At 44.1% G+C, this 72,089-nt stretch overlaps 2 protein-coding genes across 3 annotated transcripts; both read right to left on the reverse strand.

The window, feature by feature from the left end:
- Positions 1–10,963: 10,963 nt before the first annotated feature.
- Positions 10,964–45,921, reverse strand: LOC106591080 (putative C-type lectin domain family 20 member A). 2 transcript variants are annotated; one of them, XM_082977351.1, is made up of 7 exons: positions 45,793–45,921; positions 45,362–45,400; positions 44,940–45,008; positions 36,101–36,469; positions 35,543–35,899; positions 35,309–35,433; positions 10,964–12,318 (listed from the first exon to the last, which is right to left on the reverse strand). In XM_082977351.1, the coding sequence occupies exons 4-7, from the start codon at positions 36,414–36,416 to the stop codon at positions 12,157–12,159; spliced, it is 960 nt and encodes a 319-aa protein (XP_082833477.1). In that variant the 5' UTR covers positions 36,417–36,469; positions 44,940–45,008; positions 45,362–45,400; positions 45,793–45,921; the 3' UTR covers positions 10,964–12,156. The 2 variants fall into 2 exon arrangements, with proteins under 2 accessions (XP_082833477.1, XP_082833476.1); XM_082977350.1 differs by lacking the exon at positions 44,940–45,008.
- A 1,080-nt stretch (positions 45,922–47,001) lies between these two features.
- LOC106591081 (uncharacterized) lies at positions 47,002–50,756 on the reverse strand. The gene is made up of 6 exons (XM_014182274.3): positions 50,679–50,756; positions 50,445–50,582; positions 49,851–50,222; positions 49,297–49,653; positions 48,594–49,180; positions 47,002–47,782 (listed from the first exon to the last, which is right to left on the reverse strand). The coding sequence occupies exons 2-6, from the start codon at positions 50,479–50,481 to the stop codon at positions 47,621–47,623; spliced, it is 1,515 nt and encodes a 504-aa protein (XP_014037749.3). The 5' UTR covers positions 50,482–50,582; positions 50,679–50,756; the 3' UTR covers positions 47,002–47,620.
- Positions 50,757–72,089: the final 21,333 nt, after the last annotated feature.

The raw sequence follows: 72,089 nt of genomic DNA on the forward strand, positions 1-72,089 counted from the left end.
TCGTCAGAATGCACTCCCAGGACTTCTACTTCAATAACAAATGTTGGTTTGGTCCCAAATAATCCATAGTTATATCCAAACAGCGGCGTTTTGTTCGTGCGTTCAAGACACTATCCGAAAGGGTAAAGAAGGGTGACGAGCACGACGCATTTCGTGACAAAAAAATTCTAAATATTCCATTACCGTACTTCGAAGCATGTCAACCGCTGTTTAAAATCAAATTTTATGCAATTTTTCTCGTAAAAAAGCGATAATATTCCGACCGGGAATCTGCGTTTAGGTAAAAAGACGAAAGAAAATAAAGCACGGGGTCGACTCGTGCACGCGCCTAAGCCCATTTTCCTCTGATCGCAAAAAGCGCAAATGTGTCTCAGCCTGGGGTTGGAATTACATCATTCAGCTTTCTCCCGCCTTCTGAGAGCCTATGGGAGCCGTAGGAAGTGTCACGTTACAGCAAAGATCCTCAGTCTTCAATAAACAGAGGCAAGAAGCTCAAGGAATGGTCAGACAGGCCACTTCCTGTAAGGAATCTTCTCAGATTTTTGCCTGCCATATGAGTTCTGTTATACTCACAGACACCATTCAAACAGTTTTAGAAACTTTAGATTGTTTTCTATCCAAAGCCAATAATTATATGTATATTCTAGTTTCTGGGCAGTAGTAATAACCAGATTAAATCGGGTACGTTTTTTATCCGGCCGTGTAAATACTGCCCCCTACCCCCAACAGGATAACCCCTCACACTAGACTACTGACATAACCCCTCACACTAGACTACTGACATAACCCCTCACACTAGACTACTTACATAACCCCTCACGGTAGACTACTGACATAACCCCTTACACTAGACTACTGCAACATTGTTTCTCCTGACATAACCCCTCACACTAGACTACATACATAACCCCTCACACTAGACTACTGACAAAACCCCTCACACTAGACTACTGACATAACCACTCACACTAGACTACTGACATAACCCCTCACACTAGACAACTACATAACCCCTCACACTAGACTACTGACATAACCCCTCACACTAGACTACTGACGTAACCCCTCACACTAGACTACTGCAACACTGGTTCCCCCTGACATAATCCCTCACACTAGACTACTGACATAACCACTGACACTAGACTACTGACATAACCCCTTACACTAGACTACTGCAACACTGTTTCTCTTGACATAACCCCTCACACTAGACTACTGACATAACCCCTCACACTAGACTACTGACATAACCCCTCACACTAGACTACTACATAACCCCTCATACTAGACTACTGACATAACCCTTTACACTAGACTACTGACATAACCCCTCACACTAGACTACTGACATAACTTCTCTAGGGCCAGTGGGACGAAATCGTCCCACCTACGTAACAGCCAGTGGAATCCTGTGGCGCGCTATTCAAATACCTTAGAAATGCTATTACTTCAATTTCTCAAACATATGACTATTTTACACCATTTTAAAGACAAGACTCTCGTTAATCTAACCACACTGTCCGATTTCAAAAAGGCTTTACAACGAAAGCAAAACATTAGATTATGTCAGCAGAGTACCCAGCCAGAAATTATCAGACACCCATTTTTCAAGCTAGCATATAATGTCACAAAAACCCAGAAGACAGCTAAATGCAACACTAACCTTTGATGATCTTCATCAGATGACACACCTAGGACATTATGTTATACAATACATGCATGTTTTGTTCAATCAAGTTCATATTTATATCAAAAACCAGCTTTTTACATTAGCATGTGACGTTCAGAACTAGCATACCCCCGCAAACTTCCGGTGAATTTACAAAAAATGTACTAAATTACTCACGATAAACATTCACGAAAAGCATAACAATTATTTTAAGAATTATAGATACAGAACTCCTCTATGCACTCGATATGTCCGATTTTAAAATAGCTTTTCGGTGAAAGCACATTTTGCAATATTCTAAGTAGATAGCCCGGCATCACAGGGCTAGCTATTTAGACACCCTGCAAGTTTAGCACTCACCAAAGTCAGATTTACTATAAGAAAAATTTGATTACCTTTGGTGTTCTTCGTCAGAATGCACTCCCAGGACTTCTACTTCAATAACAAATGTTGGTTTGGTCCCAAATAATCCATAGTTATATCCAAACAGCGGCGTTTTGTTCGTGCGTTCAAGACACTATCCGAAAGGGTAAAGAAGGGTGACGAGCACGACGCATTTCGTGACAAAAAAATTCTAAATATTCCATTACCGTACTTCGAAGCATGTCAACCGCTGTTTAAAATCAATTTTTATGCCATTTTTCTCGTAAAAAAGCGATAATATTCCGACCGGGAATCTGCGTTTAGGTAAAAAGACGAAAGAAAATAAAGCACGGGGTCGACTCGTGCATGCGCCTAAGCCCATTTTCCTCTGATCGCAAAAAGCGCAAATGTGTTTCAGCCTGGGGTTGGAATTACATCATTCAGCTTTCTCCCGCCTTCTGAGAGCCTATGGGAGCCGTAGGAAGTGTCACGTTACAGCAAAGATCCTCAGTCTTCAATAAACAGAGGCAAGAAGCTCAAGGAATGGTCAGACAGGCCACTTCCTGTAAGGAATCTTCTCAGATTTTTGCCTGCCATATGAGTTCTGTTATACTCACAGACACCATTCAAACAGTTTTAGAAACTTTAGGGTATTTTCTATCCAAAGCCAATAATTATATGCATATTCTAGTTTCTGGGCAGTAGTAATAACCAGATTAAATCGGGTACGTTTTTTATCCGGCCGTATAAATACTGCCCCCTACCCCCAACAGGATAACCCCTCACACTAGACTACTGACATAACCCCTCACACTAGACTACTTACATAACCCCTCACGGTAGACTACTGACATAACCCCTTACACTAGACTACTGCAACATTGTTTCTCCTGACATAACCCCTCACACTAGACTACTGACATAACCCCTCACGCTAGACTACTGACATAACCCCTCACACTAGACTACTGACATAACCCCTCACTCTAGACTACTACATAACCCCTCACACTAGACTACTGACATAACCCCTCACATTGGTGCCACAAATGATAGAAGATTATGATGTGCAGGTTCACAGGAAAATGTTGCTGTTTTTGAATATTGATTAGAGATTGTCAAGGATGCACAGATATTCCAAAATGTGTGGAGTTTATTGTTCAGATTATTTGTTTGCAATGGGTGATCTATAGGCTAAGAGAGGATAATCAGCTGTTTATTGATTGTGGTGTTTGAATAGCGTGAGAAGACAACCGATTTGTCATGACTTCTGCTGAGATCGGTCCCTCTCCTTGTTCGGGCGGCGTTCGGCGGTCGACATCACCGGCGAACTGCCGATCCACTTTTCATTTTCCATTTGTTCGGTCTTTGTCTTACACACCTGGCTTCACTCAACCAATTTATTGTTTATTATTTAACCCTCTGTTCCCCATGTTGTATTTGTCGGTGATTGTTTGTTGTAATTCGGTCCGTCTTTCTGGGCTCGGTATGTTCCCTTCTATATTTGTCTTTTTGAGTAAAAGAACGTTGATTACTCATATCTGATGTCCTGCACCTGACTACCTACACCAGCTCAGCACACAGGACCCTTACCGAATCACCGACCGAAGAATGGAGTCAGCAGGAGCAGACGCCCTCCCCGTTGCAGTGGAGGAGCGTTTTCAGCAGCACGCGACCATGTTATAACATCTGGGCACTGCCATGGATCGCGTGCTGCAGACGATGGATCGTTGGGAGAGAGGAGGAGGCTTTCCAGCACCTCCACCAGCTCCACTACAGCCGGTCCCACTGTCCAACCCTCCTTCACCCGGTCCCAGCGGGATTCGACTCGCACTCCCGAGGGAGTATGATGGGACGGCTGCCGGATGCCAGGTGTTTCTACTCCAGCTGGAGATCTACCTGGCCACCATCCACCCGGCTCCTTCGGGGCGTGAGAGCATGTCCGCCCTCGTCTCCTGCCTCTCAGGCAAAGCCATGGAGTGGGCCAACACCGTACGGAGTGAGGGAGACACGGCGTTGGACCATTACCCAGAGTTCACCCGCCGCTGTTGGGCAGTGTTCGACCACCCGCCTGAGGGTCGAGCGGTAAGTGAATGTCTGTCCCACCTGAGGCAGGGGCTGAGGAGCGCGCAGGATTTTGCCTTGGACTTCTGGACCCTGGCCACCAGCGCGGGATGGAACAACAGGGCCCTGATTGATCTCTACCGGTGCAGTCTGCACGAGGACGTCCGTCGGGAGTTGGCCTGCCGAGACACCACTCTCACATTGGACCAGCTGGTGGACCTGTCCATCCGGCTGGACACCCTGCTGATTGCCTGCGGACGTCCGGATCGGGGCCTGTCAGTTCCATCCCCCAGCACCTCCACTCCGACGCCCATGGAGCTGGGAGGTGCTGCACTTAGGGCGACCGGAGGAGAGGCCGCTCTGTGGCCGCAGATGGCACACTGCTGGTCGGTGCTGGGGGGGATTCCTCAGGGAATCGAGGCAGCAGGCAGGGCACTCCAGGTGAGCCGGCACCAGGCTCACCCAGAGCCCCCTGTTGCTCACGTGTATGTGTTTATTTCATTTCCTGAGTTTTCCCCGCATTCCCAGCATAAGGAGCTAGTAGATTCAGGTGTAGCTGGAAATTTTATTGACTGTTTATTTGCCCATAGTTTAGGGATTCCCCTTCTTCCTGTGGATATGTCCTTCCCTATGCACGCCCTAGATAGTCGACCATTAGGGTCAGGGCTGATTACGGAGGCCACCGCTCCACTAGACATGGTTACGCAGGAGGGTCAAAGGAGGAATCAGTCTCTTCCTTATTGATTCTTCTGCGTTTCCCATGGTGCTGGGCTTACCCTGGTTGGCCTGTCATAACCCCACTATTTCGTGGCAACAGAGGGCTCTCAATTGGTGGTCACGATAGTGCTCAGGGAGGTGTGTGGGGGTTTTCCATCGGTGCGACAACGGTGGAAAAGTCCAGACCAGGTCTGCAACATGCGCATCCCCTCACAATATGACGATATGGCTATCGCCTTCTGTAAGAAGAGGGCGACTAAATTACCACCTCATCGACGGGGGGATTTTGCGATAAATATCCTGGTAGACGCAGCACTTCCCAGGAGTCACGTGTATCCTCTGTCACAGGAGGAGATGGTAGCTATGGAAACATATGTCTCCGAATCCCTGGGGCAGGGATACATTCGGCCCTCCACTTCACCTGCCTACTCGAGTTTCTATTTTGTGAAAAAGAAGTATGGGGGTCTGCGCCGGTGTATTGACTATTGAGGTATCAATCAGATCACTGTGAGGTACAGCTACCCGCTGCCTCTCATCGCCAGTGCGATCGAGTCAATGCATGGGGCGAGCTTCTTCACAAAATTAGATCTCAGGAACGCTTACAACCTGGTGCGTAACCGGGAGGGCGACGAGCGGAAGACGGCATTTAGTACCACAGGGCACTATGAGTACCTCGTCATGCCGTACGGGTTGATGAATGCTCCATCAGTCTTCCAGGCCTTTATTGACGAGATTTTCCGGGACCTGCACCGGCAGGGTGTAGTGCTGTATATCGACATTCTGATATACTCCGCTACACGCGCCGAGCATGTGTTCCTGTTGCGCAGGGTGCTTTGTCGACTGTTGGAGCATGACCTGTACGTCAAGGCTGAGAAATGTCTGTTCTTCCAACAGTCCGTCTCCTTCCTAGGGTACCGCATTTCCACGTCAGGGGTGTAGATGGAGAGTGAAGGCATTTCAGCCGTGCGTAATTGGTCAACTCCCACCACGGTAAAGGAAATGCAGCGGTTTCTATGGTTTGCAAACTACTACCGGAGGTTTTTCCGGGGATTTGATCAGGTAGCAGCTCCCATTACCTCACTGCTGAAGGGAAGAAAGGTGCTGCTGCAGTGGTTCGGCTGAGGCGGACAGGGCTTTTGGTCACCTGAAGGCTCTGTTTACCTCGGCTCCCGTGCTGGCTCATCCGGATACCTCTTTGGCATTCATAGTGGAGGTGGATGCATCCGAGGCTGGGATAGGAGCTGTGGTCTCTCAGCGCTCGGGCACGCCACCAAAGCTCCACCCCTGTGCTTTCTTTTAGAAGAATCTCAGCCCAGCTCTCGACCCGAAACCTGCCCCTCCACCTGCCTTGCCGGAAGCTGGGTCCGTGGTTTGTGGGGCCATTTAAAGTCCTGTGGAGAATGAACAAGGTATTCTACAGGTTACAGCTTCCCCCAGATTATCGTATTAATCCCTCGTTCCATGTTTCTCTCCTCAGACCGGTGGTGGCTGGTCCACTCCAGGAAGCTGAGGTGCGTTAGCTTCCTCCGCCCCCTCTGGACATCGAGGGGGCCCCGGTGTATGCTGTTCGAGCCATCCTGGACTTGAGGCGTTGGGAGAGGGGCCTTCAGTACATCGTGGAGTGGGAGGGGCACGGTCCGGAGGAGAGATGCTGGGTGCCGGGGGAGGACGTCCTGGACCCTTCATTGCTGCGGGATTTCCACCCTCTCCATCCGGATCACCCTGTGCCTCGTCCCCCGGGTCGTCCCCGAGGTCGCTTTCGGTGCGCAGCTGGAGCAGCGCGTCAAGGGGGGGGTACTGTCACGACTTCCACCGAGGTTGTTCCCTCTCCTTGTTTCCTGCGGGGTTTGGCGGTCGACGTCACCGACTTTCTAGCCACCGCCGATCCACTTTTCATTTTCCATTTGTTCTGTCTTTGTCTTACACACCCGGCTTCACTCAACCAATTTCTTTTTTATTATTTAACCCTCTGTTCCCCATGTTGTGTTTGTCGGTGATTGTTTGTTGTAATTCGGTCCGTCTTTGTGGGCTTGGTATGTTCCTTTGTATATTTGTCTCTTTGAGTAAAATATCGTTGATTACTCATATCTGCTGTCCTGCACCTGACTACCTACACCAGCTACACACAGGACCCTTACACTATTTGGTGACATCACACCATAGGGTACAACATCTCTTCCAGCTCTTAAAGGGACAGTACACTACCTTGGGTGTACATTTTTCAATTAAACCATAGTTTTTTCTGCAGTTATTCTCCAGTTTTTCTATTGCTATGTACTCTGTTAGCAATGAAATGTATAGTACATTTTAATAGTATCTTCTGATTACAATTATTATGTCGGTGTCTACTATCTTCCAAAATGTAAGTCTGTTTATCTAGTTGTCCGATAACACATTCTGATTGAATGGCTTGTCCTGCATTATGTAAAAACCCAGGGTGCATTGAGTGAATGTTGGAAAAACATCTTGATTCCTTTCTAAACATAGAAGTGTGAATGGAAAGAGAACTCAGTCCACAAAATAGGTCAACTGAACTAGCAAAGGAGTTGTGTCCTCATTCAAATCCAGGGGCAGAGTGAATACAAAGAGAACTGAGTTATGTTGCTCTCTTTTACCCCAGTTCACTTTAAACAGGACTGAGATCAGTTATTTTAAACAGGACCATATTTGTTTTATCTTTACTTAACAACGCAAGCCAGTTAAGAACAATTTCATTTTTACAAAAGCTCTAACCACTAGGCTACCCCAAAATATGTGCAAACACCTAAAAGAAATTAGGGCTCATCATTTTTTTAGCAATATTTCATTTAACTTGCACTAATTAAATGATAAATAAATGAATACCTGTACATAAGAGATAAAGTTTAGAAATTGCCATAAGGTGGTCATCGAGATCATTTTGGGGACCAAATGGGCCCAGTACGGACAGCCGATCCAAGAAGTCAGTTTATTACAGGAACAGTGAAGGCTGTCCTCATCAGATATGAGCTGCCAGTACTGGGCCAATGTCTTGGGGATAATATGGAGCCGATTAGCAAGGACGTATTGCTGAGACACACACACAGTAAACTGACCTGAGATTAGTAGGGTGAGATACCACAACGTTTCCATCACTGTGAAATTTAAAGGATATATGATTAAAATGAATGCACTTCAAGGCTGCAACACTTTACCAATGCAAACTGTCTTTCTCCTTCTTTACTGATATGACGTGACAGGACAGGTGAAGATAATGCTCCCCACATAGAGGGTTATCACCTGTTCAGAGACAGGAACAATCAGTGATTGTTAGGTTAGGTTTCTAAAGTATTGGAAGTGGGTAGTGGTGAAAAACCTCAACATAACGTTTCCAGAGAGTTAGAACACATGGTTGATTATTCTTCACTGGAACCTTCAAAACTGTGAATAAATAAGGTATCTCATAAATATTATGAACATTTCTCTACAATTAAATATGTTAGAATTACAACATGATTCTACAATCCAAAATGGCCTCACCTGTTGTTTGAAGAAAACTCTCTTCTTCTCTCTCTGTCTCTGTCTCTTTATCTCTCGCTATCCTACTCTCTCCCCTTTCTGTCTCTCTGTCTCTCCTACTGTGTGTCTGTCATCCCATGTTTGTCCCTATTTAAACCTTATACTGTTCCTCATTTGCTTGAATTTGTTATTCATCTCAAAACAAAACAAAACTGTGACATGACATTAATTTCACTGGATAAGGGATTGGACAGAGCCAGAGAAGGAAACAGTTAGAGAGGCTATACAGAACATGTTCATGTGATGGTGCTGTTGATCCAAAGGAGATAACCGACTCCTCTAGACAGACATATTGCCCAGAAAGTGTCTCATTGTACCGAAAACGACCCAACTCCTTACGTCCAAAAATCAAAGGGTTGTGTAGTTTCAAGAATTGAGTGAGGCCTGAATTGAGAGTGATAAAATGTATCAATAGAGTTCCACAAGGACGAATGCCCAAGTTGACGCCAATGTTTCCACAGTTGTGTCAAGTTGGCTGGTAGTGGATCTCCTCTCCAAATAGCTTGTTCCATCTCATCCCTCATGATCAATTGGATTGATATCTGGTGACTGGTGAATGACTGGTAACTGTCATGGAGAGAGCAGGTGGTCCTGATGGTCCTGATGTCTCCCTCTCCTCTGTCATTGGGTTCTCTGACCTCCCTCTCCTCTGTCATTGGGTGCTCTGCCCTCCCTCTCCTCTGTCATTGGGTTCTCTGCCCTACCTCTTCTCTGTCATTGGGTGCTCTGCCCTCCCTCTCCTCTGTCATTGGGATCTCTGCCCTCCCTCTCATCTGTCATTGGGATCTCTGCCCTCCCTCTCCGCTGTCATTGGGTTCTCTGCCCTCCCTCTCCTCTGTCATTGGGTTCTCTGCCCTCCCTCTCCTCTGTCATTGGGTTCTCTGACCTCCCTCTCCTCTGTCATTGGGTTCTCTGCCCTCCCTCTCCTCTGTCATTGGGTGCTCTGCTCTCCCACTCCTCTGTCATTGGGTTCTCTGACCTCCCTCTCCTCTGTCATTGGGTTCTCTGCCCTCCCTCTCCTCTGTCATTGGGTGCTCTGCTCTCCCACTCCTCTGTCATTGGGTGCTCTGACCTCCCTCTCCTCTGTCATGGGTGCTCTGCCCTCCCTCTCCTCTGTCATTGGGTTCTCTGCCCTCCCTCTCCTCTGTCATTGGGTTCTCTGCCCTCCCTCTCCTCTGTCATTGGGTTCTCTGCCCTCCCTCTCCTCTGTCATTGGGTTCTCTGCTCTCCCTCTCCTCTGTCATTGGGTTCTCTGCCCTCCCTCTCCTCTGTCATTGGGTTCTCTGCTCTCCCTCTCCTCTGTCATTGGGTTCTCTGCCCTCCCTCTCCTCTGTCATTGGGTTCTCTGACCTCCCTCTCCTCTGTCATTGGGTTCTCTGCCCTCCCTCTCCTCTGTCATTGGGTTCTCTGCTCTCCCTCTCCTCTGTCATTGCACTGTCATGTAAAACCCTTTCCACAGAGGGTTCTACATGGAACCCAAAAGGGATATTATTCAAAGTGTTGTCATATGGATACAGTCGAAGAACCCTTTTGGAACCTTTTTTTCTGAATGTAGGATCCGCTCCCCAGTGTCCATGTGATTTCATTCATTATGATCTGAAAGGCAAAACTGATCCTAGATCAGCACACCTAAGATGCTTGTGGTATGGTGTGGTAGTTACAGTATGTAGCTTGCAGGTCCCAGATCTTGAAATATTTTTGCAGCGACGCTTCCGTCCAACCTGACAGAGCTTGAGAGGATCTGCAGAGAAGAATGGGAGAAACTCCCCAAATACAGGTATGCCAAGCTTGTAGCATCAATTCCAAGAATACTCAAGGCTGTAATCCCCGCTAAAGGTGCTTCAACAAAGTACTGAGTAAAGTTTCTGAATTCTTACGTAAATCTAATATTTCCATTTTTATTTGTAATACATTTGCAAAAAATTCTAAAAACCTGTTTTTGCTTCGTGATCATGAGGTATTGTGTGTAGATTGATGAGGGAAAAAAACTATTTAATCCATTTTGTAATAAAGCTGGAACTTTGCAAAATGTGGATAAAGTCAAGGGGTCTGAATACTTTCCGAATGCATTGCAGACCATAATATAAAATATAATATAACCTTTAATCCAAAAGTGCTCAAGCATACATTTTCCATATTGGCGCCCTCAGGGGAAACAAACCAACAATCCTGGCGTTGAAAGCACCATGCTCTATAAACTGAGCTACACAGCACCACAACACACATGACAGTTGGCAAGAGGCCACAAAGAGATCTGAGACCAGGTTCATTACTGATGTCACATCATTGTGTGTTCTAGGAAATATCCTGGGTCTGGCTTGATGTGGTAAAGTTCCCCTCTGTCTAATTTGAGGAAGTGATGTAAAACGTAACTAAATCTCTGGTCAGCAGGACATGGTTCTAACTGGTACCAGTGTATCAGAGTCCTGAAGAGAGGAGTTGATTACACATTATGTCTAGATGTCTTTATCATTAAGGTAAAATGTGTAAAATAAACATGACAATAATATTAAGTTGAAACTTGAAGAATCACAACTCTAGACCAATCTGCAACAAGTATTTATTTGATCATCAGAAAAGACATCTTCATTAACCAATAAAAAACATGCTGAGACTACATTGGCTATGCAGTATGTAAACTATGGTCTAAATACATTTTCAATTAAAGAAAGTTGCATTCCAATTAGAAAAACACATTGATACTTACAGTGCTGTGGAAAAGTATCTGCCCCTTTTCTGATTTTATTTATTTTTGCATATTTTTGATACTGAATGTTATTAGATCTTCAACCAAAACCTAATATTAGATATAGTAAACTTGAGTTTACAAAATAACAAAACATATTTATACTTATTTTATCTATTTAATTAACAAAGTTATGCAACACCCAATTCCCCTGTGTGAAAAAGTAATTTCCCCTTTACACTCAAAAACTGGTTGTTCCACCTTTAGCTCTAATGACTGCAACCAAAGGCTTCCTGTAGTTGTTGATCAGTCTCTCACATTGCGGTGGAGGAATTTTGGCCTACTCTTGCATGCAGAACTGCTTTAACTCAGCAATCATCCCCAAACCATCACACTACCACCACCACGCTTGACAATTGATATGACGTTTTTTTACTGTGGAATGCAGTGTTTGGTTTTCATCAGACATGATGGGACCCATCTAGTCCAAAAAGTTAGTAGAATGAACCATGAGTTCTGCTCAGTATCAGATAATTCTACAGGAGAATGACAGGCCATCAGTCTGTCAGCTGAAGCTGAGAGCAGCTGGGTCATGCAGCATGACATTGATCCAAAACACACAGTCAAGTCTACATGAAAATGGTTAAAAAAAAAACACATTTGAAGTTTTGGAATTACCTAGTCAAATTCCAGAACCAATCCAAATTGAGATGTTGTGGCAGGACTTGAAACGAGCAGTCTACATGAAAATGGTCCCTTCATCTAATATTCTGTTTTCTTTGAAGATCAGATAACATTTAGCATCAAAAATATGTAAAAGTTGAGCAAATTAGAAAGGAGCCAAACACTTTTTCACAGCACTGTATATCAACATAACTACAGATAACTCATTTACAGACATGATGTGTGAAAAGTCTGTCTTGAGAACATTACCTGTTATAAAACAACCAAGTCAAGAAAATGATTAAAAAAAACATCTCATGATAAAACACTATTAATGTTTCTAATTAAAACATTTACTTATTTAAACACATTTAATTAGGTTCAGAAAATACTTCTCAGTACAGATTATTAATGTAAATAAAAAAGAGAAATGTTTGGAGAACATTTTACATAATTACAGTTCTCTCTTTGTCATCATTCTCTTCATCTTCTTCTCCTCCTCTTCTTTATTGGGAGACCCCTCTTCCTCCTTGTGGAAGACCTTCCCATCAGGATGCTTTTTCCATGTCACTTTGGTGTCTGCAGGTAACCCCTGCTCCTTCAGCTTGTTCCTTATCTTGAGAAACACAAAGACACACAGAGACCCACACTTTTATACCATCTATTGCATCTCGTCTACACCGGTCGGTCATGGCCCAAACATTTATTTATATGTACATATTCTTATTCCATCCCTTGACTTAGATTTGTGTGTATTAGGTAGTTGCTGTGAAATTGTTAGATTAGTTGTTAGATATTGTTGCACTGTCGGAACTAGAAGCCAAGCATTTCGCAACACTTGCAATAACATCTGCTAACCATGTGTTTGTGAAAAATAAGATTTGAGATCATCCACAACAGACTAGAACCCAGACCAGAAAGGAGATCATCCACAACAGACTAGGAAGCAGACCAAAGAGGAGGTCTGTGCAGTTGGTATCATTGCTGAGTTGGTTCTTCATGAACAGGGTGACACTCACCTCTTGTAAGATGGCATCCTGAACAGCAGGATCACTGAGGTTCATATTTTGATCATTTGGGGTCATCTTTATTCTCACCACCTGTTTCTTCAGTTGAGGTTTCTCAGGGGTCGGGGAGGCAGTCTGGTGTATAATCCAGGGGGTAGTCGTGGTTGTTGTTGTTCTCGGGGTTGTAGTCATGGTTGTGGTTGTGGTCGGGGTGGAAGCCGTGGTTGTGGTTGTGGTCGGGGTGGAAGGCATGGTTGTGGTTGTGGTCGGGTTGGAAGGCGTGGTTGTGGTTGTGGTCGGGGTGGAAGCCGTGGTTGTGGTTGTGGTCGGGGTGGAAGGCGTGGTTGTGGATGCGGACAGGGTGGAAGGCATGGTTGTGGTCGTGGTCGGGGTGGAAGGCATGGTTGTGGTTGTGGTCGGGGTGGAAGGCGTGGTTGTGGTTGTGGTCGGGGTGGAAGGCATGGTTGTGGTTGTGGTCAGGGTGGAAGTAGTGGTTGTGGTTGTGGTCGGGGTGGAAGGCGTGGTTGTGGTTGTGGTAGGGCTGGAAGGCGTGGTTGTGGTTGTGGTCGGGGTGGAAGGCATGGTTGTGGTTGTGGTCAGGGTGGAAGGCGTGGTTGTGGTCGGGGTGGAAGGCGTGCTTGTGGTTGTGGTCAGGGTGGAAGGCGTGGTTGTGGTTGTGGTCGGGGTGGAAGGCGTGGTTGTGCTTGTGGTCAGGGTGGAAGTAGTGGTTGTGGTTGTGGTCGGGGTGGAAGGCGTGGTTGTGGTTGTGGTAGAGCTGGAAGGCGTGGTTGTGGTCGGGGTGGAAGGCGTGCTTGTGGTTGTGGTCGGGGTGGAAGGCGTGGTTGTGGATGCGGACAGGGTGGAAGGCATGGTTGTGGTTGTGGACAGGGTGGATGGCGTGGTTGTGGTCGGGGTGGAAGGCGTGGTTGTGGTTGTGGTCGGGGTGGAAGGCGTGGTTGTGATTGTGATAGGGGTGGAAGGCGTGGTTGTGGTTGTGGTCTGGGTGGAAGGCGTGGTTGTGGTCGGGGTGGAAGGCGTGGTTGTTGTCGGGGTGGAAGGCGTGGTTGTGGTTGTGGTAGGGGTGGAAGGCGTGGTTGTGGTGGGGGTGGAAGGCGTGGTTGTGGTTGTGGTCGGGGTGGAAGGCGTGGTTGTGGTTGTGGTTGGGGTGGAAGGCGTGGTTGTGGTTGTGGTCAGGGTGGAAGGCGTGGTTGTGGTTGTGGTCGGGGTGGAAGGCGTGGTTGTGGTTGTGGTCAGGGTGGAAGTAGTGGTTGTGGTTGTGGTCGGGGTGGAAGGCGTGGTTGTGGTTGTGGTCGGGGTGGAAGGCGTGGTTGTGGTCGGGGTGGAAGGCGTGGTTGTGGTTGTGGTAGGGGTGGAAGGCGTGGTTGTGGTGGGGGTGGAAGGCGTGGTTGTGGTTGTGGTCGGGGTGGAAGGCGTGGTTGTGGTTGTGGTTGGGGTGGAAGGCGTGGTTGTGGTTGTGGTTGTGGGCAGAGGGACAGTAGTGGTCTTCACATCTGGGTCTACAAGAGAATAAAATCCAACAATGACAGTATTGAGTCTTGGGGAAACAGAGTTCTCCTGTCATCATAATATCAGTTAGATCATGTGGACAATATTGTAATTTACCAGTATAGCAGAAGAAATTATGTCTGTGGTCACAGGGATGAATTATCCATTTAGCATAATTAACTGATTCAAAAAACAATGCAACACAGTTCTGTCCTGAAGCATCAGGATATCCTAATGTCCAGTTTCTGAATGAGGAGTCACTATGGTCTGACCATATCCAGGAGTCTAGAAACAGACCGATCCACACAGGAAGTCCCCTCAGTGATATCTTCTGATCTATCTCTGTGTTCTCAGTCTGGTTCCTCACACTGACCAGGTCTGTGTGATGCTGTCTGCAGTAACTCTGAGCATCTATCCAGGTCTTGCTCTCCTGAACTAAGACATATGTTAGGTTGGTGTCTTGTTTTCCTGCAAAAGTCAAATTTAAAAATCAATACAAATATCCATTGAAATATAATCTACTGATCATCTATAGTACATGTTGTCATTGATTTGGTAACAGATCAATAACTGATTAACAACTTAAAGCTATCATCAGTCTATGTTTCAACTCAATGGCAGCCCCAGCACTTAGAACAGGCTTCATCATTAGTATGTAAACACTCACCATCATAACAGATGAAGTGATGCTGGTCATCACAGGAGGCGTTGTTCCACAGCCCAGCTGTACTCATGAAAGCACAGTTACCATTTTGGGGTGTCCCAGTGTCCCAGTTTCTGAATTCAGTCTCCCCCTCTCTGTAGAAACGTCTGCCTGCCAGAGACCAGTGCCACTTCATGGAGTCTCCCTTCTCCAATCCAATCCAGGACAGAACATCAACACTACCACTGGTAATCAGCCTGTTCTGGTCCTCCATGTCATCTACTGTAGCCAGATCAGTGTAATGTGCTCTGCAGTAACTCTGGGCATCAGTCCAGTTCATGTAGTTGGTAATGACGTGATACTGATTCAGACACGAGGAAGGTGTGTGGAATCCTGTGAAAAGAATAATGATTAATGAGGGACATTTTTTCCATCAACTTCTCAACCCCAACCACACTATCTATGGATCTGTTAACATACAGTACAGTACACCTTGGTGTGCAAACACACACACACACACACACACACACACACACACACACACACACACACACACACACACACACACACACACACACACACACACACACACACGCACACACACACACACACACACACACACACACACACACACACACACCAAGCAAACATTTGCCCTGTGTGGGTATTCAGAGGCCAAGGTGGTTACGGGCTAGCCAACAGCAATCACAACACAGGCTATTCAACAGCAAGCCCACAGCAACATCTCAGTGGATGACAGCAGGAACTTTGTTGTCTTTCTGGTGTAATGTAACACATAAGATAAATAATGGAGTTTTCACACTTGTTCATTTTCAGCCATTATCTGTGAACTCGGAATGGTTCGCTTATTTGTTTGTGCAGATTCAACACTCCAAAGCAACGCAGACACATAAGTTATACTCGCTCCCCACTGAGTTCAGTTCGCTTGAACGCCGATATCCGGTTCCCATTTTTAGGACAATGTGAACACAAAGCTCCCCAGGTCTGCTTGTCATTATTCCCGCACCACACGCTAGTCTACAACAACACTGTTTCTCCTGACATAACCCCTCACACTAGACTACTGACATAACCCCTCACACTAGACTACTGTCATAACCCCTCACACTAGACTACTGTCATAACCCCTCACACTAGACTACTGACACAACCCCTCACACAAGACTACTGACATAACCCCTCACACTAGACTACTGACACAACCCCTCACACAAGACTACTGACATAACCCCTCACACTAGACTACTGACATAAACCCTCAACCTAGACTACTACATAACCCCTCACACTAGACTACTACATAACCCCACACACTAGACTAATGACATAACCCCTCAAACTAGACTACTGACATAACCCCTCACACTAGACTACTGACATAATCCTTCACAGTAGACTACTGACATAACCCCTCACACTAGACTAATGACATAACCCCTCACACTAGACTACTGTCATAACCACTCACACTAGACTACTGACATAATCCCTCACACTAGACTACTACATAACCCCTCACACTTGACTAATGACATAACCCCTCACACTAGACTACTGACATAACCCCTCACACTAGACTACTGACATAACCCCTCACACTAGACTACTACATATCCCCTCACAATAGACTACTGACATAACCCCTCACACTAGACTACTACATAACCCCTCACACTAGACAACAGACATAACCTCTCACACTAGACTACTACATATCCCCTCACAATAGACTATTACATAACCCCTCACACAAGACTACTGACATAACCCTACACACTAGACTACTGACATAACCCCTCACACTAGACTATTGCATAACTCCTCACACTAGACTACTACATAACCCCTCACACTAGACTACTACATAACCCCTCACACTGGACTACTACATAACCCCTCACACTAGACTACTACATAACCCCTCAAACTAGACTACTACATAACCCCTCACACTAGACTACTGACATAACGCCTCACACTAGACTACTGACATAACCCCTCACACTACACTACTACATAACCCCTCACACTAGAAAACAGACATAACCACTCACACTAGACTACTGACATAACCCCTCATACTTGACTACTGCATAACCCCTCACACTACACTAATGACATAAACCCTCACACTAGACTACTTCATAACCCCTCACACTAGACTACTGACCTAACACCTCACACTAGACTTCCACATAACCCCTCACACTAGACTACTGACATAATGCTTCACACTAGACTACTACATAACCCATCACACTAGACCAATGACATAACCCCTCACCTAGACTACTGACATAACCCCTCACACTAGACTACAACATAACCCCTCACACTAGACTACTGACATAACCCCTCATACTAGACAACTGCATAACCCCTCACACTACACTAATGACATAACCCCTCACACTAGACTACTGTCATAACCCCTCACACTAGACTAATGACATAACCCCTCACACTAGACTACTGACATAATCCCTCATACTAGACTAATGACATAACCCCTCACACTAGACTACTGACATAACCCCTCACACTAGACTACTGACATAAGTCCTCACACTAGACTAATGACATAACCCCTCACACTAGACTACTGACATAACCTCTCACACTAGACTACTGACATAACCCCTCACACTAGACTACAACATAACCCCTCACACTAGACTACTGACATAACCCCTCATACTAGACAACTGCATAACCCCTCACACTACACTAATGACATAAACCCTCACACTAGACTACTTCATAACCCCTAACACTAGACTACTGACCTAACACCTCACACTAGACTACTACATAACCCCTCACACTAGACTACTGACATAATGCTTCACACTAGACTACTACATAACCCCTCACACTAGTCCAATGACATAACCCCTCACACTAGACTAGTGTCATAACCCCTCACACTAGACTAATGACATAACCCCTCACACTAGACTACTGACATAATCCCTCACACTAGACTACTGACATAAACCCTCAAACTAAACTACTGACATAACCCCTCACACTAGACTACTGACATAACCCCTCACACTAGACTACTGACATAACCCCAAAAACTAGACTACTGACATAACCCCTCATCCTAGACTACTGACATAACCCCTCACACTAGACTTCTGACATAACCCCTCACACTAGACTATTGCATAACTCCTCACACTAGACTACTACATAACCCCTCACACTAGACTACTACATAACCCCTCACACTAGACTACTGACATAACCCCTCACACTAGACTACTGACATAACCCCTCACACTAGACTACAGACATAACCCCTCACACTAGACTACTGACATAACCCCTCATACTAGACTACTGCATAACCCCTCAAACTCCACTAAGGACATAAACCCTCACACTAGACTACTTCATAACCCCTCACACTAGACTATTGATCTAACACCTCACACTAGACTACTACATAACCCCTCACACTAGACTACTGACATAATGCTTCACACTAGACTACTACATAACCCCTCACACTAGACCAATGACATAACCCCTCACACTAGACTAATGACAAACCCCTCACACTAGACTACTGACATAATCCCTCATACTAGACTACTACATAACCCCTCACACTAGACTAATGACATAACCCCTCACACTAGACTACTGACATAACCCCTCACACTAGACTACTGACATAACCCCTCACACTAGACTACTGACATAACCCCTCACACTAGACTACTGACATAACTCCTCACACTAGACTACTGACATAACCCCTCACACTAGACTACAACATTACCCCTCACACTAGACTACTGACATAACCCCTCATACTAGACAACTGCATAACCCCTCACACTACACTAATGACATAAACCCTCACACGAGACTACTTCATAACCCCTAACACTAGACTACTGACCTAACACCTCACACTAGACCTCCACATAACCCCTCACACTAGACTACTGACATAATGCTTCACACTAGACTACTACATAACTCCTCACACTAGACCAATGACATAACCCCTCACACTAGACTACTGTCATAACCCCTCACACTAGACTAATGACATAACCCCTCACACTAGACTACTGACATAATCCCTCACACTAGACTACTACATAACCCCTCACACTAGACTACAGACATAACCCCTCACACTAGACTACTGACATAACCCCTCATACTAGACTACTGCATAACCCCTCAAACTACACTAATGACATAAACCCTCACACTAGACTACTTCATAACCCCTCACACTAGACTACTGACCTAACACCTCACACTAGACTACTACATAACCCCTCACACTAGACTACTGACATAATGCGTCACACTAGACTACTACATAACCCCTCACACTAGACCAATGACATAACCCCTCACACTAGACTAATGACATAACCCCTTTCACTAGACTACTGACATAATCCCTCGTACTAGACTACTACATAACCCCTCACACTAGACTAATGACATAACCCCTCACACTAGACTACTGACATAACCCCTCACACTAGACTACTGACATAACCCCTCACACTAGACTACTGACATAACCCCAGACACTAGACTACTGACATAACCCCTGACACTAGACTACTGACATAACCCCTCACACTAGACTACTGACATAACCCCTCACACTAGTCTACTGACATAAGTCCTCACACTAGACTAATGACATAACCCCTCACACTAGACTACTGACATAACCCCTCACACTAGACTACTGACATAACCCCTCATACTAGACAACTGCATAACCCCTCACACTACACTAATGACATAAACCCTTTCACTAGACTACTTCATAACCCCTAACACTAGACTACTGACATAATCCCTCACACTAGACTAATGACATAACCCCTCACACTAAACTACTGACATAAACCCTCAAACTAAACTACTGACATAACCCCTCACACTAGACTACTGACATAACCCCTCACACTAGACTACTGACATAACCCTCACACTACACTACTGACATAACCCCAAAAACTAGACTACTGACATAACCCCTCATACTGGACTACTGACATAACCCCTCACAGTAGACTACTGACATAACCCCTCACACTAGACTAATACATAACCCCTCTCACTAGACTACCACATAACCCCTCACACTAGACTAATGGCATAACCCCTCACACTAGACTACTGACATAATCACTCACACTAGACTACTACATAACCCCTCACACTATACTAATGACATAACCCCTCATACTAGACTACTGACATAACCCCTCACACTAGACTGCTGACATAAGTCCTCACACTAGACTAATGACATAACCCCTCACACTAGACTACTGACATAACCCCTCACACTAGACTACTGACATAACCCCTCACACTAGACTACTGACATAACTCCTCACACTAGACTACTGACATAACCCCTCACACTAGACTACAACATTACCCCTCACACTAGACTACTGACATAACCCCTCATACTAGACAACTGCATAACCCCTCACACTACACTAATGACATAAACCCTCACACGAGACTACTTCATAACCCCTAACACTAGACTACTGACCTAACACCTCACACTAGACCTCCACATAACCCCTCACACTAGACTACTGACATAATGCTTCACACTAGACTACTACATAACTCCTCACACTAGACCTGACATAACCCCTCAACTAGACTACTGCATAACCCCTCACACTAGACTAATGACATAACCCCTCACACTAGACTACTGACATAATCCCTCACACTAGACTACTACATAACCCCTCACACTAGACTACAGACATAACCCCTCACACTAGACTACTGACATAACCCCTCATACTAGACTACTGCATAACCCCTCAAACTACACTAATGACATAAACCCTCACACTAGACTACTTCATAACCCCTCACACTAGACTACTGACCTAACACCTCACACTAGACTACTACATAACCCCTCACACTAGACTACTGACATAATGCGTCACACTAGACTACTACATAACCCCTCACACTAGACCAATGACATAACCCCTCACACTAGACTAATGACATAACCCCTTTCACTAGACTACTGACATAATCCCTCGTACTAGACTACTACATAACCCCTCACACTAGACTAATGACATAAACCCTCACACTAGACTACTGACATAACCCCTCACACTAGACTACTGACATAACCCCTCACACTAGACTACTGACATAACCCCAGACACTAGACTACTGACATAACCCCTGACACTAGACTACTGACATAACCCCTCACACTAGACTACTGACATAACCCCTCACACTAGTCTACTGACATAAGTCCTCACACTAGACTAATGACATAACCCCTCACACTAGACTACTGACATAACCCCTCACACTAGACTACTGACATAACCCCTCATACTAGACAACTGCATAACCCCTCACACTACACTAATGACATAAACCCTTTCACTAGACTACTTCATAACCCCTAACACTAGACTACTGACATAATCCCTCACACTAGACTAATGACATAACCCCTCACACTAAACTACTGACATAAACCCTCAAACTAAACTACTGACATAACCCCTCACACTAGACTACTGACATAACCCCTCACACTAGACTACTGACATAACCCTCACACTAGACTACTGACATAACCCCAAAAACTAGACTACTGACATAACCCCTCATACTGGACTACTGACATAACCCCTCACAGTAGACTACTGACATAACCCCTCACACTAGACTAATACATAACCCCTCTCACTAGACTACTACATAACCCCTCACACTAGACTAATGGCATAACCCCTCACACTAGACTACTGACATAATCACTCACACTAGACTACTACATAACCCCTCACACTATACTAATGACATAACCCCTCATACTAGACTACTGACATAACCCCTCACACTAGACTACTGACATAAGTCCTCACACTAGACTAATGACATAACCCCTCACACTAGACTACTGACATAACCCCTCACACTAGACTACTGACATAACCCCTCACACTAGACTAATACATAACCCCTCTCACTAGACTACTACATAACCCCTCACACTAGACTAATGGCATAACCCCTCACACTAGACTACTGACATAATCACTCACACTAGACTTCTACATAACCCCTCACACTATACTAATGACATAACCCCTCACACTAGACTACTGACATAACCCAACAAACTAGACTACTGACATAACCCCAAACACTAGACTACTGACATAATCCTTCAGAGTAGACTACTGACATAACCCCTCACACTAGACTAATGACATAACCCCTCACACTAGACTACTGTCATAACCACTCACACTAGACTACTGACATAATCCCTCACACTAGACTACTACATAACCCCTCACACTTGACTAATGACATAACCCCTCACACTAGACTACTGACATAACCCCTCACACTAGACTACTGACATAAGTCCTCACACTAGACTAATGGCATAACCCCTCACACTAGACTACTGACATAATCACTCACACTAGACTTCTACATAACATAACCCCTCTCACTAGACTACTACATAACCCCTCACACTAGACTAATGGCATAACCCCTCACACTAGACTACTGACATAATCACTCACACTAGACTTCTACATAACCCCTCACACTATACTAATGACATAACCCCTCACACTAGACTACTGACATAACCCAACAAACTAGACTACTGACATAACCCCAAACACTAGACTACTGACATAATCCTTCAGAGTAGACTACTGACATAACCCCTCACACTAGACTAATGACATAACCCCTCACACTAGACTACTGTCATAACCACTCACACTAGACTACTGACATAATCCCTCACACTAGACTACTACATAACCCCTCACACTTGACTAATGACATAACCCCTCACACTAGACTACTGACATAACCCCTCACACTAGACTACTGACATAAGTCCTCACACTAGACTAATGACATAACCCCTCACACTAGACTACTGACATAATCCCTCACACTAGACTACTGACATAACCCCCCATACTAGACTACTGACATAACCCCTCACACTAGACTACTGACATAAGTCCTCACACTAGACTAATGACATAACCCCTCACACTAGACTACTGACATAACCCCTCACACTAGACTACTGACATAACCCCTCATACTAGACTACTGACATAACCCCTCACACTAGACTACTTCATATCCCCTCACAATAGACTACTGACATAACCCCTCACACTAGACTACTACATAACCCCTCACACTAGACAACAGACATAACCTCTCACACTAGACTACTACATATCCCCTCACAATAGACTATTACATAACCCCTCACACAAGACTACTGACATAACCCTACACACTAGACTACTGACATAACCCCTCACACTAGACTATTGCATAACTCCTCACACTAGACTACTACATAACCCCTCACACTAGACTACTACATAACCCCTCACACTGGACTACTACATAACCCCTCACACTAGACTACTACATAACCCCTCAAACTAGACTACTACATAACCCCTCACACTAGACTACTGACATAACGCCTCACACTAGACTACTGACATAACCCCTCACACTACACTACTACATAACCCCTCACACTAGAAAACAGACATAACCACTCACACTAGACTACTGACATAACCCCTCATACTTGACTACTGCATAACCCCTCACACTACACTAATGACATAAACCCTCACACTAGACTACTTCATAACCCCTCACACTAGACTACTGACCTAACACCTCACACTAGACTTCCACATAACCCCTCACACTAGACTACTGACATAATGCTTCACACTAGACTACTACATAACCCATCACACTAGACCAATGACATAACCCCTCACCTAGACTACTGACATAACCCCTCACACTAGACTACAACATATCCCCTCACAATAGACTATTACATAACCCCTCACACAAGACTACTGACATAACCCTACACACTAGACTACTGACATAACCCCTCACACTAGACTATTGCATAACTCCTCACACTAGACTACTACATAACCCCTCACACTAGACTACTACATAACCCCTCACACTGGACTACTACATAACCCCTCACACTAGACTACTACATAACCCCTCAAACTAGACTACTACATAACCCCTCACACTAGACTACTGACATAACGCCTCACACTAGACTACTGACATAACCCCTCACACTACACTACTACATAACCCCTCACACTAGAAAACAGACATAACCACTCACACTAGACTACTGACATAACCCCTCATACTAGACTACTGCATAACCCCTCACACTACACTAATGACATAACCCCTCACACTAGACTACTGTCATAACCCCTCACACTAGACTACTGACCTAACACCTCACACTAGACTTCCACATAACCCCTCACACTAGACTACTGACATAACCCCAAAAACTAGACTACTGACATAACCCCTCATACTGGACTACTGACATAACCCCTCACACTAGACTACTGACATAATCCCTCACACTAGACTAATGACATAACCCCTCACACTAGACTACTGACATAACCCCTCACACTAGACTAATGGCATAACCCCTCACACTAGACTACTGACATAATCACTCACACTAGACTACTACATAACCCCTCACACTATACTAATGACATAACCCCTCATACTAGACTACTGACATAACCCCTCACACTAGACTACTGACATAAGTCCTCACACTAGACTAATGACATAACCCCTCACACTAGACTACTGACATAACCCCTCACACTAGACTACTGACATAACCCCTCACACTAGACTAATACATAACCCCTCTCACTAGACTACTACATAACCCCTCACACTAGACTAATGGCATAACCCCTCACACTAGACTACTGACATAATCACTCACACTAGACTTCTACATAACCCCTCACACTATACTAATGACATAACCCCTCACACTAGACTACTGACATAACCCAACAAACTAGACTACTGACATAACCCCAAACACTAGACTACTGACATAATCCTTCAGAGTAGACTACTGACATAACCCCTCACACTAGACTATACATAACCCCTCACACTAGACACGCATAACCCTCACACTAGACTACTACATATCCCTCACATAGACTACTACATAACCCCTCACACTTGACTAATGACATAACCCCTCACACTAGACTACTGACATAACCCCTCACACTAGACTACTGACATAAGTCCTCACACTAGACTACTGACATAACCCCTCACACTAGACTACTGACATAACCCCTCACACTAGACTACTGACATAAGTCCTCACACTAGACTAATGACATAACCCCTCACACTAGACTACTGACATAATCCCTCACACTAGACTACTGACATAACCCCCCATACTAGACTACTGACATAACCCCTCACACTAGACTACTGACATAAGTCCTCACACTAGACTAATGACATAACCCCTCACACTAGACTACTGACATAACCCCTCACACTAGACTACTGACATAACCCCTCACACTAGACTACTGACATAACCCCTCACACTAGACTACTACATATCCCCTCACAATAGACTACTGACATAACCCCTCACACTAGACTACTACATAACCCCTCACACTAGACAACAGACATAACCTCTCACACTAGACTACTACATATCCCCTCACAATAGACTATTACATAACCCCTCACACAAGACTACTGACATAACCCTACACACTAGACTACTGACATAACCCCTCACACTAGACTATTGCATAACTCCTCACACTGGACTACTACATAACCCCTCACACTAGACTACTACATAACCCCTCACACTGGACTACTACATAACCCCTCACACTAGACTACTACATAACCCCTCAAACTAGACTACTACATAACCCCTCACACTAGACTACTGACATAACGCCTCACACTAGACTACTGACATAACCCCTCACACTACACTACTACATAACCCCTCACACTAGAAAACAGACATAACCACTCACACTAGACTACTGACATAACCCCTCATACTTGACTACTGCATAACCCCTCACACTACACTAATGACATAAACCCTCACACTAGACTACTTCATAACCCCTCACACTAGACTACTGACCTAACACCTCACACTAGACTTCCACATAACCCCTCACACTAGACTACTGACATAATGCTTCACACTAGACTACTACATAACCCATCACACTAGACCAATGACATAACCCCTCACCTAGACTACTGACATAACCCCTCACACTAGACTACAACATATCCCCTCACAATAGACTATTACATAACCCCTCACACAAGACTACTGACATAACCCTACACACTAGACTACTGACATAACCCCTCACACTAGACTATTGCATAACTCCTCACACTAGACTACTACATAACCCCTCACACTAGACTACTACATAACCCCTCACACTGGACTACTACATAACCCCTCACACTAGACTACTACATAACCCCTCAAACTAGACTACTACATAACCCCTCACACTAGACTACTGACATAACGCCTCACACTAGACTACTGACATAACCCCTCACACTACACTACTACATAACCCCTCACACTAGAAAACAGACATAACCACTCACACTAGACTACTGACATAACCCCTCATACTTGACTACTGCATAACCCCTCACACTACACTAATGACATAAACCCTCACACTAGACTACTTCATAACCCCTCACACTAGACTACTGACCTAACACCTCACACTAGACTTCCACATAACCCCTCACACTAGACTACTGACATAATGCTTCACACTAGACTACTACATAACCCATCACACTAGACCAATGACATAACCCCTCACCTAGACTACTGACATAACCCCTCACACTAGACTACAACATAACCCCTCACACTAGACTACTGACATAACCCCTCATACTAGACAACTGCATAACCCCTCACACTACACTAATGACATAACCCCTCACACTAGACTACTGTCATAACCCCTCACACTAGACTAATGACATAACCCCTCACACTAGACTACTGTCATAACCCCTCACACTAGACTAATGACATAACCCCTCACACTAGACTACTGACATAATCCCTCATACTAGACTAATGACATAACCCCTCACACTAGACTACTGACATAACCCCTCACACTAGACTAATGGCATAACCCCTCACACTAGACTACTGACATAATCACTCACACTAGACTACTACATAACCCCTCACACTATACTAATGACATAACCCCTCATACTAGACTACTGACATAACCCCTCACACTAGACTACTGACATAAGTCCTCACACTAGACTAATGACTTAACCCCTCACACTAGACTACTGACATAACCCCTCACACTAGACTACTGACATAACCCCTCACACTAGACTAATACATAACCCCTCTCACTAGACTACTACATAACCCCTCACACTAGACTAATGGCATAACCCCTCACACTAGACTACTGACATAATCACTCACACTAGACTTCTACATAACCCCTCACACTATACCAATGACATAACCCCTCACACTAGACTACTGACATAACCCAACAAACTAGACTACTGACATAACCCCAAACACTAGACTACTGACATAATCCTTCAGAGTAGACTACTGACATAACCCCTCACACTAGACTAATGACATAACCCCTCACACTAGACTACTGTCATAACCACTCACACTAGACTACTGACATAATCCCTCACACTAGACTACTACATAACCCCTCACACTTGACTAATGACATAACCCCTCACACTAGACTACTGACATAACCCCTCACACTAGACTACTGACATAATCCCTCACACTAGGCTACTGACATAACCCCCCACACTAGACTACTGACATAACCCCTCACACTAGACTACTGACATAAGTCCTCACACTAGACTAATGACATAACCCCTCACACTAGACTACTGACATAATCCCTCACACTAGACTACTGACATAACCCCCCATACTAGACTACTGACATAACCCCTCACACTAGACTACTGACATAAGTCCTCACACTAGACTAATGACATAACCCCTCACACTAGACTACTTCATAACCCCTAACACTAGACTACTGACCTAACACCTCACACTAGACTACTACATAACCCCTCACACTAGACTACTGACATAACCCCTCATACTAGACAACTGCATAACCCCTCACACTACACTAATGACATAACCCCTCACACTAGACTACTGTCATAACCCCTCACACTAGACTAATGACATAACCCCTCACACTAGACTACTGACATAATCCCTCATACTAGACTAATGACATAACCCCTCACACTAGACTACTGACATAACCCCTCACACTAGACTACTGACATAAGTCCTCACACTAGACTAATGACATAACCCCTCACACTAGACTACTGACATAACCTCTCACACTAGACTACTGACATAACCCCTCACACTAGACTACAACATAACCCCTCACACTAGACTACTGACATAACCCCTCATACTAGACAACTGCATAACCCCTCACACTACACTAATGACATAAACCCTCACACTAGACTACTTCATAACCCCTAACACTAGACTACTGACCTAACACCTCACACTAGACTACTACATAACCCCTCACACTAGACTACTGACATAATGCTTCACACTAGACTACTACATAACCCCTCACACTAGTCCAATGACATAACCCCTCACACTAGACTAGTGTCATAACCCCTCACACTAGACTAATGACATAACCCCTCACACTAGACTACTGACATAATCCCTCACACTAGACTACTGACATAAACCCTCAAACTAAACTACTGACATAACCCCTCACACTAGACTACTGACATAACCCCTCACACTAGACTACTGACATAACCCCAAAAACTAGACTACTGACATAACCCCTCATCCTAGACTACTGACATAACCCCTCACACTAGACTTCTGACATAACCCCTCACACTAGACTATTGCATAACTCCTCACACTAGACTACTACATAACCCCTCACACTAGACTACTACATAACCCCTCACACTAGACTACTGACATAACCCCTCACACTAGACTACTGACATAACCCCTCACACTAGACTACAGACATAACCCCTCACACTAGACTACTGACATAACCCCTCATACTAGACTACTGCATAACCCCTCAAACTCCACTAAGGACATAAACCCTCACACTAGACTACTTCATAACCCCTCACACTAGACTATTGATCTAACACCTCACACTAGACTACTACATAACCCCTCACACTAGACTACTGACATAATGCTTCACACTAGACTACTACATAACCCCTCACACTAGACCAATGACATAACCCCTCACACTAGACTAATGACAAACCCCTCACACTAGACTACTGACATAATCCCTCATACTAGACTACTACATAACCCCTCACACTAGACTAATGACATAACCCCTCACACTAGACTACTGACATAACCCCTCACACTAGACTACTGACATAACCCCTCACACTAGACTACTGACATAACCCCTCACACTAGACTACTGACATAACTCCTCACACTAGACTACTGACATAACCCCTGACACTAGACTACTGACATAACCCCTCACACTAGACTACTGACCAAACCCCTCACCTAGACTACTGACATAACCCCTCACACTAGACTACAACATTACCCCTCACACTAGACTACTGACATAACCCCTCATACTAGACAACTGCATAACCCCTCACACTACACTAATGACATAAACCCTCACACGAGACTACTTCATAACCCCTAACACTAGACTACTGACCTAACACCTCACACTAGACCTCCACATAACCCCTCACACTAGACTACTGACATAATGTTTCACACTAGACTACTACATAACTCCTCACACTAGACCAATGACATAACCCCTCACACTAGACTACTGTCATAACCCCTCACACTAGACTAATGACATAACCCCTCACACTAGACTACTGACATAATCCCTCACACTAGACTACTACATAACCCCTCACACTAGACTACAGACATAACCCCTCACACTAGACTACTGACATAACCCCTCATACTAGACTACTGCATAACCCCTCAAACTACACTAATGACATAAACCCTCACACTAGACTACTTCATAACCCCTCACACTAGACTACTGACCTAACACCTCACACTAGACTACTACATAACCCCTCACACTAGACTACTGACATAATGCGTCACACTAGACTACTACATAACCCCTCACACTAGACCACTGACATAACCCCTCACACTAGACTAATGACATAACCCCTCTCACTAGACTACTGACATAATCCCTCACACTAGACTACTGACATAACCCCTCATACTAGACTACTGACATAACCCCTCACACTAGACTACTGACATAACCCCTCACACTAGACTACTGACATAACCCCTCATACTAAACTGCTGACATAACCCCTCACACTTGATTACTGACATAACCCCTCACACTAGACTACAGCATAACCCCTCACACTAGCCTACTACATAACCCCTCACATTGGTGCCACAAACGATAGAAGATGATGATGTGCCGGTTCAATGGAAAAAAGTTGCTGTTTTTGAATATTGATTAGAGATTGTCAAGGATGCACAGATATTCCAAAATGTGTGGAGTTTTTAGTTTAGATTATTTGTTTGCAATGGGTGATCTATGGGCTAAGAGAGGATCATCAGCTGTTTATTGATTGTGTGGTTTGAATAGCGTGAGAAGACAACATATTTGTCATGACTTCCGCCGAGGTTGGTCCCTCTCCTTGTTCGGGGGGCGTTCGGCGATTGACGTCACCGGCTTTCTAGCCACCTCCGATCCACTTTTCATTTTCCAGTGATTCTGTCTTTGTCTTACACACCTGGCTTCACTCAACCAATTTATTTTTTATTATTTAACCCTCTGTTCCCCATGTTGTGTTTGTCAGTGATTGTTTGTTGTAATCTGATGTCCTGCACCTGGCTACCTACACCAGCTACACACAGGACCCTTACAGAATCACCAACTGAAGAATGGAGTCAGCAGGAGCAGACGCCCTCCCTGTTGCAGTGGAAGAGCGCTTTCAGCAGCACGCGACCATGTTATAACATCTGGGCACTGCCATGGATCGCGTGCTGCAGAAAATGGATCGTTGGGAGAGAGGAGGAGGCTTTCCAGCACCTCCAACAGCTCCACTACAGCCGGTCCCACTGTCCACCCGTCCTTCACCCGGTCCCAGCGGGTTTCGACTCGCGCTCCCAAGGGAGTATGATGGGACGGCTGCCGGATGCCAGGTGTTTCTACTCCAGCTGGAGCTCTACCTGGCGACCGTCCACCTGGCTCCTTCGGGGCGTGAGAGCGTGTCCGCCCTCGTCTCCTGCCTCTGAGACAAAGCCCTGGAGTGGGCCAACATCGTATGGAGTGAGGGAGACGCGGCATTGGACCATTACGCAGAGTTCTCCCGCCGCTTTTGGGCAGTGTTCAACCTCCCGCCTGAGGGTTGAGCGGTAGGTGAATGTCTGTCCCACCTGAGGCAGGGGACGAGGAGTGCGCAGGATTTCACCTTGTACTTCCGGACCCTGGCCGCCAGCGCGGGATGGAACGACAGGGCCCTGATCGATCACTACTGGTGCAGTCTGCACGACGACGTCCGTCGTGAGTTGCCCTGCCAAGACACCACCCTCACATTGGACCAGCTGGTGGACCTGTCCATCCGCCTCTCATCTGTCATTGGTTGTTCTGACCTACCCCTCCTCTGTCATTGGGTTCTCTGCTCTCCCTCTCCTCTGTCATTGTGTTCTCTGCTCTCCATGTAGAACCCTTTCCACACAGGGTTCTACATGGAACCCAAAAGGGTTCTACCTGTGTTTAAAAGGGTTCTACGTGGAGCCATAAAGGGAAATTATTCAAAGGGTTGTCATATGGATACAGTCGAAGAACCCATTTGGAACCTTTTTTTCTGAATGTAGGATCCGCTCCCCAGTGTCCATGTAATTTCATTCATTATGTTCTGAAAGGCAAAACTGATCCTTGATCAGCACACCTAAAATGCTTGTGGTATTGTGTTGTAGTTACAGTATGTAGCTTGCTGGTCCCAGATCTGTTGTGCTGTCTGGCAACTCCTATGGTCGTTGTCATTTGTAGCTTGATAATAACCAAACTACACTGAACAAAAATATGAACATAAATATGAACAAATATATGAACGCAACACGTAAAGTTTTTGATCCCATGTTTCATGAGCTGAAATAAAAGATCCCAGAAATTCTTCATAAGCACAAAAAAGCTTATTTCGAATTTTTTTAAATTAATTTACAAACCTCATAGTGAGCATTTCTCCTTTGCCAAGATAAACCATCCACCTGACAGGTGTGGCATATCAAGAAGCTGACTAAACAGCATGATCATTACACAGGTCCACCTTGTGCTGGGGACAATAAAAGGCCACTCTAAAATGTGCAGTTTTGTCACACAACACAAGTTTTGAAGGAGCTTGCAATTGACATGCTCACGACAGGAAGGTCCACCAGTGATATTGCCAGATATTTCAATGTTAATTTCTCTACCATTAGCTGCCTCAACATCATTTTTGAGAATTAAGCAGTACGTCCAACTGGCCTCACAACCACAGACACCATGTATAGTGAAAATTCACCTTCCAACAGGACAACAACCTTAGGCAGACAGCCAAGACAACACAGGAGTGGCTTTAGGACAAGTCTCTGTATGTCCTTGAGTGGCCCAGCCAGATGGCAGACTTCAAACCGGTCGAACATCTCTGGAGAGACTTGAAATATTTGTGCAGCGACGCTTCCGTCCAACCTGACAGAGCTTTTAGAGGATCTGCAGAGAAGAATGGGAGAAACTCCCCAAATACAGGTGTGCCAAGCTTGTAGCATCATACCAAGAAGACTCAAGGCTGTAATCACTGCTAAGGGTGCTTCAACAAATTTCTGAGTAAAGGTTCTGAATGTAAATCTAATATTTCCATTTTAATTTGTAATACATTTGCAAAAAAACTGTTTTTGCTTTGTCATTATTTGGTATTGTGTGTAGATTGAGGAGGGGGAAAAAACGATTTAATCCATTTTAGTATAAGGCTGTAACTTAAATTTTTTTTGAAAAAGTTAAGGGGTCTGAATACTTTCCGAATGCACTGCAGACCATAATATAAAATATAATATAACCTTTCATCCAAAAGTGCTCAAGCATACGTTTTCCATATTGGCGGCCTCAGGGGAAACAAACCAACAATCCTGGTGTTGAAAGCACCATGCTCTACAAACTGAGCCACACAGCACCACAACACACATGAGACTTGGCAAGAGGCCACAAACAGATCTGAGACCAGGTTCATTACTGATGTCACATCATTGTGTGTTCCAGGAAATATCCTGGGTCTGGCTTGATGTGGTAAAGTTCCCCTCTGTCTAATTTGAGGAAGTGATGTAAAACGTAACTAAATCTCTGGTCAGCAGGACATGGTTCTAACTGGTACCAGTGTATCAGAGTCCTGAAGAGAGGAGTTGATTACACATTATGTCTAGATGTCTTTATCACTAAGGTAAAATGTGTCAAATAAACATTAAAATAATATTAAGTTGAAACTTGAAGAATCCCAACTCTAGACCTATACTGTCAATCTGCAACAAGTATTTATTTGATCATCAGAAAAGACATCTTCATTAACCAATAAAAAACATGCTGAGACTACGTTGGCTATGCAGTATGTAAACTATGGTCTAAATATATTTTCAATTAAAGAAAGTTACATTACAATTAGAAAAACACATTGATACTTACAGTGCTGTGAAAAAGTATCTGCCCCCTTTCTGATTTTCTCTATTTTTGCCAAATTTTTATAATTCAGTTTGGTTTTCATCAGACATAATGGGACCCATCTAGTCAAAAATGTTGTCTAAAGTTAACGAAAATGCACCTGGAAGCACATAGATGATCATCCAGACTCTTGGAAGAATGTTTTATGGACAGATGAGTCAAAAGTGAGTCAAAACTTTTTGGATGACATGGGTCCCATTATGCCTGGCGAAAACCAAACACTGCATTCCGCAGTAAAAACCCTATACCAACGGTCAAGCATGGTGGTGGCAGTGTGATGGTCTGAGGATGCTTTGCTGCCTCAGGACCTGGACGACTTGCCTTTATAAAAAGAACCATGAATTCTGCTCTGTATCAGATAATTCTACAGGGGAATGTCAGGCCATCTGTCTATGAGCTGATGCTGAATCGCAGGTGGGTCATGCAGCAAGACATTGATCCAAAACACACAATCAAGTCTACATGAAAATGATTAAAAAGCAACACATTTGAAGTTTTGTAATGACCTAGTTAAAATCCAGACCTAATAATCCCATTTGAGTTGTGGCAGGACTTGAAACGAGCAGTTCATGCTTAAAGACCCACAAATGTCCCTGAGTTTACTTTTTAACAAATGAACATTGGGTGTTAGATAACTTTGTTTGTGAAATCAATTAAATAAGTATGTAATTGTTGTTATTTGTTCACTCAGTTTCCATTCATCTAATATTCTGTTTTCTTTGAAGATCAGAAAACATTCAGCATAAAAAATATGTAAAAGTTGAGAAAATTAGGAAGGAGGCAAATACTTTTTCACAGCACTGTATATCAACATAACTACAGATAACTCATTTACAGACATGATGTGTGAAAAGTCTATCTTGAGAACACACCCTGTAATAAAACAACCAAGTCAAGAAAATTATCAATAAAACATATCATGATAAAACACTATTAATGTTTATAATTAAACAATTGACTTAATAAAATACATTTAATTAGGTTCAGAAAATACATCTCAGTACAGATTATTAATGTATATAGAAAGAGAAATGTTAGGTGAACATTTTACATAATTAGAGTTCTCTCTTTGTCATCATATTCTTCGTCTTCTTCTCCTCTTCTTTATTGGGAGACCCCTCTTCCTCCTTGTGGAAGACCTTCCCATCAAGCTGCTTTTTCCACGTCACTTTGGTGTCTGCAGGTAACCCCTGCTCCTTCAGCTGTGTTCCTTATCTGGAGAAACACACACATACAGAAACCCACAATATTTCACTCTAATAGTCATTCTAAAGATCTAGAACTACCATTCCTTCCTGCTATACTGAGACATTATTCACTTCAAACCTTTGACTCTATGAGGAGATGATGCTATTATTTGTCCTATTTCACACACGTTCAAGTTTGTTTTAATATACATGTGTAAATTGGAAATGTATTTTGGCATACCCACTCTCCTTGACACACCCTCAGAGAGTTTGGTCACTGCAGGAGAGAATGTCATCCACAACAGACTAGGACCCAGGCCAGAGAGGAGGTCATCCACAACAGACTAGGACCCAGACCAGAGAGGAGGTCTGTACAGTTGGTATCATTGCTAAGTTGGTTCTTCATGAAAAAGGTGAAACTCACCTTTTTTAAAATTGCGTCCTGAACAGCAGGATCACTGAGGTTCAGATGTTGATCCTTTGGCGTCATCTTCATTCTCACCACCTGTCTGTTCAGTTGGGGTATCTCAGGGGTCTCCACAGCTGGCTCTACAAGATAATAAAATCCCCCAATGACAGTAGTGAATCATGGGGCAACATTAGAGTTCTCCTGTCATCATTATATCAGGTAGATCAGGAGGAGAATTTTGTAATATACCATAGCAGATGAAAGGAAAGTTGGTGCCACAGGGATAATTTATCCATTCAGAATAATAATACTCATTAGGATTAGAAGACACCAGAGTGCAGTTGTATCCCTGATATATTGTAGGATATCTTGACCACCAGTTTCTGAATGAGGAGTCACTCTGGTCTGACCATATCCAGGAGTCTAGAAACAGACCGATCCACACAGGAAGTCCCCTCAGTGATATCTTCTTCTCTATCTCTGTATTCTCAGTCTGGTTCCTCACACTGAGCAGGTCTGTGTGATGCTGTCTGCAGTAACTCTGAGCATCTATCCAGGTCTTGTTCTCCTGAATTAAGACGTATGTTAGGTTGGTGCCTTGTTTTCCTGCAAAAGTCAAATGTAATAATCAATACAACGATCCAATGAAACATAATCTTGTGATCATCTATATAGTACATGTTCTCATTGATTTAATAACAGATCAATAACTGATTAACAACTTAAAGCTATCATGAGTCTATGTTTCAACTCAATGGCAGCCCTAGCAATTAGAACATGCTTCATCATTAGTATGTAAAAACTCACCATCATAACAGATGAAGTGATGCTGGTCATCACAGGAGGCGTTGTTCCACAGCCCAGCTGTACTCATGAAAGCACAGTTACCATTTTGGGGTGTCCCAGTGTCCCAGTTTCTGAACTCAGTCTCCCCCTCTCTGTAGAAACGTCTGTCTGCCAGAGACCAGTGCCATTTCATGGAGTCTCCCTTCTTCAGTCCGATCCAGTACCATCCATAAATACTGACACTGGTAATCAGCCTGTTCAGGTCCTCCATGTCATCTACTGTAGCCAGATCAGTGTAATGTGCTCTGCAGTAACTCTGGGCATCAGTCCAGTTCATATTGTTGGTAATGAAGTGATACTGATGAAGACATGAGGAAGGTGTGTAGAACCCTGTTAAAAGAATAATGATTAATGAGGGACATTCTCTCCATCAACTTCTCACCCCCAACCACACGATCTATGTATCTGTGCACATGTTATACACCCAGGTGTGCAAACACACAGACACAAACTACATCCCTAAACACACACACACACCTAAAGCCATGAAGACACACACACCCAGCGTACAAGACCACACCTGTCCTGTGTGGGTATTCAGTGGGCAAGGTGGGCATGGGCTAGCCCACAGCAAGACCAAAGAAAGTCCACACCTTCCCAACAAGGGCTAGCCCAGTCAAAGCTCACACCTTCCCAACAAGGGCTAGCCCAGTCAAAGCTCACACCTTCCCAACAAGGGCCAGCCCGGTCAAAGCTCACACCTTCCCAACAAGGACTAGCCCAGTCAAAGTTCAGCAGCAACATCTATGTGAATGACAGCAGCAACTATGGTTGTCTTTAAGGTGTAATGTAACACATTAGATAAATAAGGGTGTTTAAGCACTTGGTCCCTTTCAGATCATTTTTGTGAACTCAGTGTGGTTCGCACAATTTTGTGTACAGTGTGAACACTCCAAAGGAATTCAGAACCCTCAAGAGAGCCCGGACGCAAACCAAACTGATGTGGTCTGAGTTTGGTTTGCTGAAATTCCGCGTCCGGTTTCACTTTTTTAGGGAAATGTGAACACAAAGATCCCCAGGTTGGCTTGTCATTATTCCTGCACCACACGCTAGTCTACTGACATAACCCCTCACACTTGACTACTGACATAACCCCTCACACTGGACTACTACATAACCCCTCACACTAGACTACCAACATAACCCCTCACACTAGACTACTGACAAAACCCCTCACACTAGTCTACTGACATAACCCCTCACACTAGACTACTGACATAACCCCTCACACTAGACTACTACATAACCCCTCACACTAGACTACTGACATAACCCCTCATACTAGACTACTACATAACCCTCACACTAGACTACTGTCATAACCCCTCACACTAGACTCCTGACATAAGCCCTCACACTGGACTACTACATAACCCCTCACACTAGACTACCAACATAACCCCTCACACTAGACTACTGACAAAACCCCTCACACTAGTCTACTGACATAACCCCTCACACTAGACTACTGACATAACCCCTCATACTAGACTACTACATAACCCTCAAACTAGACTACTGTCATAACCCCTCACACTAGACTCCTGACATAAGCCCTCACACTAGACTACTGACATAACCCCTCACAAAAGACTACTACATAACCCCTCACACTAGACTATTGCAACACTGTTCCTCCTGACATGAAACCTCACACTAGACTACTACATAACCACTCACACTAGACTACTGACATAACCCCTCACACTAGACTACCACATAACCCCTCACACAAGACTACTGACATAACCCCTCACACTAGACTACTGAAACAACCACTCACACTAGACTCCTGACATAACATCTCACACTAGACTACTGACATAACCCCTCACACTAGACTACTGACATAACCCCTAACACTAGACTACTGCAACACTGTTTCCCTTGTCATAACCCCTCACACTAGACTCCTGACATAACCCCTCACACTAGACTCCTGACATAACCCCTCACACTAGACTACTGTCATAACCCCTCACACTAGACTACAGACATAACACCTCACACTAGACAACTGACATAACCCCTCACACTAGGCTACTGCAACACTGTTTCCCTTGTCATAACCCATCACACTAGACTACTGACATAACCCCTCACACTAGACTACTGACATAACCCCTGACACTAGACTACTGACATAACCCCTCACACAAGACTACTGACATAACCCCTCACACTAGACTACTGACATAACCCCTGACACTGGACTACTGACATAACCCCTCACACTAGACTACTACATAACCCCTCACACTAGACTACTACGTAACCCCTCACACTAGCCTACTACATAACTCCTCACACTATCCTACTACATATCCCCTCACATTGGTGCCACAAACAATAGAAGATTATGATGTGCAGGTTCACAGGGAAAAAGTTGCTGTTTTTGAATATTGATTAGAGATTGTCAAGGATGCACAGATATTCCAAAATGTGTGGAGTTTTTAGTTCAGATTATTTGTTTGCAATGTGTGATCTATGGGCTAAGAGAGGATCATCAGCTGTTTATTGATTGTTGGGTTTGAATAGCGTGAGATGACAACCTATTTGTCATGACTTCCGCCGATTTTGCCACTGCCGATCCACTTTTCATTTTCCATTTGTTCTGTCTTTGTCTTACACACCTGGTTTCAATCAACCAATTTCTTGTTTATTATTTAACCCTCTGTTCCCCATGTTGTGTTTGTTGGTGACTGTTTGTGTTAATTCGGTCCATCTTTGTGGGCTCGGTATGTTCCTTTGTATATTTGTCTTTTTGAGTAAAAGAACGTTGATTACTCATATCTGCTGTCCTGCACCTGGCTACCTACACCAGCTACACACAGGACCCTTACAGAATCACCGACCGAAGAATTAAGTCAGCAGGAGCGGAGCAGTGGAGGAGCACGATCAGCAGCACGCGACCATGTTACAATGTCTGGGCACTGCCATGGATCGCATGCTGCAGACGATGGATCGTTGGGAGAGAGGAGGAGACTTTCCAGCACCTCCACCAGCTCCACTACAGCCGGTCTCACTGTCCACCCCTCCTTCACCTGGTCCCAGCGGGACGGCTGCCGGATGCCAGGTGTTTCTACTCCAGCTGGAGCTGTACCTGGCGACCAAGCACCCGGCTCCTTCGGGGTGTGAGAGCGTGTCCGCCCTCGTCTCCTGCCTCTTAGGCAAAGCCCTGGAGTGGGCCATCGGGAGTTGGCCTGCCAAGACACCACCCTCACATTGGACCAGCTGGTGGACCTGTCCATGCGGCTGGACAACCTGCTGATTTCCCGCGGACGTCCGGACTAGGGCGTGTCAGTTCCATCCCCCAGCACCTCCGCTCCGACGCCCATGGAGCTGGGAGGTGCTGCACTTAGGGCGACCAGAGGAGGGGCCATTCCCTGCACCATCTGTGGCCGCAGAGGGCACACTGCTGGTCGGTGCTGGGGGGGTTCCTCAGGGAATCGAGGAAACAGGCAGGGCACTGTCGTGGCACCCCAGGTGAGGTGGCACCAGGCTCACCCAGAGCCCCTGTTGCTCACATGTATGTGTTTATTTCATTTCCTGAGTTTTCCCCGTATTCCCAGCATAAAGAGCTAGTAGATTCAGGCGCAGCTGGGAATTTAATTGACCAATCATTTGCCCAAAGTTTAGGCATTCCCCTTGTTCCTGTGGATATGACCTTCCCTGTGCATGCCCTAGATAGTCGACCATTAGGGTCAGGGCTGATTAGGGAGGCCACCGCTCCACTAGACATGGTTACACAGGATGGTCATAAGCAGAGAATCAGTCTCTTCCTTATTGCTGGGCTTACCCTGTTTGGCCTGTCATAACCCCACTCTTTCGTGGCAACAGAGGACTCTCAATGGGTGGTCATGAGAGTGCTCAGAGAGGTATGTGGGGATTTCCATCGGTGCGACTACGGTGGAAAGTCCAGACCAGGTCTCCACCGTGCGCATCCCCTCAGAATATGGCGATTTGGCTCTCGCCTTCTGTAAGAAGAGGCTGACTAAATTACCACCTCATCGACGGGGGGATTGTGTTATAAATCTCCAGGTAGATGCAGCACTTTCCAGGAGTCACGTGTATCCTCTGTCACAGGAGGAGACGGTGGCTATGGAAACATGCGTCTCCGAAACCCTGGGGCAGGGATACATTCGGCCCTCCACTACACCTGCCTCCTCGAGTTTCTTTTTTGTGAAGAAGAAGGATCGGGTCTGCGCCCATGTATTGACTATCAAGGTATCAATCAGATCACTCTGAGGTATAGCTACCCACTGCCTCTCATTGCCAGTTCGATCGAGTCAATGCACGGGGCGTGCTTCTTCACAAAATTGGATCTCAGGAGCGCTTACAACCTGGTGCGTATCCGGGAGGGGGACGAGTGGAAGACGGCATTTAGTACCACCTCGGGGGACTATGAGTACCTCGACATGCCGTACGGGTTGATGAATGCTCCATCAGTCTTCCAGGCCTTTGTTGACGAGATTTTCCAGGACCTGCACGGGCAGGGGGTAGTGGTGTATATCGACGACATTCTGATATACTCCGCTACACGCACCAAGCACGTGTCCTGGTGCGCAGGGTGCTTTGTCGACTGTTGGAGCATGACCTGTACGTCAAGGCTGAGAAATGTCTGTTCTTCCAACAGTCCGTCTCCTTCCTAGGGTACCGCATTTCCACGTCAGGGGTGGAGATGGAGAGTGACCGCATTTCAGCCGTGCATAATTGGCCGACTCCCTCCACGGTAAAGGAAGTGCAGTGGTTTGTAGGGTTTGCCAACTATTACCGGAGGTTTATCCGTGGTTTTGGTCAGGTAGCAGCTCCCATTACCTCACTGCTGAAGGGGGGACCAGTGCGGCTGCAGTGGTTTGGCTGAGGCGAACAGGGCTTTTGCTAACCTGAAGGCTCTGTTTACCTCGGCTCCCATGCTGGCTCATCCGGATCCCTCTTTGGCGTTCATAGTGGAGGTGGATGCGTCCAAGGCTGGGATAGGAGCCGTGCTCTCTCAGCGCTCGGGCACGACACCAAACATTGAGCGGCCGTTACGCACAGAGCCCACTCCCCCCCAGTGTCCAGCTGGGTGCCTGTACGTTCCGTCTGCTGTCCGCGACCGTTTGATCTATTGGGCCCATACGTCACCCTCCTCTGGTCATCCTGGCATCGGTCGGACAGTGCGTTGCCTTATTGGGAAGTACTGGTGGCCCACCTTGGCCAAGGACGTGAGGGTTTATGTTTCCTCCTGCTCGGTGTTTGCCCAGTGCAAGGCTCCCAGGCACCTGCCCAGAGGGAAATTACAACCCCTACCTGTTCCACAATGGCCATGGTCGCACCTGTCGGTGGACTTCCTGACGGATCTTTCTCCCTCACAGGGCAACACCACGATCCTGGTCGTTGTGTATCAGTTTTCTAAGTCCCGCCGTCTCCTCCCTTTGCCCGGTCTCCCTACGGCCCTTCAGACTGCGGAGGCCCAGTTCACACACGTCTTCCGGCACTACGGGGTGCCTGAGGACATAGTTTCTGATCGGGTTCCCTAGTTCACGTCCAGGGTCTGGAGAGCGTTCATGGAACGTCTGGGGGTCTCGGTCAGCCTCACCTCAGGTTTTCACCCCGAGAGTAACGGACAGGTGGAGAGAGTAAACCAGGATGTGGGTAGGTCTCTGCGGTCATATTGCCAGGACCGGCTGGCGGAGTGGGCGGCGTTCATGGCCTGGGCAGAGATGGTCCAAAACTCACTCCGCCACTCCTCCACTAACCTCTCTCCTTTCCAGTGCGTAATGGGGTATCAGCCAATCCTGGCACCTTGGCATTAGAGCCAGATCGAAGAACCTGCGGTGGACGAATGGTTTAAGCGCTCGGAGGAGACCTGGGACGCCGCCCATGTGCACCTACAATGGGCCGTGAGGCGGCAAAAAGCGAGCGCCGACCGCCACCGCAGCGAGGCTCCGGTGGTCTGGCTCTCGACCCGAAACCTGCCCCTCCGCCTACCCTGCCGGAAGCTGGGTCCGCGGTTTGTGGGGCCATTTAAAGACCTGAGGAGACTGAACATGGTATTGTCATGACGTTGGCCTCTTTGGGTACAGGAAGGACAGTTGACCCCCTCCCCTTTGTACCATTCCCCAACCTACCTTCCCCCCAACCCAGGCCCTGTGTGAAAGGGTTGTAAAAACCCTAAGAGGAGAATCTCCTACCACATGTTTCATAGAGAGACAAAGGAAATTCTTCCAACTCATAGAATTGGAGAACCGAGCGACATTTGTGTTCTGGAGAAGGTATGGAAGATTGGTGAAGAATCCAGCTACGAATTGGTCCGCTTGGTACAATTTTGTGATACTCTGAAGAGACAATATAGCCATATTAACCATAAAACTGTTTATATAATGGCCTCAGCTTGAGACTTGCATCATAATGGTTGTATAGAATGTATTAATAAGGATAAAGCTTTTGTAATACATTGAGATGCTATGTACTGATGTAATGTGATAGAATTGTATTTCTGTAACCAAGTCTAACTCAGTCATAGGCACGCCTCCAGGGACACATACAGGACCAGGCATCATTTGACAAGCCTGTTCAAGGGTCACTATAAAACCCACCCTGATTTACATTTCTTTAGACCAGGCCTCCACTCCATGGCCAATAGGTTTTACCATCCAATTCCTCTACTGAAAGTGAACTATACCACGTGGTTAACTTTTACTATTGATACCGACAGAATAAGAACAAGTCTTTGATATTAATTATTAGTCTGCAGCTAAGTAAATTATATCATCGAACGCGAAGACCAACGAAACATCCATTCTATGACGACATTAATGAATTTCGCTTTGAAAGGTCCATTCTAACCGAGAGAGAGAGAGAGAGAGAGACAAAACTCTCCACCGAACGACGCTCCAACAAAGAACGACGACACATGAGCGTAAATATATATTGATTGCAATTGTTCCCGAATGAGCGAGCCTTCAATTGTCAATTGTTAATATTAATGAACTCTGTGTACCTTCTCAGCTGACCGTTTATGACCCATTGTCTAACAGACCAGCCATGCCTGTTAGCCATTAGCGCGCATTACTATACCAATCCTTTGTGACGATAATTACTGATTGTATGTTTTCTGTTAATTACTTAGTGTAGTAAATAAATGATTTTAAGACAATTGATGTATGGATGATTTTAGTAAAGACTGGGTTCGTGCAGATACAACAATTTACAACGTTTGGAATGAGACTGGACTCGAGGTAAAATACACCATTTAAACCAGAAGATAATTGGCCTATATTATAGTATAGGAAAGTAACGTTAGGAAAATTATAACTTTGTAACCTGAATATTCTCCTTGGTGCCCCGATCTCCTAGTTAATTACAATTAAACGATTAATCAGTTTAATCGCGTGATAATAATTACAGGGAGTTAATTGATAAACATGTCTTCAGTTTAATGGTAACCCAAAGACACGACAGTATGCTACAGGTTACAGCTTCCCCCAGATTATTGTATTAATCCCCCGTTCCATGTGTCTCTCATCAGGCCGGTGGTGGCTGGTCCACTCCATGAAGCTGAGGTGCGGGAGGTTCCTCCGCCCCCTCTGGACATCGAGGAGGCCCCGGCGTATGCTGTTCAAGCCATCCTGGACTCGAGGTGTCGGGAGAGGGGCCTTCAGTACCTCGTGGAGCGGGATGGGTACGGTCCGGAGGAGAGATGCTGGATGCCGGTGGAGGGCGTCCTGGACCCTTCGTTGCTACGGGATTTCCATCGTCTCCATCCGGATGACCCTGCGCTTCGTCCTCCGGGTCGTCCCCGAGGTCGGTGTCGGCGCGCTGCTGGAGCCGCGCGTCAAGGGGGGGTACTGTCACAACTTCCGCCGAGGACGGTCCCTCTCCTTGTTCGGGTGGCGTTCGGCGTTCGACGTCACCGGCTTTCCAGCCACCGCCGATCCACTTTTCATTTTCCATTCGTTCTGTCTTTGTCTTTGTCTTACACACCTGGCTTCACCCAACCAATTAATTGTTTATTATTTTAACCCTCTGTTCCCCATGTTGTGTTTGTTGGTGATTGTTTGTTGTATTTCGGTCCGTCTTTGTGGGGTCGGTTTGTTCCTTTGTATATTTGTCTGCTATCCTGCGCCTGACACTCTACACCAGCTACACACAGGACCCTCACACTATTTGGTGACATCACACCATAGGGTACAACATCTCTTCCAGCTCTTAATGGGACAAGCTCTTAAAAGGACAGTACACTAGCTTGGGTGTACAATTTTCAAATAAACCCTTATTTATTCTGCAGTTATTTTCCAGTTATTCTATTGCTATGTATACTGTTAGCAATGAAATGTACAGTACATGTTAATATTATCTTCTGATTACAATTATTATGTCTGTATCTACTATCTTCCAAAATGTAAGTCTGTTTATCTAGCTGTCTGATGACACATTCTGATTGAATGGTTGTCCTGCATTTTGTAAAAACGCAGGGTGCATTGAGTGAATGTTAGAAAAAGATCTTGATTCCTTTCTAAACATAGAAGTGTGAGTGCAAAGAGGACTCGGTCCACAAAATAGGTGAAGTGAACTAGCAAATGAGTTGAGTCCTCATTCAAATCCAGGGGCAGAGTGAATACAAAGAGAACTGAGTTATGTTGCTCTCTTTTACACCAGTTCACTTTAAACAGGACTGAGATCAGCCATTTTAAACAGGACCATATTTGTTTTATCTTTACTTAACTACGCAAGCCAGTTAAGAACAATTTCATTTTTACAATGATGGCCTAGGAACAGTGGGTTAACTACCAGGGGCAGAACGACAGATTTTTACCTTGTCAGCTCGGGGATTCAGTCCGCCAACCTTTTGGCTCCTGGCCCAACGCTCTAACCACTAGGCTACCTGCCACCCACAAATATGTGAAAACACCGAACAGAAATTAGGGCTCATAAATATTGCAATTTACTCATTACTTTAGCAATACTTCATTTAACTTGTGCTAAATAAATGATATATAAATAAATACCTGTACATAAGAGATATAACTGATAAATTGCCATAAGGTGGTATTCGAGATAATTTTGGTGACCAAATGGCCCAATACGGACAGCCGATCCAAGAAGTCAGTTTATTACAGGAACAGTGAAGGCTGTCCTCATCAGATATGAGCTGCCAGCACTGGGACAATGTCTTGGGGATAATATGGAGCCAATTAGCAAGGACGTATTGCTGAGACACACACACAGTAAACTGACCTGTGATTAGCAGGGTGAGATACCACAACGTTTCCATCACTGTGAAATTTAAAGGATATATGATTAAAATGAATGCACTTCAAGGTTGCAACACTTTACCAATGCAAACTGTCTTTCTCCTTCTTTACTGATATGACGTGACAGGACAGGTGAAGATAAGGCTCCCCACATAGAGGGTTATCACCTGTTCAGAGACAGGAACAATCAGTGATTGTTAGGTTAGGTTTCTAAAGTATTGGAAGTGGGTAGTGGTGAAAAACCTCAACATAACGTTTCCAGAGGGTTAGAACACATGGTTGATTATTCTACACTGGAATCTTCAAAACTGGGAATAAAAAAACTCTTATAAATATAATAAACATTTCTCTACATAAAAATACGTATGAAATATGTATGAAATATGAAATATCTACAATCCAAAATGGCCTCACCTGTTGTTTGAAGAAAACTCTCTTACTCTCGCTCTCTCTCTCTCTCTCTCTCTCTGTCTCTCTCTGTCTGTCTCTCTATCTCTCTCTCTCTATCTAACTCTCTCCCCTTTCTGTCTTTCTGTCTCTCCTACTGTGTGTCTGTCATCCCATGTTTGTCCCTATTTAAACCTTATACTGCTCCTCATTTGCTTGAATTTGTTATTCATCTCAAAACAAATAAAACTTTGACCTGACATTCATCCCACTGGATAAGGGATTGGACAGAGCCAGAGAAGGAAACAGTTAGAGAGGCTAAACAGAACATGTTCATATGATGGTTCTGTTGATCCAAAGGAGATAACACACTCCCCTAGACAGACATATTGCCCAGAAATTGACTCATTGTACCAAAAAGGACCCAACTCCTAAAAATCAAAGGGTTGTGTAATTTCTAGAATTGTTCAGGTCAGTGAGTGAGGCCTGAATTGAGAGTAATACAAGGTATCAATAGAGTTCCACAAGGACGATGGCCCAAGTTGACGCCAATGCTTCCCACAGTTGTGTCAAGTTGGCTGGTAGTGGATCTCTACTCCAAACAGCTCGTTCCATCTCATCCCTCATTATCAGTTGGATTGATATCTGCTGACTGGTGAATGACTGGTAACTGTCATGGAGAGAGCAGGTGGTCCTGATGTTTTGTCCTCTCAGTGTCTAGATAAAAACCTCCAGCATTGGGTTTTCTGACCTCCCTCTCCTCTGTCGTTGGGTTACCTGACTCCCCTCTCCTCTGTCATTGGGTTCTCTGCTCTCCCTCTCCTCTGTCATTGGGTTCTCTGCTCTCCCTCTCCTCTGTCATTGGGTTCTCTGACCTCGCTCTCCTCTGTCATTGGGTTCTCTGACTTCCATCTCCTCTGTCATTGGGTTCTCTGACTTCCATCTCCTCTGTCATTGGGTTCTCTGACCTCCCTCTCCTCTGTCATTAGGTTCTCTGCCCTCCTTCTCCTCTGTCATTGGGTTCTCTAACCTCACTCTCCTCTGTCATTGGGTGTTCTGCCATCTCTCTCTCCTCTGTCATTGACAGTAAATTAATTCAAAACTTCAGTCTTTTTCAAATGCAAACCATTGGTCAGCAGGTCATGGTTACAGTTGACACCTGTTTGGTGGTTGTGATGGGTCTTAATGACTAACATATAAATGAAATATGAACCATATATAACAAACACACCATACAACATTTTAAACCTTTATTTGGTCATAATAAATGTCTGTTTTAATTAATATAAAAACTTGTTGATAAATGAGAGATTATTTCTTGAAATCTAAATTAACATCCAATACAGAAATACAGAGCTGTTGAAATGGTTATCTGACATGAGATCTGTGCTTGCAACTGGGACTTTCACTTGATGGCATTCATGTCAATGCACATAAATTCCAGTGAGCAGATCTCAAGTCTGAATAGTGTCTATAATGACTGAGGATAAAGAGCATCTCTCACTATCACACATCATGTTATTTATTAACGTTCCAAATGAACCATCAAGTCTACAGTTGAAGAAAAACTAGGTTCTAATATATAAACTAACAAAAGAAATTCAAACACTGAACAATTTTAAAGATTTGTAACTTAAGATCACATCCTATGATAAAACAATACTAATACACAATTAAACTAAATTCAGAAATGATAAAACAATAATAATAAATGATTAAACAATATTAATGAATGATTTAACAATATTAATAAATGATAAAACAATAGTATATATGAAAAAACAATATACATCTGGACCAGTACAGATTATTAATGTAAATAAAAAGATACATGCAAGGAGAACATTTAACATAATTAGAGTTCTCTCTTTGTCATCATTCTCTTCATCTTCTTCTCCTCCTCTTCTTTATTGGGAGACCCATCTTCCTCCTTGTGGAAGACCTTCCCATCAGGCTGCTTTTTCCACATCACTTTGGTGTCTGCAGGTAACCCCTGATCCTTTAGCTTGTTCCTTATCTGGAGAAACACACATATACAGAAACCCACAATATTTCACTCTGTAATAGTCATTCTGAAGATCTACAACTACCATTTCTTCCTGCTATACTGAGACATTCTTCACTTCAACCCTTTGACTCTATGAGGAGATGAGGCTTATATTTGTCCTGTTTCTGTATGGACAGACGCTGGAGTCGAGAAGCAGGTACCGGGAGTCAACATTTAATTAGGAACAAACATGGAACAAGACAGGAACAGCGTCAGCACACTGGTATACAAAGACAGACGACAATCAATGCTGAGAGCAGGGGAACAGAGCAGGGGAACAGACAGATATAGGGGAGATGACAGATGTGATTGAGTCCAGGTGAGTCCAATAATCACTGATTGCTCGTGATGGGGGAAGGCAGGTGTGCGGAATGATGGTGGCAGGAGTGCGTAATGTTGGGGATACTAGCGCCCTCGAGCACCAGGGGGAAAGAGCAGGAGCAGTTGTAACAATTTAACACATGGACAAATGTGTTTTTCAATATCCCACTCTCCCTGAGACACCTTCTGAGAGTGGGGTCACAGCCAGGAGAAAAAGTAATCCACAACGGACTAGAACCCAGACCAGAGAGGTCATCCACAACAGACTAGAACCCAGATCAGAGAGGAGGTCAGCCACAACAGACTAGAACCCAGATCAGAGAGGAGGTCAGCCACAACAGACTAGAACCAAGACCAGAGAGGAGGTCATCCACAAAATACATTTATCCAGACCAGAAAAGAGGTCTGTACAGTTTGTATCATTAATGAGTTGGTTCTTCATGAACAGGGGGAAACTGACCTCTTTTAAGATGGCGTCCTGAACAGCAAGATCTCTGATGTTCAGATATTGATCCTTTGGTGTCATCTTCACTCTCACCACCTGTCTCTTCAGTTGAGGTTTCTCAGGGGTCGGGGAGGCAGTCTGGTGTATAATCGGGGGGGGTAGTCGTGGTCGTGGGCAGGGGGGTAGTCGTGGTTGTGGGCAGGGGGTAGTCGTGGTTTTGGGCAGGGGGGTAGTCGTGGTCATGGGCAGGGGGGTAGTTGTGGTTGTGGGCAGGGGGGTAGTCGTGGTTGTGGGCAGGGGGGTAGTTGTGGTTGTGGGCAGGGGGGTAGTTGTGGTTGTGGGCAGGGGGGTAGTCGTGGTTGTGGGCAGGGGGGTAGTTGTGGGCAGGGGGGTAGTCGTGGTCGTGGGCAGGGGGGTAGTCGTGGTGGTGGGCAGGGGGGTAGTCGTGGTTGTGGGCAGGGGGGTAGTCGTGGTCATGGGCAGGGGGGTAGTCGTGGTCATGGGCAGGGGGGTAGTCGTGGTTGTGGGCAGGGGGGTAGTTGTGGGCAGGGGGGTAGTCGTTGTTGTGGGTGTGGGCAGGGGGGCAGTTGTGGTCTCCACAGCTATGCCAAGAAGATAATAAAATCCCACAATGACAGTAGTGAATCATGGAGGCAACATTAGAGTTCTCCTGTCATCATTATATCAGGTTGATTAGATGGAGAATTCGGTAACTTACCATAGCAGATGAAAGGAAAGGTGTTCTCACAGGGATAATTTCTCAATTTAGCATGGTAAGGAGAAGAAGGATTAGAATGCACCATAGTGCAGTTGTATCTCTGTTCTGTTGAAAGCCATCCTGGCCACCAGTTTCTGAATGTGGAGTCACTCTGGTCTGACCATATCCAGGAGTCTAGAAACAGACCGATCCACACAGGAAGTCCCCTCAGTGATATCTTCTGATCTATCTCTGTGTTCTCAGTCTGGTTCCTCACACTGACCAGGTCTGTGTGATGCTGTCTGCAGTAACTCTGAGCATCTATCCAGGTCTTGTTTTCCTGAATTAAGACGTATGTTAGGTTGGTGTCTTGTTTTCCTGCAAAAGTCAAATTTAATAATCAATACAAATATCCAGTGAAATATCATCTACTGATCATCTATAGTACATGTTGTCATTGATTTGATAACAGATCAATAACTGAATGTCAACTTACCTCTAACATTAGTCTGTTTCAACTCAATGGCAGCCCCAGCACTTAGAACAGGCTTCATCATTAGTATGTAAACACTCACCATCATAACAGATGAAGTGATGCTGGTCATCACAGGAGGTGTTGTTCCACAGCCCAGCTGTACTCATAAAAGCACAGTTGCAATTTTGGGGTGTCCCAGTGTCCCAGTTTCTGAACTCAGTCTCCCCCTCTCTGTAGAAACGTCTGTCTGACAGGGACCAGTGCCACTTCATTGAGTCTCCCTTCTTCAGTCCGATCCAGTACCATAATTTATAATCATTGACACTGGTAATCAGCCTGTTCAGGTCCTCCATGTCATCTACTGTAGCCAGATCAGTGTAGTGTTCTCTGCAGTAACTCTGGGCATCAGTCCAGGTCATAGAGTTGGTAATGGAGTGATACTGATGAAGACATGAGGAAGGTGTGTAGAAACCTGTGAAGAGAATAATGATTCATGACAGACATTTTATACAGCAACTGTTCACCCCCAACCACACTCATCTATGCACCTTTGTACTTTGTTCACCAAATTGTGCAACCAAACACATACGTACACACACACACACACACACACACACACACACACACACACACACACACACACACACACACACACACACACACACACACACACACACACACATCTTGAACTGACCTGAGATTAGGAGGGTGAGGTACAAAGAAGCTTCCATCAGTGTGAAATTCAAAGGAAATATGATTAAAGTATTGAACAGAGACTCCTACACTCAGTTTAGAGTTGTGTTCCAAGAGGTTTGAAAATGTACCATTACATCTGAAATGTAACCAGAATGATTGGAAAAGAAACTGGGTTACATACATTTCTCTACATTAATGCTAAAATTATTATACATTTTATAAATGGCCTCACCTGTTGTTTGTAGGAAACTCTGTCTCGCTCCATCTATCTTGCTCTCTCCAGCTCTCTCTCCTTCTGTGTGTCTGTCCCCCCCTGCTTGGCCCTAAATACATCTTAAACTGATACCCATTGATTTGAATTTGTTTTTCATATTCTTTGTTTCCAAAAAGGAGTATGCAAAAAGGAGTAGACATTCTCATCAAGTTATTATCTTACTCAAACAAACAGGTGGCACGTAACATATATCACTATGGCAACAGGGTTGGACAAAGCCAGAGACACCAGCTGAGCATTTTGTGAAAGTTTAGAAACAGTTTTTTTGAAGGAAAAATTCATGAAAATAAATGTATTCTAATTATTCACAGTACCAACTGAACCTGGTTCGTCAGCTCACCTCAAAACTGTCTTATCCCACTGAGCCATGGCACAAGCTCGGATCGTCACCAGTTACCATAGCCACAGTCATAAACCCTACCAATTTCTATCATTTCTCTTATTAAAATCTGATTTTAACCCTAACCTTAACCACACTGCCAACCTTATGCCTAACCTTAACCTTAAACAAGGCAACAGTAAACATGTCGTCCCCCCTTTGGGCCCATTGAGATATCACTTGACTAACCCATTTCATTTAATTACTACAGCTCTGGCCTCGTGACAATCAGTGTACTTTTTTAAATGCCAGATCTCTTTGGCAAGATGCATCATTCACCCAAGTTTTGTCAAAGCCATTACTGTCTGAGATATCGCGTGTGACTAACGTACAAACGGACGGACCGACGGAGACAGATCCACGTTCCCTCCTCGATTTCATCATGTGGGAGTGGGACAATTAACCTCTCTGGGCTAGGCGGGACGAATTCGTTCCACCTACGTAACAGCCAGTGTAATCCAGTGGCGCGATTTTCAAATACCTTAAAAATCCTATTACTTCAATTTCTCAAACATATGACTATTTTACAGCTATTTAAAGACAAGACTCTCGTTAATCTAACCACACTGTCCGATTTCAAAAAGGCTTTACAATTAAAGCAAAACATTAGATTATGTCAGCAGAGTACCAAGCCAGAAATAACCAGACACCCATTTTTCAAGCCAGCATACAATGTCACCAAAACCCAGAAGACAGCTAAATGCAGCACTCACCTTTGATGATCTTCATCAGATGACAACCCTAGGACATTATGTTATACAATACATGCATGTTTTGTTCAATCAAGTTCATATTTATATCAAAAACCAGCTTTTTACATTAGCATGTGACGTTCAGAACTAGCAAACTTCCGGGGAATTCGCTAACATTTTACTAAATTACTCACGATAAACGTTCACAAAAAGAATAACAATTATTTTAAGAATTATAGATACAGACATCCTCTATGCACTCGATATGTCCGATTTTAAAATAGCTTTTTGGTGAAAGCACATTTTGCAATATTCTAAGTACATAGCCCAGGCATCACGGGCTCGCTATTTAGACACCCGGCAAGTTTAGCACTCACCATAATCATATTTACTATTATAAAAGTTTGATTACCTTTTGTTGTCTTCGTCAGAATGCACACCCAGGACTGCTACTTCAATAACAAATGTTGGTTTGGTCCAAAATAATCCATCGTTATATCCGAATAGCGGCGTTTTGTTCGTGCGTTCCAGACACTATCCGAAATAGTAAAGAAGTAACGCGCGCATGGCGCAATTCGTGACAATAAAATTCAAAATATTCCATTACCGTACTTCGAAGCATGTCAACCGCTGTTTAAAATCAATTTTTACGACATTTTTCTCGTAGAAAAGCGATAATATTCCGACAGGGAATCTCCTTTTCGGCAAACAGAGGAAAAAATCCCAAAGGCGGGGGCGGTCGGGTCACGCGCATAAGCCCAGTGTCCCTTGATCGGCCACTTGAGAAAGGCGATAATGTGTTTCAGCCTGGGGCTAGAATGACGACATTCTGTTTTTTCCCGGGCTCTGAGCGCCTATGGACGACGTGGGAAGTGTCACGTTAGAGCAGAGATCCTTAGTAAATGATAGAGATGGAAAAGAAGTTCAAGAAATGGTCAGACAGGCCACTTCCTGTAAAGGAATCTCTCAGGTTTTGACCTGCCATTTGAGTTCTGTTATACTCACAGACACCATTCAAACAGTTTTAGAAAATTTAGGGTGTTTTCTATCCATATGTAATAAGTATATGCATATTCTAGTTACTGGGTAGGAGTGGTAACCAGATTAAATCGGGTATGTTTTTTATCCAGCCGTGTCAATACTGTCAACCATAAGCTTGGGAAGCTGACTCAAGTCTCCAGGTTTCAGGCATGGTTCCCCGAACCACCTCCGGATATGGTCTGTTTTGAGAGAAAAATCACGTATTTCCCTGATTTGTTTAATATTAATAGTTAACAATTCATATCCTTAACAATAGTAGAGACATTTCTTCTTCTGAAAAAGGATGGTTCATCTCTTCCATGTTCACTCCCCGTAGCTGGTCTAGGCGCTGGTCTAGGCGTGTTGTCAAGGACATGGGATAGAGATAAACTTGAGGAACAGATACACCTGTATTGTTTCCAATGAGTAACCTAGTCACACGGCAAAAGACAAAGAGCCTCTGAGAAGTGAGCACAGTTCTTCAGCTCATCCTGTTCTTTTACTATCTTCCAAGGGCCCAGCTGTGGGGAAATAGAGGAGAACGGAGGCTAGCTTGGTAGAGAAACAAGTAAACGGAACTGCAGTTATCACTTGTCTGGTATGTTTTTGTTTAACCTTTATTTAACTAGGCAAGTCAATTAAGAAGAAATTGTTATTTACAATGACGGCCTACCCGGGGTACAGTGGGTTACCTGCCTTGTTCAGGGGCAGAACTACATATTTTTACCATGTCAGCTCGGGGATACAATCCAGCAACCGCCCTACACCAACAGTAAATATCATAACCCAGCAGTAAATATCATAACCCAACAGTAAATATCATAACCCAACAGTAAATAACATAACCCAACAGTAAATATCATAACCCAACAGTAAATATCATAACCAAGTAGTAAATATTATAACCAACAGTAAATATCATAACCCAGCAGTAAATATCATAACCAACAGTAAATATCATAACCAACAGTAAATATCATAACCAACAGTAAATATCATAACCAACAGTAAATATCATAACCCAGCAGTAAATATCATAACCAACAGTAAATATCATAACCAACAGTAAATATCATAACCCAGCAGTACATATCATAACCAACAGTAAATATCATAACCCAGCAGTAAATATCATAACCCAACAGTAAATATAATAACCAACAGTAAATATCATAACCAACAGTAAATATCATAACCCAACAGTAAATATCATAACCAACAGTAAATATCATAACCCAGCAGTAAATATCATAACCCAACAGTAAATATCATAACCCAACAGTAAATATCATAACCAACAGTAAATATCATAACCAACAGTAAATATCATAACCCAACAGTAAATATCATAACCAACAGTAAATATCATAACCAACAGTAAATATCATAACCCAACAGTAAATATCATAACCAACAGTAAATATCATAACCCAACAGTAAATATCATAACCCAACAGTAAATATCATAACCCAACAGTAAATATCATAACCAACAGTAAATATCATAACCAACAGTAAATATTATAACCAACAGTAAATATCATAACCAACAGTAAATATCATAACCCAGCAGTAAATATCATAACCAACAGTAAATATCATAACCCAACAGTAAATATCATAACCAACAGTAAATATAATAACCAACAGTAAATATCATAACCCAACAGTAAATATCATAACCCAACAGTAAATATCATAACCAACAGTAAATATCATAACCAACAGTAAATATTATAACCCAACAGTAAATATCATAACCAACAGTAAATATTATAACCAACAGTAAATATCATAACCAACAGTAAATATCATAACCCAACAGTAAATATCATAACCCAACAGTAAATATCATAACCCAACAGTAAATATCATAACCAAGTAGTAAATATCATAACCAACAGTAAATATCATAACCAACAGTAAATATCATAACCAACAGTAAATATCATAACCCAACAGTAAATATCATAACCCAACAGTAAATATCATAACCAAGTAGTAAATATCATAACCAACAGTAAATATCATAACCCAACAGTAAATATCATAACCAACAGTAAATATCATAACCAACAGTAAATATCATAACCAACAGTAAATATCATAACCCAACAGTAAATATCATAACCAACAGTAAATATCATAACCCAACAGTAAATATCATAACCAACAGTAAATATCATAACCCAACAGTAAATATCATAACCAACAGTAAATATCATAACCCAACAGTAAATATCATAACCCAGCAGTAAATATCATAACCAACAGTAAATATCATAACCAACAGTAAATATCATAACCCAGCAGTACATATCATAACCAACAGTAAATATCATAACCAACAGTAAATATCATAACCCAACAGTAAATATCATAACCCAACAGTAAATATCATAACCCAACAGTAAATATCATAACCCAACAGTAAATATAATAACCAACAGTAAATATCATAACCAACAGTAAATATCATAACCCAACAGTAAATATCATAACCAACAGTAAATATTATAACCCAACAGTAAATATCATAACCCAACAGTAAATATCAGAACCCAACAGTAAATATCATAACCCAACAGTAAATATCATAACCAACAGTAAATATCATAACCAACAGTAAATATCATAACCCAACAGTAAATATTATAACCAACAGTAAATATCATAACCAACAGTAAATATCATAACCAACAGTAAATATCATAACCAACAGTAAATATCATAACCAACAGTAAATATTATAACCAACAGTAAATCTCATAACCAACAGTAAATATCATAACCCAGCAGTAAATATCATAACCAACAGTAAATATCATAACCAACAGTAAATATCATAACCCAACAGTAAATATCATAACCCAGCAGTAAATATCATAACCCAGCAGTAAATATCATAACCCAGCAGTAAATATCATAACCCAACAGTAAATATAATAACCCAACAGTAAATATCATAACCAACAGTAAATATCATAACCAACAGTAAATATCATAACCCAACAGTAAATATTATAACCAACAGTAAATATCATAACCAACAGTAAATATCATAACCCAACAGTAAATATCATAACCAACAGTAAATATCATAACCCAACAGTAAATATCATAACCAACAGTAAATATAATAACCCAACAGTAAATATTATAACCAACAGTAAATATCATAACCCAACAGTAAATATCATAACCAACAGTAAATATAATAACCCAACAGTAAATATTATAACCAACAGTAAATATCATAACCAACAGTAAATATCATAACCCAACAGTAAATATCATAACCCAACAGTAAATATCATAACCAACAGTAAATATCATAACCAACAGTAAATCTCATAACCAAGTAGTAAATATCATAACCCAACAGTAAATATTATAACCAACAGTACATATCATAACCAACAGTAAATATCATAACCCAACAGTAAATATCATAACCAACAGTAAATATCATAACCCAACAGTAAATATCATAACCCAACAGTAAATATCATAACCAACAGTAAATATCATAACCAACAGTAAATATCATAACCCAACAGTAAATATCATAACCCAACAGTAGATATCATAACCAACAGTACATATCATAACCAACAGTAAATATCATAACCCAACAGTAAATATCATAACCCAACAGTAAATATCATAACCCAGCAGTAAATATCATAACCAACAGTAAATATCATAACCCAACAGTAAATATCATAACCCAACAGTAAATATCATAACCCAGCAGTAAATATCATAACCAACAGTAAATATCATAACCAACAGTAAATATCATAACCCAACAGTAAATATCATAATCAGCTCCCCTGACCAGCACTACTTCCTTTAAATTAGCAGTAAATAACATTCACCCACTGCAACTGTAATGATGAAATATGCTCTCTCTCCATCCCCCCATCTCTCTCCCTCTCCCTCTCTCTCTTTTTTTCTCTCTCGTCTGGTCCCTCTTTAATTAGGACCCTCTCCATCCCTTTCACGCTCTCTTCATCTGTTCCTCTCTCTGTGTTCTCCCTCTCTTTGTTCTCCCTCTCCATCTCTCTCAGAAAGACATGGCATCTTTCTCTCACCTTGCCCGTGTTTGTTTCTGTCACTTTACTAGTGCTACACTCTATCACTCATTCATTTTGTTTCAGTCCAGTTCTGTGTATGTGTGTTTTTGCTAAACTATCCTTGTAGGGAACCAGAAACCCTCACAAGGATAGTTAAACAAGGATCATTCAGACAATTGGGGACATTTTGCCCATCCCCACAAGGAAAAATGCTATTTTAGGTATCGGGGTTAGATTTGGGGTTAGGGTTACAATTATGGTTAGGATTAAGGTTAGGGTTTACAGTTAGGTTTAGGGTTAGGAGTTAGGGTTAGGATTAAGGTTAGGGTTAGGGGTTACAGTTAGGGTTAGAAATTAGGGTTTAGGATTAGGATTAAGGTTAGGGTTAGGGGTTATGGTTAGCTTTAGGGTTAGGAGATAGGGTTAGGATTAAGGTTAGGGGTTACGGTTAGGTTTAGGGTTAGGAGTTAGGGTTAGGATTAAGGTTAGGGTTAGTCAATCACCACCTTCCGGAGACACCTGAAACCCCACCTCTTTAAGGAATACCTAGGATAGGATAAAGTAATCCTTCTAACCCCCCCCCCCCCCCCCCCCGGATAAGAGCGTCTGCTAAATGACTTAAATGTAAATGTAAATGGTTAAGGGTTACAGTTCGGTTTAGGGTAAGGAGTTAGGGTTGGGATTAAGGTTAGGGTTAGGTTTAGAGTTAGGGTTAGGATTAAGGTTCGGGTTAGGTTTAGGGTTAGGAGTAAGGGTTAGGATTAAGGTTAGGGTTAGGGGTTACGGTTAGGTTTAGAGCTAGGAGTTAGGGTTAGGTATAGTTTTAGGGTTATGGGTTTGGGGTGCAGCATAGAGGTTACTATTAGGTTTAGGGTTATGGTTAGAATGTAGGGTTAGATTTAGGGTTAGGGGAGAATAGGATTTTGGATGGGAAACAATTATTTGGTCTCCACAAGGATAGCAATACAAAACTGTGTGTGTGTGTGTGTGTGTGTGTGTGTGTGTGTGTGTGTGTGTGTGTGTGTGTGTGTGTGTGTGTGTGTGTGTGTGTGTGTGTGTGTGTGTGTGTGTGTGTGTGTCTCTTTTGCTTTCATAATAAATAGCCTGAACTCTGTCTATGTTGTTGTTGTTGTTGTTGTTAGGCTAACAGTCCCTTTAGTGGTGAGCATCGCTGTCCGTGATGTTAAATAGGTCCTGTCAGGTTTCTGTTATCATGATCTCTTCCATTGAGGTCAAAATAGTTTGCATAAAGATAGTGAAGGACAATACAGCATATGGATAGAAAGAGAGAGAGAGAAAGAGAGAGAGAGAGAAAGAGAGAGAGAGTTCTACTTTCTATGTTCATTTCCTTTTGAAAAAAACTACTACTTTGTATTGAATGACTATAAAAGCTATATCAATAGCATCGTATCAAATTCTCCATCCCTTTGTTACTGGTTTTTACAGGTCTGTAGCTGAACATGGGGAGGTTGAGAGGCAGGTAGGAGTGAGATGAGCAGGTTCTCATGGGGTCAATGCTTAGGGCCCTAAATCACCTAAATGATGTCACTACTGGAAATGAAAGGGATTCCTTAGTGCTTTGAGGGTTGCTTTGTGGTTTGACTGGAGAGCAGGAAATAACATGCACCGAAGGAACATAAAAACAGGAACAGACTCAATACCAATCAGACAGCCAATCAGATGTGTTAGCCACCATTACACAAGTAGAAGCCTGTCAGCCTTCATGTGTCTGTGTGTGTGTGTGTGTGTGTGTGTGTGTGTGTGTGTGTGTGTGTGTGTGTGTGTGTGTGTGTGTGTGTGTGTGTGTGTGTGTGTGTGTGTGTGTGTGTGTGTGTGTGTGTGTGTGTGTGTGTGTGTGTGTGAGTGTGCATGTGCGTGTGAGTGTCTATGAGGTTTTTCTAAGGAGAGGGAAAAGGCTCTTTCCACACAGTTCCGAGCCAGACAGTGAGCCACCATGTTGGAAATCAACCAAAACTAACAAGACAATCATTTGGGTGCTTATGCATTAAAAACTTCCAAGACATCCCCTAAATCCTCCTGAAAAGTCTTATTCATGTCAACTTTTTTTTCAGTCCAATGTGCTTTATTTTACCATGGGCAACCAGTGAGATGGCATTTATTCATGATTCCAAGCCATTTACAGAAAATGAATAACTTAAGGTAAGAAGGAACACTCTCTCTCACCAGAGAGCCTAGTGACTCCGTTCACCTACACAGATGTTGTCTACAGAAGGTGGCATTGTACTGTGGTTGTGACGTAACATGGAAGGTGGTGGAAGGCTACTTTGTTTGTCATTTGCGTATGCTAAGCAACTGTATGCTAACATGTGGCTTTAGTGACACGCATACTGTAGCATTGCTCTGTTGTTCTTTGTTCAAGCTCAAAACCGGCCTGGCCCCATTCAATACTCAGAAATTCAGGCCCTGCCCGGCCTGAGCCCGTCTGGTTTGGGATGAAAATGAAAACTCTATTCCTGATCCCATGCCATTTACAGAAACGGAATAATTTAAGGAAGAACAGAAACCTCTCTCTCACCAGAGAGAAACACGTGTATGTGACCAATACAATTACATTTGACTTGAGCCTACGCAGAAAACATGACCCCATTGGCCTGATCTGGGAATTTGATAGGCAAGGTGGTCAGGAGTTAGCCCACACCAAGCCCAACACAGGCTAGCCCACACCAAGCCCTAACCAGCCCAACACAGTCTAGACACACCAGCCAAACACAAGCAAGCCCGCACCAGCCAAACACAGGCTAGACACAACAGCTCAAGACAGGCTAGCCCACACCAACCCAACACAGGCTGGCCCACACAAAGCCCAGCACAGGATAGCCCACAGCAGCCCAATACAGGTTATCCCACACCAGCCCAACACAGGTTAGCCCACACCAAGCCCAACACAGGATACCCCACACCAAGCCCAACACAGGTTGCCCCACACCAAGCCCAGCTGCTTCATAATGTAGAGGAAGGGCTAATTTGAATATTTGGAGGCGTGTTTTGCAAATACCTGAATTAATGTCGTTAACCTGTTTAGGATAGGGGGCAGTATTGACACGGCTGGATAAAAAACGTACCCGATTTAATCTGGTTACCACTCCTACCCAGTAACTGGAATATGCATATACTTATTACATATGGATAGAAAACACCCTAAAGTTTCTAAAACTGTTTGAATGGTGTCTGTGAGTATAACAGAACTCATTTGGCAGGCAAAAATCTGAGAAGGTTTCATTCAGGAAGTGGCCTGTCTGACAAGGTGTCGTTCTTCTTGTCTCTGTTTATTGAAGAGTGAGGATCTTAGCTGTCCCGTGACACTTCCTACGGCTGCCATAGGGTCTCAGAAGGCGGCAAAAAGCTGAATCGTGGCTTTGCAGGCTCTGGCTGAAACAAAGTAGCGCGTTTGGGTAGTGGCTGGTTACAGTACTGTGAGACTCAGGCTCGTGCCCGCGTCGACCGAAAGCTCTATTTACTTTGCTCTGTTTAGCTAAATGGACATTCCCGGTTGGAATATTATCGCTTTTTTACGAGAAAAATGGCATAAAAATGGATTTTAAACAGCGTTGACATGCTTCGAAGTACGGTAATGGAATATTTAGATTTTTTTTGTCACGAATTGCGCCATGCGCGTGACCCTGATTTACCATTTCAGATAGTGTCTGGGACGCACGAACAAAACGCCGCTATTCGGATATAACGGTGGATTATTTTGGACCAAACCAACATTTGTTATTGAAGTAGCAGTCCTGGGAGTGCATTCTGACGAAGACAACAAAAGGTAATCAAACTTTTATAATAGTAAACCTGATATTGGTGAGTGCTAAACTTGCCGGGTGTCTAAATAGCTAGCCCGTGATGCCTGGGCTATGTACTTAGAATATTGCAAAATGTGCTTTCACCGAAAAGCTATTTTAAAATCGGACATATCGAGTGCATAGAGGAGTTCTGTATCTATAATTCTTAAAATAATTGTTATGCTTTTTGTGAACGTTTATCGTGAGTAATTTAGTAAATTCACCGGAGGTTTGCGGGTATGCAAGTTCTGAACGTCAAATAGTCATATGTTTGAGAAATTGAAGTAATAGGATTTTTAAGGTTTTGAAAATCGCGCCACAGGCTTCAAGTGGCTGTTACGTAGGTGGGACGAATTCGTCCCGCCTAGCCCATAGAGGTTAACATTCCAAATGAACCATCAAGTCTACAGTTGAAGAAAAACTAGGTTCTAATTCATAAACTAACAAAAGAGATTCAAACAATGAGCAATGTTAAAGATTTGTAACATATGATCCCATCCTATGATAAAACAATATTATATATGATAGAATAATATTATATATGATAAAACAGTATTATATATGTCATTATATATGTCTGTTTTCTGCCTGAGTTGCCTGTTTACTGTCTTGGAGTCTGTTTGCTGAGGTTCCTGAACGCACCCTGTCTGGTTGCCGGGCGACGAAGCTAGGCGAGAGATCTCTCGATTACCCGCACCTGCATCTCATCAGCTATCTGCACACCTGGTCCTGATCATCACCTCTTCACTTCATAAGCTCTGACCTGACATCCATTCCCTGCCGGATCATTAGCACTGCTTGGTCGTCAGTGGCTTGTGTGACATCATTGGCTCTGCCTATTCACTCTCATCAACTCACCTCCGCTGCCCGCTCCGTCTCCTGGATTATTCTGCTTTCACATTTGAGTCTGTAAATAAATACTCACCTACGTTCCACTCACCTTGTCCTGGTCTGCTACTGGGTTCTGCTTTAGAGAATCGTGACAGAACGATCCGGCCAAGAATGAACCCAGCGGACCTGGACTCCGTTCGCTATGCCATTACCCATCAGGAGAAGATGTTGGGACAACACAGCACGCTGCTACAGGAGATCGGTTTGGAACTTTTCTGCTAGTCTGACGAGTATCCAGGCTCAGCTCAGTTTGCCGGCGGATCATCCACCACCTGTTTCACCCCTCTCACCTGTTGCTTCTGGAGCTGTTTCCTTCCGTGAGCCCAAGGTTCCGACGCCAGATAAGTACGAAGGGGATTTGGGAAGATGCCGTTCGTTTCTTATGCAGTGTGGATTAGTGTTTAATCTGCAGCCCCACTCTTACGCCACAGACAAGGCAAGGATAGCTTTTGTTATTGAACTGCTGCGTGGAAGAGCTCTGGAGTGGGCTTCAGCCGTATGGGAACGACAGGACACCTGCATGGCGTCATACCAGGAGTTCACGGCAGAGATTAGGAAGCTTTTTGACCATCCTGTCCGAGGTAAGGACGCAGCTAAGCGTTTGTTTTCTCTTCGCCAAGGAGTTCGCAGTGTGGCAGACTTTGTTATCGAATTCAGGACATTGACTGTGGAGAGTGGGTGGAATGAGGTGTCACTACAAGCGTTTTTTTATCAGGGGTTGTCGGAGCAACTCAAAGATGAGCTGATCTCCTATCCTGAGCCTAGTGACCTGGACAGTCTGGTAGCATTATCTATTCGGGTGGATAACAGAGTCCGAGAGAGAAGGAAGGAGAAGCAATGGGGCACGTCAATCAATCAGCCACTCGGTTGCCATTCGGGTCAGGAAGTGGACCAGAACGAGTCAATCATTATTCACCACACGGGATTAGTGGAGGGGTCCTGCCTCCAGATCCTGAAATCATGCAAGTGGGGCGGCACTGGTTAACCAAGGAGGAGCGCCAACGTAGACGTGAGACCAACAGCTACCTCTACTGTGGTAGCTCGGGACATTACATCTCCGCTTGTCCCCAGCGCCCGTTAAACTGCCCGGCTCGCTAAGTTTGGGAGGACTTTTAGCGAGCCAGTTTCAACCTCTCAATAGTCCTGTCAGACCCCGTTTTCCTGCAACACTCATGAACACGAATCAGAGTTTAGCGATTAACGCTTTTATCGATTCAGGTGCCGATGGCAGCTTTATGGATGCCGACTTGGTGGAACAGCTGGGGATTTCCAAGGAGCAATTACCGGAAGCAATTGAAGCTACCACCCTGAATGGCAGTAGTCTGGCACATATCACTATGAGGACTGAACCGGTTAACCTGTTGGGTCTAGGGGGCAGCATTTGCACGTCTGGATAAAAAAAATGTACCCGATTTAATCTGGTTACTAATCCTACCCAGTAACTAGAATATGCATATACTTATTATATATGGATAGAAAACACTCTAAAGTTTCCAAAACTGTTTGAATGGTGTCTGTGAGTATAACAGAACTCATTTGGCAGGCAAAACCCTGAGACATTTTCTGACAGGAAGTGGATACCTGATGTGTTGTATTGACTTTAAACCTATCCCATTGAAAAACACAGGGGTTTAGGAATATTTTGGCACTTCCTATTGCTTCCACTAGATGTCACCAGCCTTTACAAAGTGTTTTGAGTCTTCTGGAGGGAGATCTGACCGAACAAGAGCCATGGAACGGTGATGTCCCATTAGACACCTGGCGCGCTAGTTCATGTTGGGTACCCTCGTTCCAATACGTTATAAAAGAGTATGCATTCGTCCACCTTGAATATTATTCATGTTCTGGTTAAAAAAGGCCCTAATGATTAATGCTATACAACGTTTGACATGTTTGAACGAACGGAAATATATTTTTTCCCCTCGTTCATGACGAGAAGTCCGGCTGGCTTACATCATGTGCTAACGAGACGGAGATTTTTGGACATAAATGATGAGCTTTTTTGAACAAAACTACATTCGTTATGGACCTGTGATACCTGGAAGTGACATCTGATGAAGAGAATCAAAGGTAATGGATTATTTACATAGTATTTTCGATTTTAGATCTCCCCAACATGACGTCTAGTCTGTATCGCAACGCGTATTTTTCTGGGCGCAGTGCTCAGATTATTGCAAAGTGTGATTTCCCAGTAAGGTTATTTTTAAATCTGGCAAGTTGATTGCGTTCAAGAGATGTAAATCTATAATTCTTTAAATGACAATATAATATTTTACCAATGTTTTCTAATTTTAATTATTTAATTTCTGACGCTGACTTGACTGCCGGTTATTGGAGGGAAACGATTTCCTCAACATCAATGCCATAGTAAAACGCTGTTTTTGGATATAAATATGAACTTGATAGAACTAAAAATGCATGCATTGTCTAACATAATGTCCTAGGAGTGTCATCTGATGGAGATTGTAAAAGGTTAGTGCATCATTTTAGCTGGTTTTATGGTTTTGGTGACCCTGTCTTTGACTTGACAAAACATTACACACAACTCTTGTAAATGTACTGTCCTAACATACTCTAAATTTATGCTTTCGCCGTAAAACCTTTTTGAAATCGTAAAACGTGGTTAGATTAAGGAGATGTTTATCTTTCAAATGGTGTAACATAGTTGTATTTTTGAAAAATTTGAATTTTGACATTTATTTGGATTCAAATTAGCCGCTCTTGAAATGCACCTGCTGTTGATGGAGTGCACCACGGGTGGCACGCTAGCGTCCCACCTAGCCCCAAGAGGTTAAGATGCTGTTGTCAGGGAATCATTCAGAGGTTATCTCCTTCTTCAATCTGCCTTCTCCCCATGTTCCTCTGGTTCTTGGATACCCCTGGCTGAGAGAACACAATCCCACGTTCGATTGGGTGACTGGCAAGGTAACTAGTTGGAGCACTGAATGTCATGCTAACTGCCTTAAGACTGCCTGTTCCCATTCTGTTCCCAGTCAGGTCATTGATTCTACCCCCCCCCCAGATTTGTCCCTGGTTCCTGAAACATATCACGATTTGGGTGAAGTGTTCAGTAAGCAGAAGGCTCTGTCACTTCCTCCCCACCGACCATATGATTGTGCCATTAACCTGTTCCCTGGAGCTGCCTATCCCAAGGGACGGTTATACAGTATCTCTCGACCTGAACGTGAAGCTTTGGAGACCTACATAAAGGAGTCTCTAGCTGCTGGTCTCATTCGTCCCTCGTCATCACCCCTGAGGGCAGGATTCTTTTTTGTGAGTAAGAAGGATGGCTCTCTTCGACCTTGTATTGATTATCGGGGTTTGAATGATATTACGGTCAAGAACAAGTATCCCCTGCCCTTGATGAGCTCTGCTTTCGACTCCTTACAGGGTGCTACTGTGTTCACGAAGCTGGATCTAGGCAATGCGTATCATCTGGTCTGGATCAGAGAGGGGGACGAGTGGTTGACTGGTTTCAATACACCGATGGGTCATTTCAAGTATCTGGTGATGCCGTTTGGACTGACCAATGCTCCAGCAGTGTTCCAAAGTATGGTTAATGAAGTCCTGAGATATAAGATTGTCATCCAGGTACATGAACACAAAAAGACCAATCTTATCTTCTCTAAGGAGCTTTCCAGCCACATCCAGCATGTCAAGCAGGTTCTGCAGCGATTGTTGGAGAACTGCCTGTTTGTGAAGGCCGAGAAGTGTGAATTTCACGCCCACACTACATCCTTCCTCGGGTACATCATCTCCAGAGGAGAGATTAAGATGGACCAAGAGAAGCTTAGGGCATTTCTGGATTGGGCCCAGCCCGGTACGAGATTGCAGCTCCAGTGGTTTCTGGGGTTTGCGAATTTCTATCGTAGATTTATCCATGATTACAGCCGTGTGGCCGCTCCATTAACTGCCCTGACTTCTAGCACCAGGAACTTCTGTTGGAATCCTGAGGCAGACCGAGCATTTCTGGATTTGAAGAGTCAATTCACCAATGCCCCCGATTCTTTCTCAACCTGACGCTGCCCGTCAGTTTGTCGTTGAAGTGGACGCGTCTGATGTGGAGGTTGGTGCCGTCCTGTCCCAGTGAAGCTCCACTGACGGTATACTCCATCCCTGCGCCTTCTACTCTCATCGTCTTTCGTCTGCGGAGAGGGACTACGATGTGGGTAACCGGGAGCTTCTCAAGGTGAAACTGGCCTTGGAGGATTGGCGCCACTTGTTGGAGGGGGCGGAGCAACTGTTTATTGTCTGGACTGACCACAAGAATCTTGCTTACGTGCAATCGGCTAGACGTCTCAACTCCAGTCAGGCCAGTTGGGCTTTGTTTTTGAACGCTTTAATTTTTCCCTGACGTTCCGACCTGGGTCTAAGAACGGCAAGGCGGACGCCTTGTCCCGGATGTTCTCCAAGACGGAGGAGAGTGGGGCCACGACCGAGACGATTCTTCCCCAGAACTTCGTCCTGGGAGCAGTTACGTGGAGGATTGAGGAGGAGGTTCTGGCGGCCCTTCGGACGCAGGCCGGTCCCGGTAACGGTCCACCCGGTCGGTTGTTTGTGCCTGAGTCTGTCCGTTCTGCTGTCCTCCAATGGTCCCACGCCAGCAAGATGGCTTGTCACCCGGGCGTGGCTCGGACGATGGCGTTACTACGCAGACAATTTTGGTGGCCTGTCATGGGAGAAGATACCCGGAGGTTTGTTGCTGCCTGTCCAGTTTGTCCACAGAATAAGAGTGCCAATAGACCCAGCTCTGGACTTCTTCACCCCCTACCTATTACCCGGCGAACATGGTCGCATCTGGCCCTGGACTTTATCACTGGGTTGCCCTCTTCTGATGGGAACACGGTCATTCTGACTATTGTGGACAGATTCAGCAAGTTCGCCCACTTTGTGCCCATCTCCAAGCTTCCATCTGCCTCTGAGATGTCCGAGATCCTGGTTAGGGAGGTTTTCAGGGTCCACGGGTTGCCCATTGACATAATTTCCGACCGTGGTCCTCTGTTTACCTCTGCTATCTGGAAATCCTTCTGTTTGGCCATTGGAGCTACTGTCAGTCTCACATCTGGATTTCACCCCCAATCTAATGGTCAGGCGGAGAGAGCCAACCAGAAGATAGAATCCACGCTGCGCTGCCTTGTCTCCTCCAACCCCGCCTCTTGGGTCTCTCAGTTGCCATGGGTTGCGTATGCCCACAATACTCTCCCTACATCTGCCACTGGGATGTCTCCCTTCCAGTGCCTGTACGGTTACCAACCTCCCTTGTTTCCTTCTCAGGAGAAGGATCTCTCGGTAACCTCTGTCCAGGCCCACATTCGCCATTGCCACCGGACCTGGCATCAGGCCAGAAAGGCCCTCCTTAGAGTTCCTGACCGGTATCAGCTCCAGGCGAATCGTCGCCGAATTCCAGCCCCCGCTTATGTCATCAGAGATAAGGTCTGATTTGCTACACGGGATCTTCCTCTGCGGACTGAGTCTAAGTTCATTGGTCCGTTTGTAGTGGAGACAGTGATTAATCCTGTTGTGGTTCGACTCAAGTTGCCTAGAATGCTCAGAGTCCATCCCACCTTTCATGTCTCCTGCCTCAAGCCTGTGCTCCTCAGTCCTCTGCTGCCCCCTCCGCCTCCTCCTCCTCTTCCTCCGGATGATCGGAGGTGGTCCTGTCTACACGGTGCGCCGCATCATGGATTCCAGACGGCGGGGTCGGGGTTTCCTGTATCTCGTGGACTGGGAGGGGTATGGTCCTGAGGAGAGGAGTTGGATTCCTCGGCGTCAGATCCTTGATGCTGACCTCCTTCGTGACTTCTTCCGCCTCCATCCTGGCGCTCATGGGTAGTCCGCCCGGTGGTGTTCGTCGGAGGGGGGGGTACTGTCATGAATCCCACATCCTGAGTCTGTTTTCTGCCTGAGTTGCCTGTTTACTGTCTTGGAGTCTGTTTGCTGAGGTTCCTGAACGCACCCTGTCTGGTTGCCGGGCGACGAAGCTAGGCGGGAGATCTCTCGATTACCCGCACCTGCATCTTACCCGCACCTGCATCTCATCAGCTATCTGCACACCTGGTCCTGATCATCACCTCTTCACTTCATAAGCTCTGACCTGACATCCATTCCCTGCCGGATCGTTAGCAATGAACATCATTCTCCCGGAACATTCACCCCACCCCTGCCTGGTCGTCGGTGGCTTCTGTGACATCATTGGATCTGCCTATTCACTCTCACCAACTCACCTCCGCTGCAAGCTCCGTCTCCTGGATTATTCTGCTTTCACATTTGAGTCTGTAAATAAATACTCACCTTTGTTCCACTCACCTTGTCCTGGTCTGCTTCTGGGTTCTGCTTTAGAGAATCGTGACATATGATAAACCAATATTATATACGATAAAATATTATTCATAAATGATAAAACAATATTAATATACGATAAAACAATACTATATATGATAAAATAATATTAATATATGATAAAACAATATTAATTCATGATAAAACAATATTAATATATACTGTAATGAAAAATATTACTATATGATAAAACATTATTAATATATGATTAAACAATATTAATATATACTGTAATGAAAAATATTAATATATGATTAAACAATATTAATATATACTGTAATGAAAAATATTAATACATGAAAAAACAATATTAATATATGCTGTAAAAATGAATATTAATATATGATAAAACAATATTAATACATGATAAAACAATTTAAAGTATCACAGATAAAGACCAGTTTCAGTTAAACAGAGACAATCTAGACCAGTTCAGATTTTTTATCTAAATAAAAATAGAAATGTAAGGAGAACATTTAACATAACATGAGTTCTCTCTTTGTCGTCATCCTCTTCTTCCTCTTCTTCATCATCTTCTCCTCCTCCTCTTCTTTCTTGTGAGACCCCACTTTCACCTTGAAGAAGACCTTCCCATCAGCCTGCTTTTTCCACATCACTTTGGTGCCTGCAGGTAACCCCTGCTCCTTCAGCTTGTTCCTTATCTATAGAAACACACACATACAAAGACACACAATATTTCACACTGTAATAGTTATTCTAAAGATCTACAACTACCATTCCTTCCTGCTGTACTGAGACATTCTTCACTTCAATCATTTGACTCTATGAGGAGATGATGATTACATTTGTCCTATTTCACACATGTTCAAGTGTGTTTTAATATACATGTGTGAATTGGACAACCCACTCTCCCTGACAACCCTCGGAGAGCGGGGTAATTGCCATGAGAGAAGGTCATCCACAACAGACTAGGACCCAGACCAGAGAGCAGATCATCCACAACAGACTAGGACCCAGACCAGAGAGGTCATCCACAACAGACTAGGAACCAGACCAGAGAAGAGGTCTGTACAGTTTGTATTATTATTGAATTGGTTCTTCATGAACAGCATAAAATTCACCTCCTGTAAGATGGTGTCCTGAACAGCAGGATCACTGAGGTTCAGATTTTGATCATCTTCACTCTCATCACCTGTCTCTTCAGTTGGAGATTCTCAGGGGTCTCCACAGCTGGGCCTACAAGATAATACATTCCCACAATGACATTAGTGAATCATGGGGCAACATTAGAATTCTCCTGTCATCATAATATCAGGTAGATCAAGTGGAGAATATGGTAACTTACCATAGCAGATGAAAGGATGAGTTAACTCACAGGGATGATTCATCCATTTACTAGGATCATAGCGATTAGGATAAGAATTCACCAGAGAGCAGATTCCTCTTCTCTCATATATATAAAAAATATGGACACCACAGGTCTTCCTCATTACTTACAGGATACCCTGACTGCCAGTTTCTGAATGAGGAGTCACTCTGGTCTGACCATCTCCAGGAGTCTAGAAACAGACCGATCCACACAGGAAGTCCCCTCAGTGATATCTTCTGATCTATCTCTGTGTTCTCAGTCTGGTTCCTCACACTGACCAGGTCTGTGTGATGCTGTCTGCAGTAACTCTGAGCATCTATCCAGTTCTTGTTCTCCTGAATTAAGACGTATGTTAGGTTGGTGACTTGTTTTCCTGCAAAAGTCAAATGTTATCATCAATACAAATATCCAGTGAAATATACTCTACTGATCATCTATAGTCTCTGCCCTCACTCCCCTCTGTCATTGGGTGCTCTGCAATCCCTCTCCTCTGTCATTGGGTGTTCTGACCTCCCTTTCCTCTGTCAATGGGTGCTCTGCAATCCCTCTCCTCTGTCATTGGGTGCTCTGCCCTCCCTCTCCTCTGTCATTGGGTTCTCTGACCTCCCTCTCCTCTGTCATTGGGTGCTCTGCCCTCCCTCTCCTCTGTCATTGGGTTCTCTGACTTCCCTCTCCTCTGTCATTGGGTGTTCTGACCTCACTCTCCTCTGTCATTGGGTGTTCTGACCCCCCTCTCCTCTGTCATTGGGTACTCTGACCTCCCTCCTCTCTGTCATGGGTTCTCTGCTCTCCCTCTCCTCTGTCATTGGGTACTCTGACCTCCCTCTCCTCTGTCATTGGGTTCTCTGACCTCCCTCTCCTCTGTCATTGGGTTCTCTGACTTCCCTCTCCTCTGTCATTGGGTGTTCTGACCTCCCTCTCCTCTGTCATTGGGTGTTCTGACCCCCCTCTCCTCTGTCACTGGGTGATCTTCTCTCCCTCTCCTATTTCATTTGGTTTTCTGCCCTCTCTCTCCTCTGTCTTTGCTCTGTCATGTAAAACCCTTTCCACGGAGGGTTCTACATGGAACCCAAAAGGGTTCAACCTGTGATATAAAGGGTTCTACATGGAGCCATAAAGGGATATTATTCAAAGGGTTTTCATATGGACAGTCGACGAAACCTTTTGGAACCTTTTTTTCTGAATGTAGGATCCGCTCCCCAGTGTCCATGTCATTTCATTCATTATAATCTGAAAGGCAAAACTGATCCTAGATGAGCACACCTAAGATGCTTGTGGTATGGTGTGGTAGTTACAGTATGTAGCTTGCAGGTCCCAGATCTGTTGTGCTGTCTGGCAACTCCTATGGTCATTGTCATTTCTAGCTTGATAATAACCAAACTACACTGAACAAAAATATGAATGCAACATATAAAGTTTTTGGTCCCATGTTTCATGAGTTGAAATTAAAGATCCCAGGGATTCTTCATACAGCAGGTGACCTAGTGGTTAGAGCGTTGGACTAGTAACCGGAATGTTGCTGGATTGATTCCCCGAGCTGACAAAGTAAAAATAAGAATTTGTTCTTAACTGACTTGCCAAGTTAAATAAAGGGAAAAAAAAGAACCAAACAATATGCACAGAATAGCTTATTTCTCCAAGCTGTTGTGCGCAAATTAATTTACATAGCTGTTAGTGAGCATTTCTCTTTTATAAACCATCCACCTGACAGGTTTATAATATCAAGAAGCTGACTAAACAGCATGATCATTACACAGGTCCACCTTGTGCTGGGGACAATAAAAGCCCACTCTAAAAGGTTTTCTCACACAACACAATTCCACAGATGTCTCAAGTTTTGAAGGAGCGTGCAATTGGCTTGCTGACTGTAGGAATGTCCACCAGAGCTGTTGCCAGAGAATCGAATGTTCATTTATCTACCATAAGCTGCCTCCAACATTGTTTTAGAGAATTTGGCAGTATGTCCAACCGGCCTCACAACCGCAGACCAAGTTTATGGCGCTGTGTGGGGGAGCGGTTTGCAACGTAGTGAACAGTGCCCCATGGTGGCGGTAGAGATATGGTATGGGCAGGATTCATCTACAGACAATTAACACAATTGCATTTTATTGATGTTCATTTGAATGCACAAAAATATGGTGACGAGGTCCTGAGGCTCATTAATTTTAAGATATCTGTGACTAACAAATGCATATCTGTATTCCCAGTCATGTGAAATCCATAGATTAGGGCCTAACTAATTTATGTTCAGTGCATTCGGGAAGTATTAAGACATCTTCACTTTTTCTACATTTTGTTATGTTACATTATTATTTCGAAAATAGATTTGTTTTAAATCCTCATCAATCTACACGCAATACCCCATAATGACAAAGCAAAAAAATGTTTTTTTTAATACCATATTTAAATAAGTATTCAGGCCCTTTGCTATGAGACTCTAAACTGAGTTCAGGTTCACCCTGTTTCCATTGATCATCCTTGATGTTTCTACTACAGTAATGATTGGAGTTCAACTGTGGTGAATTAAATTGATTGGACATGATTTGGAAAGGCACACACCTGTCTATATAAGGTCCCACAGTTGACAGTGCATGTCAGAGCAAAAACCAGGTCATGCGGTCGAAGGAATTTTCCGTAGAGCTCTGAGACAGGATTATGTCAAGGCACAGATCTGGGGAAGGGTACCAAAACATTTCTGCAGCATTGAAGGTCCCCAAGAACACAGTGGCCTTCATCAGTCTTAAATGGAATAAGTTTGGAACTACCAAGACTCTTCCTAGAGCTGGCCGCCGGGCAAAACTGAGCAATCGGGGGAGAAGGGCCTTGGTCAGGGAGGTGA

Source organism: Salmo salar, chromosome 07 (assembly GCF_965601325.2).
Source record: "Salmo salar chromosome 07, fSalSal1, whole genome shotgun sequence".
Lineage (NCBI taxonomy): Eukaryota > Metazoa > Chordata > Actinopteri > Salmoniformes > Salmonidae > Salmo > Salmo salar.

Coding starts and splice junctions, on each gene's coding strand:
- LOC106591080 (XM_082977350.1), bottom strand. CDS start 45,398: ATGGAAACGTTGTGGTATCTCACCCTGCTAATCACAG. Junction 36,470..45,361: donor TCTCACCCTGCTAATCACAG/GTCAGTTTACTG, acceptor TTCTTTTAACAG/GGTTCTACACACCTTCCTCA. Junction 12,319..35,308: donor AGGACGCAATTTTAAAAAAG/GTGAGTTTCACC, acceptor GTGTTTCTCAAG/ATAAGGAACAAGCTGAAGGA.
- LOC106591081 (XM_014182274.3), bottom strand. CDS start 50,481: ATGGAAGCTTCTTTGTACCTCACCCTCCTAATCTCAG. Junction 50,223..50,444: donor CCTCACCCTCCTAATCTCAG/GTCAGTTCAAGA, acceptor TTCTCTTCACAG/GTTTCTACACACCTTCCTCA. Junction 49,181..49,296: donor CTTTCCTTTCATCTGCTATG/GTAAGTTACCGA, acceptor TTCTTGGCATAG/CTGTGGAGACCACAACTGCC.